The sequence below is a fragment of the Heterodontus francisci genome, chromosome 22 (assembly GCF_036365525.1).
Source record: "Heterodontus francisci isolate sHetFra1 chromosome 22, sHetFra1.hap1, whole genome shotgun sequence".
Taxonomy (NCBI): domain Eukaryota; kingdom Metazoa; phylum Chordata; class Chondrichthyes; order Heterodontiformes; family Heterodontidae; genus Heterodontus; species Heterodontus francisci.
This window is the reverse complement of record NC_090392.1, coordinates 22,378,649-22,450,737: the sequence shown is the minus strand read 5'-3', so window position 1 is coordinate 22,450,737 and position 72,089 is coordinate 22,378,649.

Here is a 72,089-nt window from a genome sequence, read left to right as displayed (position 1 = left end):
ACACATCCCCACACACTTAATCACCTTCCCCACACACTGAAACCCCTTCCCCACACACTGAAACACCTTCCCCACACACTGAAACACCTTCCGCACACACTGAAACCCATCCCCACTCACTGAAACCCCACCCCCACACATTGAAATCGCTTCTCCACACACTGAAACCCCTTCCCCACACACTGAAACACATCCCCACACACTGAAACACCATCCCCACACACTGAAACCCCTTCCGCAAACATTGAAACCCATCCCCACACACTGAAACCAATCCCCACAGACTGAAACACCTTCCCCACACACTGAAACCCTTCCCCACACACAGAACCACATCCCCACACACTGAAACACATCCCCACACACTGAATCACCTTCCCCACACACTGAAACCCATTCCCCACACACTGAAACACCTTCCCCTCACACTGAAACCCCTTCCTCACTCACTGAATCCCCTACCGCACACATTGAAACACCTTCCCCACACAATGAAACACCTTCCCCACACTCTGAAACCCTTCCCCACACACAGAAACTCATCCCCACACACTGAAACACATCCCCACACACTGAATCACCTTCCCCACACACTGAAACCCCTTCCCCACACACTGAAACACCTTCCCCACACACTGAAACACCTTCCACACACACTGAAACCCATCCCCACTCACTGAAACCCCACCCCCACCCATTGAAATCGCTTCCCCACGCACTGAAACCCCTTCCCCACACACTGAAACACATCCCCACACACTGAAACACCTTCCCCACACACTGAAACCCCTTCAGCAAACATTGAAACCCATCCCCACACACTGAAACCCATCCCCACACACTGCAACCCATCCCCACTGACTGAAACACATTTCCCACACTATGAAACCCTTCCCCAAACACAGAAACACGTCCACACACACTGAAACACATCCCCACACACTGAATCACCTTCCCCACACACTGAAACCCCTTCCCCACACACTGAACCACCTTCCCCACACACTGAAACACCTTCCGCACACACTGAAACCCATCCCCACTCACTGAAACCCCACCCCGACACATTGAAATCGCTTCCCCACACAATGAAACCCCTTCCCCACACAATGAATCCCCGACCGCACACACTGAAACCCCTTCCCCACACACTGAAATCCCTTCCCCACACACTGAAACACATCCCCACACACTGAAACACCTTCCCCACACACTGAAACCCCTTCCGCAAACATTGAAACCCATCCCCTCACACTGAAACCAATCCCCACAGACTGAACCACATCCCCACACTCTGAAACCCTTCCCCACACACAGAAACACATCCCCACACACTGAAACACATCCCCACACACTGAATCACCTTCCCCACACACTGAAACCCCTTCCCCACATACTGAAACACCTTCCCCACACACTGAAACACCTTCCGCACACACTGAAACCCATCCCCACTCACTGAATCCCGACCCCCACACATTGAAATCGCTTCCCCACACACTGAAACCCCTTCCCCACACACTGAAACCCCTTCCTCACTCACTGAATCCCGTACCGCACACAATGAAACACCTTCCCCACACAATGAAACACCTTCCCCACACTCTGAAACCCTTCCCCACACACAGAAACACATCCCCACACACTGAACCACATTCCCACACACTGAATCACCTTCCCCACACACTGAAACCCCTTCCCCACACACTGAAACACCTTCCCCACACCCTGAAACACCTTCCGCACACACTGAAACCCATCCCCACTCACTGAAACCCCACCCCCACCCATTGAAATCGCTACCCCACAAACTGAAACCCCTTCCCCACACACTGAAACACATCCCCACACACTGAAACACCTTCCCCACACACTGAAACCCCTTCAGCAAACATTGAAACCCATCCCCACACACTGAAACCCATCCCCACACACTGAAACCCATCCCCACAGACTGAAACACCTTCCCCACACTATCAAACCCTTCCCCACACACAGAAACACATCCCCACACACTGAATCACTTTCCCCACACACTGAAACCCCTACCCCACAAACTGATCCACCTTCCCCACACACTGAAACACCTTCCGCACACACTGAAACCCATCCCCACTCACTGAAACCCCACCCTCACACATTGAAATCGCTTCCCCACACACTGAAACCCCTTCACCACACACTGAAACACATCCCCACACACTGAAGCACCTTCCCCACACACTGAAACCCCTTCCGCAAACATTGAAAGCCATCCCCAAACACTGAAACCCATCCCCACACACTGAAACCCATCCCCACAGACTGAAACACCTTCCCCACACTCTGAAACCCTTCCCCACACACAGAAACACATCCCCACACACTGAAACACATCCCCACACACTGAATCACCTTCCCCACACACTGAAACCCCTTCCCCACACACTGAAAAACCTTCCCCACACACTGAAACACCTTCCGCACACACTGAAACCCATCCCCACTCACTGAAACCCCACCCCCACACATTGAAATCGCTTCCCCACGCACTGAAACCTCTTCCCCACACACTGAAACCCCTTCCTCACACAGGTAATCCCCGACCGCACACAATGAAACAACGTCCCCACACAATGAAACACCGTCACCACATACTGAAACCCCTTCCCCACACACTGAAACCCCTTCCGCACACAATGAAACCCCTTCCCCACACACTGAAACCACTTCCCCACACACTGAAACCCCTTCCCCACACACTGAAATCCCTTCCGCACACACTGAAACAACTTCCCCACACACTGAAACCCATTCCACACAATCTGAAACCCCTTCCGCACACAGTGAAACCCTTCCCCACACACTGAAACCCCTTCCTCACACTCTGAAACACATCCACACTCTCTGAAACCCCACCCGCACACATTGAAATCGCTTCCCCACACACTGAAACCCCTACCCCACACACTGAAACACATCCCCACACACTGAAACACCTTCCCCACACATAGAAACCCCTTCAGCAAACATTGAAACCCATCCCCACACACTGAAACCCATCCCCACACACTGAAACACCTTCCCCTTACTATGAAACCTTTCCCCACACACAGAAACACATCCCCACACACTGAAACACATTCCCACACACTGAATCACCTTCCCCACACACTGAAACCCCTTCCCCACACACTGAAACACCTTCCCCACACACTGAAACACCTTCCGCACACACTGAAACCCATCCCCACTCACTGAAACTGCACCCCCACTCATTGAAATCGCTTCCCCACACACTGAAACCCCTTCCCCACACACTGAAACACATTCCCACACACTGAAACACCTTCCCCACACACTGAAACCCCTTCCGCAAACATTGAAACCCATCCCCACACACTGAAACCAATCCCCACAGACTGAAACACCTTCCCCACACTCTGAAACCCTTCCCCACACACAGAAACACATCCCCACACACTGAAACACATCCCCACACACTGAATCACCTTCCCCACACACTGAAACCCCTTCCCCACACACTGAAACACCTTCCCCACACACTGAAACACCTTCCGCACACACTGAAACCCATCCCCACTCACTGAAACCCCACCCCCACTCATTGAAATCGCTTCCCCACACACTGAAACCCCTTCCCCACACACTGAAACTCCTTCCTCACTCACTGAATCCCCTACCGCACACATTGAAACACCTTCCCCACACAATGAAACACCTTCACCACATACAAAAACCCCTTCCCCACACACTGAAACCCCTTCGGCACACAATGAAACCCCTTCCCCACACACTGAAACCACTTCCCCACACACTGAAACACATTCCGCACACATTGAAACCCCTTCCGCACACACTGAATCACCTTCCCCACACAGTGAAACCCCTTCATCACATACTGAAACCCCTTCCCCACACACTGAAATCCCTTCCGCACACACTGAAACAACTTCCACACGCTGAAACCCATTCCCCACAATCTGAAACCCCTTCCGCACACAGTGAAACCCTTCCCCACACATTGAAACCCCTTCCTCACACTCTGAAACACATCCCCACAACTGAAACCCCTTCCCCACACACTGAAACACATCCTCACACACTGAAACCCCTTCCCCACACACTGAAACACATCCCCACACACTGAAACACATTACCCACACACTGAAACACCTTCCCCACACGGTGAAACCCTTCCCCGCACTCTGAAAGCCCTTCCCCACACACTGAAACACATCCCCACACAATGAAACCCCTTCCCCACACACTGAAACCCTTTCCCCAAACACTAAAACCCCTTCCGCATACACTGAAACAACATCCTTACACACTGAAACCCCTTCCCCACACACTGAAACCAATTCCCCACAAACTGAAGCCCCTTCCAAACACACTGAAACCCGTTCCCCACACACTGAAACACATCCCCACACACTGAAACACCTTCCCCACACACTGAAACCCCGTCCCCTCACACTGAATCCCCCTCCACACACACTGAAACCCTTCCTCACACTCTGAAACCCCTTCCCCACACACTGAAACCCTTCCCCACACTCTGAAACCCCCTCCCCACACACTGAAAGCCCTTCCCCACGCGCTGAAACAACTTCCCCACACACTGAAACCCCTTCTCCACTAACTGAAACCCATCACCACACACTGAAACCCCACCCCCAGACACTGATACCCCTTCCCCATACAATGAAACCCCTTCCCCACACTCTGAAACCCCGTCCCCACACACTGAAACACATCCCCACACACTGAATCACCTTCCCTACACACTGAAACCCCTTCCCCACACACTGAAACAAATTCCCCACACACTGAAACACCTTCCGCACACACTGAAACCCATCCCCACGCACTGAAACCCCAACCTCACACATTGAAATCGATTCCCCACACACTGAAACCCCTTCCCCACACACTGAAACCCCTTCCTCACACACTGAATCCCCGACCGCACACAATGAAACACCTTCCCCACACAATGAAAAACCTTCACCACATACTGAAACCCCTTCCGCACACACTGAAACCCCTTCCGCAAACATTGAAACCCATCCCCACACACTGAAACCCATCCCCACACACTGAAACCCATCCCCACAGACTGAAACACCTTCCACACACTCTGAAACCCTTCCCCACACACAGAAACACATCCCCACACACTGAAACACATCCCCACACACTGAATCACCTTCCCCACACACTGAAACCCCTTCCCCACACACTGAAACACCTTCCCCACACACTGAAACACCTTCCGCACACACTGAAACCCATCCCCACTCACTGAAACCCCACCCCCACTCATTGAAATCGCTTCCCCACACACTGAAACCCCTTCCCCACACACTGAAACACATCCCCACACACTGAAACACCTTCCCTACACACTGAAACCCCTTCAGCAAACGTTGAAACCCATCCCCACACACTGAAACCCATCCCCACACACTGAAACCCATCCCCACAGACTGAAACACCTTCCCCACACTATGAAACCCTTCCCCACACACAGAAACACATCCCCACACACTGAAACACATCCCCACACACTGAATCACCTTCCCCACACACTGAAACCCCTTCCCCACACACTGAAACACCTTCCCCACACACTGAAACACCTTCCGCACACACTGAAACCCATCCCCACTCACTGAAACCCCACCCCCACACATTGAAATCGCTTCCCCACACACTGAAACCCCTTCCCCACACACTGAAACACATCCCCACACACTGAAACACCTTCCCCACACACAGAAACCCCTTCAGCAAACATTGAAACCCATCCCCACACACTGAAACCCATCCCCACAGACTGAAACACATTCCCCACACTATGAAACCCTTCCCCACACACAGAAACACATCCCCACACACTGAAACACATCCCCACACACTGAAGCACCTTCCGCACACACTGAACCCCCTTCCCCACACACTGAAACACCTTCCCCACACACTGAAACACATTCCCCACACTATGAAACCCTTCCCCACACACAGAAACACATCCCCACACACTGAAACACATCCCCACACACTGAATCACCTTCCCCACACACTGAAACCCCTTCCCCACCCACTGAAACACCTTCCCTACACACTGAAACACCTTCCGCACACACTGAAACCCATCCCCACTCACTGAAACCCCACCCTCACACATTGAAATCGCTTCCCCACACAATGAAACCCCTACCCCACACACTGAAACCCCTTCCTCACTCACTGAATCCCCTACCGCACACAATTAAACACCTTCCCCACACAATGAAACACCTTCACCACATTCTGAAACCCCTTCCCCACACACTGAAACCCCTTCCGCAAACATTGAAACCCATCCCCACACACTGAAACCCATCCCCACAGACTGAAACACCTTCCCCACACTCTGAAACCCTTCCTCACACACAGAAACACATCCCCACACACTGAAACACATCCCCACACACTGAATCACCTTCCCCACACACTGAAACCCCTTCCCCACACACTGAAACACCTTCCCCACACACTGAAACACCTTCCGCACACACTGAAACCCATCCCCACTTACTGAAAACTCACCCCCACACATTGAAATCGCTTCCCCACACACTGAAACCCCTTCCCCACACACTGAAACACATCCCCACACACTGAAACACCTTCCCCACGCACTGAAACCCCTTCAGCAAACATTGAAACCCATCCCCACAAACTGAAACCCATCCCCACACACTGAAACCCATCCCCACAGACTGAAACACCTTCCCCACACTATGAAACCCTTCCCCACACACAGAAACACATCCCCACACACTGAAACACATCCCCACACATTGAATCACCTTCCCCACACAATGAAACCCCTTCTCCACACACTGAAACACCTTCCCCACACACTGAAACACCTTCTGCACACACTGAAACCCATCCCCACTCACTGAAATCCCACCCTCACACATTGAAATCGCTTCCCCACACACTGAAACCCCTTCGCTACACACTGAAACACATCCGCACACACTGAAACACCTTCCCCACACACTGAAACCCCTTCCGCAAACATTGAAACCCATCCCCACACACTCAAACACATCCCCACACACTGAAAACCATCCCCACAGACTGAAACACATCCCCACTCACTGAAACCCCACCCCCACACATTGAAATCGCTTCCCCACATACTGAAACCCCTTCCCCACACACTGATACACATCCCCACACACTGAAACACATCCCCACACACAGAAACCCCTTCAGCAAACATTGAAACCCATCCCCACACACTGAAACCCATCCCCACAGACTGAAACACCTTCCCCACACTATGAAACCCTTCCCCACACACAGAAACACATCCCCACACACTGAAACACATCCCCACACACTGAATCACCTTCCCCACACACTGAAACCCCTTCCCCACACACTGAAACACCTTCCCTACACACTGAAACACCTTCCGCACACACTGAAACCCATCCCCACTCACTGAAACCCCACCCCCACTCATTGAAATCGCTTCCCCACACACTGAAACCCCTTCCCCACACACTGAAACACATCCCCACACACTGAAACACCTTCCCCACACACTGAAACCTCTTCCGAAAACATTGAAACCCATCCCCACTCACTGAAACCAATCCCCACAGAATGAAACACCTTCCCCACACTCTGAAACCCTTCCCCACACACAGAAACACATCCCCACACACTGAAACCCATCGCCACACACTGATACCCCACCCCCACACATTGAAATCGCTTCCCCACACACTGAAACCCCTTCCCCACACACTGAAACCCCTTCCTCACACACTGAATCCCCGACCGCACACAATGAAACACCTTCCCCACACAATGAAACACCTTTACCACATACCGAAACCCCTTCCCCACACACTGAAACCCCTTCCGCAAACATTGAAACCCATCCCCACACACTGAAACCCATCCCCACACACTGAAACCCATCCCCACAGACTGAAACACCTTCCCCACACTCTGAAACCCTTCCCCACACACAGAAACACATCCCCACACACTGAAACACATCCCCACACACTGAATCACCTTCCCCACACACTGAAACCCCTTCCCCACACACTGAAACACCTTCCCCACACACTGAAACACCTTCCGCACATACTGAAACCCATCCCCACTCACTGAAACCCCACTCCCACTATTTGAAATCGCTTTCCCACACACTGAAACAGCTTCCCCACACACTGAAACACATCCCCACACACTGAAACACCTTCCCCACGCACTGAAACCCCTTCAGCAAACATTGAAACCCATCCCCACACACTGAAACCCATCCCCACAGAGTGAAACTCATTCCCCAAACTATGAAACCCTTCCCCACACACAGAAACACATCCCCACACACTGAAACACATCCCCACACACTGAATCACCTTCCCCACACACTGAAACCCCTTCCCCACACACTGAAACACCTTCCCCACACACTGAAACACCTTCCGCACACACTGAAACCCATCCCCACTCACTGAAACCCCACCCCTACACATTGAAATCGCTTCCCCACACACTGAAACCCCTTCCCCACACACTGAAACACATCCCCACACACTGAAACACCTTCCCCACACACAGAAACCCCTTCAGCAAACATTGAAACCCATCCCCACACACTGAAACCCATCCCCACAGACTGAAACACATTCCCCACACTATGAAACCCTTCCCCACACACAGAAACACATCCCCACACACTGAAACACATCCCCACACACTGAATCACCTTCCCCACACACTGAAACCCCTTCCCCACACACTGAAACACCTTCCCCACACACTGAAACACCTTCCGCACACACTGAAACCCATCCCCACTCACTGAAACCCCACCCCCACACATTGAAATCGCTTCCCCACACACTGAAACCCCTTCCCCACACACTGAAACACATCCCCACACACTGAAACACCTTCCCCACACACTGAAACCCCTTCCGAAAACATTGAAGCCCATCCCCACACACTGAAACCAATCCCCACAGACTGAAACACCTTCCTCACACTCTGAAACCCTTCCCCACACACAGAAACACATCCCCACACACTGAAACACATCCCCACACAATGAATCACCTTCCCCACACACTGAAACCCCTTCCCCACACACTGAAACACCTTCCCCACACACTGAAACACCTTCCGCACGCACTGAAACCCATCCCCACACTCTGAAACCCCACCCCTACACATTGAAATCGCTTCCCCACACAATGAAACCCCTACCCCACACACTGAAACCCCTTCCTCACTCACTGAATCCCCTACCGCACACAATTAAACACCTTCCCCACACAATGAAACACCTTCACCACATACTGAAACCCCTTCCCCACACACTGAAACCCCTTCCGCAAACATTGAAACCCATCCCCACACACTGAAACCCATCCCCACACACTGAAACCCATCCCCACAGACTGAAACACCTTCCCCACACTCTGAAAACCTTCCTCACACACAGAAACACATCCCCACACACTGAAACACATCCCCACACACTGAATCACCTTCCCCACACACTGAAACCCCTTCCCCACACACTGAAACACCTTCCCCACACACTGAAACACCTTCCGCACACACTGAAACCCATCCCCACTCACTGACAACCCACCCCCACACATTGAAATCGCTTCCCCACACACTGAAACCCCTTCCCCACACACTGAAACACATCCCCACACACTGAAACACCTTCCCCACGAACTGAAAACCCTTCAGCAAACATTGAAACCCATCCCCACACACTGAAACCCATCCCCACACACTGAAACCCATCCCCACAGACTGAAACACCTTCCCCACACTATGAAACCCTTCCCCACACACAGAAACACATCCCCACACACTGAAACACATCCCCACACATTGAATCACCTTCCCCACACACTGAAACCCCTTCCCCACACACTTAAACACCTTCCCCACAAACTTAAACACCTTCCGCACACACTGAAACCCTTCCCCACTCACTGAAATCCCACCCTCACACATTGAAGTCGCTTCCACACACACTGACACCCCTTCGCTACACACTGAAACACATCTGCACACACTGAAACACCTTCCCCACACACTGAAACCCCTTCCGCAAACATTGAAACCCATCCCCACACACTCAAACCCATCCCCACACACTGAAACACATCCCCACAGACTGAAACACATCCCCATTCACTGAAACCCCACCCCCACACATTGAAATCGCTTCCCCACACACTGAAACCCCTTCCCCACACACTGAAACACATCCCCGCACACTGAAACACATCCCCACACACAGAAACCACTTCAGAAAACATTGAAACCCATCCCCACACACTGAAACCCAACCCCCCAGACTGAAACACCTTCCCCACACTATGAAACCCTTCCCCACACACAGAAACACATCCCCACACACTGAAACACATCCCCACACACTGAATCACCTTCCCCACACACTGAAACCCCTTCCCCACACACTGAAACACCTTCCCTACACACTGAAACACCTTCCGCACACACTGAAACCCATCCCCACTCACTGAAACCCCACCCCCACACATTGAAATCGCTTCCCCACACACTGAAACCCCTTCCCCACACACTGAAACACATCCCCACACACTGAAACACCTTCCCCACACACAGAAACCCCTTCAGCAAACATTGAAACCCATCCCCACACACTGAAACCCATCCCCACAGACTGAAACACATTCCCCACACTATGAATCCCTTCCCCACTCACAGAAACACATCCCCACACACTGAAACACATCCCCACACACTGAAGCACCTTCCGCACACACTGAAACCCCTTCCCCACACACTGAAACCCATCCCCACAGACTGAAACACCTTCCCCACACTCTGAAACCCTTCCCCACACACAGAAACACATCCCCACACACTGAAACACATCCCCACACACTGAATCACCTTCCCCACACACTGAAACCCCTTCCCCACACACTGAAAAACCTTCCCCACACACTGAAACACCTTCCACACACACTGAAACCCATCCCCACTCACTGAAACCCCACCCCCACACATTGAAATCGCTTCCCCACGCACTGAAACCTCTTCCCCACACACTGAAACCCCTTCCTCACACAGGTAATCCCCGACCGCACACAATGAAACAACGTCCCCACACAAAGAAACACCGTCACCACATACTGAAACCCCTTCCCCACACACTGAAACCCCTTCCGCACACAATGAAACCCCTTCCCCACACACTGAAACCACTTCCCCACACACTGAAACCCCTTCCCCACACACTGAAATCCCTTCCGCACACACTGAAACAACTTCCCCACACACTGAAACCCATTCCACACAATCTGAAACCCCTTCCGCACACAGTGAAACCCTTCCCCACACACTGAAACCCCTTCCTCACACTCTGAAACACATCCACACTCTCTGAAACCCCACCCGGACACATTGAAATCGCTTCCCCACACACTGAAACCCCTTCCCCACACACTGAAACACATCCCCACACACTGAAACACCTTCCCCACACATAGAAACCCCTTCAGCAAACATTGAAACCCATCCCCACACACTGAAACCCATCCCCACACACTGAAACACCTTCCCCTTACTATGAAACCTTTCCCCACACACAGAAACACATCCCCACACACTGAAACACATTCCCACACACTGAATCACCTTCCCCACACACTGAAACCCCTTCCCCACACACTGAAACACCTTCCCCACACACTGAGACACCTTCCGCACACACTGAAACCCATCCCCACTCACTGAAACTGCACCCCCACTCATTGAAATCGCTTCCCCACACACTGAAACCCCTTCCCCACACACTGAAACACATTCCCACACACTGAAACACCTTCCCCACACACTGAAACCCCTTCCGCAAACATTGAAACCCATCCCCACACACTGAAACCAATCCCCACAGACTGAAACAACTTCCCCACACTCTGAAACCCTTCCCCACACACAGAAACACATCCCCACACACTGAAACACATCCCCACACACTGAATCACCTTCCCCACACACTGAAACCCCTTCCCCACACACTGAAACACCTTCCCCACACACTGAAACACCTTCCGCACACACTGAAACCCATCCCCACTCACTGAAACCCCACCCCCAATCATTGAAATCGCTTCCCCACACACTGAAACCCCTTCCCCACACACTGAAACTCCTTCCTCACTCACTGAATCCCCTACCGCACACATTGAAACACCTTCCCCACACAATGAAACACCTTCACCACATACAGAAACCCCTTCCCCACACACTGAAACCCCTTCGGCACACAATGAAACCCCTTCCCCACACACTGAAACCTCTTCCCCACACACTGAAACACATTCCGCACACATTGAAACCCCTTCCGCACACACTGAATCACCTTCCCCACACAGTGAAACCCCTTCATCACATACTGAAACCCCTTCCCCACACACTGAAATCCCTTCCGCACACACTGAAACAACTTCCACACGCTGAAACCCATTCCCCACAATCTGAAACCCCTTCCGCACACAGTGAAACCCTTCCCCACACATTGAAACCCCTTCCTCACACTCTGAAACACATCCCCACACATTGAAACCCCTTCCCCACACAATGAAACACATCCTCACACACTGAAACCCCTTCCCCACACACTGAAACACATCCCCACACACTGAAACACATTACCCACACACTGAAACACCTTCCCCACACGGTGAAACCCTTCCCCGCACTCTGAAAGCCCTTCCCCACACACTGAAACACATCCCCACACAATGAAACCCCTTCCCCACACACTGAAACCCTTTCCCCAAACACTAAAACCCCTTCCGCATACACTGAAACAACATCCTTACACACTGAAACCCCTTCCCCACACACTGAAACCAATTCCCCACAAACTGAAGCCCCTTCCAAACACACTGAAACCCGTTCCCCACACACTGAATCCCCGTCCCTACACAGTGAAAACTTTCCCCACACACTGCAACCCCTTCCCCACACACTGAAACCCCTTCCCCAATCACTGAAACACATCCCCACACACTGAAACACCTTCCCCACACACTGAAACCCCGTCCCCTCACACTGAATCCCCCTCCACACACACTGAAACCCTTCCTCACACTCTGAAACCCCTTCCCCACACACTGAAACCCTTCCCCACACTCTGAAACCCCCTCCCCACACACTGAAAGCCCTTCCCCACGCGCTGAAACACCTTCCCCACACACTGAAACCCCTTCTCCACTAACTGAAACCCATCACCACACACTGAAACCCCACCCCCAGACACTGATACCCCTTCCCCATACAATGAAACCCCTTCCCCACACTCTGAAACCCCGTCCCCACACACTGAAACACATCCCCACACACTGAATCACCTTCCCTACACACTGAAACCCCTTCCCCACACACTGAAACAAATTCCCCACACACTGAAACACCTTCCGCACACACTGAAACCCATCCCCACGCACTGAAACCCCAATCTCACACATTGAAATCGATTCCCCACACACTGAAACCCCTTCCCCACACACTGAAACCCCTTCCTCACACACTGAATCCCCGACCGCACACAATGAAACACCTTCCCCACACAATGAAAAACCTTCACCACATACTGAAACCCCTTCCCCACACACTGAAACCCCTTCCGCAAACATTGAAACCCATCCCCACACACTGAAACCCCTTCCGCACACACTGAAACCCATCCCCACAGACTGAAACACCTTCCACACACTCTGAAACCCTTCCCCACACACAGAAACACATCCCCACACACTGAAACACATCCCCACACACTGAATCACCTTCCCCACACACTGAAACCCCTTCCCCACACACAGAAACACCTTCCCCACACACTGAAACACCTTCCGCACACACTGAAACCCATCCCCACTCACTGAAACCCCACACCCACTCATTGAAATCGCTTCCCCACACACTGAAACCCCTTCCCCACACACTGAAACACATCCCCACACACTGAAACACCTTCCCTACACTCTGAAACCCCTTCAGCAAACGTTGAAACCCATCCCCACACACTGAAACCCATCCCCACACACTGAAACCCATCCCCACAGACTGAAACACCTTCCCCACACTATGAAACCCTTCCCCAAACATAGAAACACATCCCCACACACTGAAACACATCCCCACACACTGAATCACCTTCCCCACACACTGAAACCCCTTCCCCACACACTGAAACACCTTCCCCACACACTGAAACACCTTCCGCACACACTGAAACCCATCCCCACTCACTGAAACCCCACCCCCACACATTGAAATCGCTTCCCCACACACTGAAACCCCTTCCCCACACACTGAAACACATCCCCACACACTGAAACACCTTCCCCACACACAGAAACCCCTTCAGCAAACATTGAAACCCATCCCCACACACTGAAACCCATCCCCACAGACTGAAACACATTCCCCACACTATGAAACCCTTCCCCACACACAGAAACACATCCCCACACACTGAAACACATCCCCACACACTGAAGCACCTTCCGCACACACTGAAACCCCTTCCCCACACACTGAAACACCTTCCCCACACACTGAAACACCTTCCCCACACTATGAAACCCTTCCACACACACAGAAACACATCCCCACACACTGAAACACATCCCCACACACTGAATCACCTTCCCCACACACTGAAACCCCTTCCCCACCCACTGAAACACCTTCCCTACACACTGAAACACCTTCCGCACACACTGAAACCCATCCCCACTCACTGAAACCCCACCCTCACACATTGAAATCGCTTCCCCACACAATGAAACCCCTACCCCACACACTGAAACCCCTTCCTCACTCACTGAATCCCCTACCGCACACAATTAAACACCTTCCCCACACAATGAAACACCTTTACCACATTCTGAAACCCCTTCCCCACACACTGAAACCCCTTCCGCAAACATTGAAACCCATCCCCACACACTGAAACCCATCCCCACAGACTGAAACACCTTCCCCACACTCTGAAACCCTTCCTCACACACAGAAACACATCCCCACACACTGAAACACATCCCCACACACTGAATCACCTTCCCCACACACTGAAACCCCTTCCCCACACACTGAAACACCTTCCCCACACACTGAAACACCTTCCGCACACACTGAAACCCATCCCCACTTACTGAAAACTCACCCCCACACATTTAAATCGCTTCCCCACACACTGAAACCCCTTCCCCACACACTGAAACACATCCCCACACACTGAAACACCTTCCCCACGCACTGAAACCCCTTCAGCAAACATTGAAACCCATCCCCACAAACTGAAACCCATCCCCACACACTGAAACCCATCCCCACAGACTGAAACACCTTCCCCACACTATGAAACCCTTCCCCACACACAGAAACACATCCCCACACACTGAAACACATCCCCACACATTGAATCACCTTCCCCACACAATGAAACCCCTTCTCCACACACTGAAACACCTTCCCCACACACTGAAACACCTTCCGCACACACTGAAACCCATCCCCAATCACTGAAATCCCACCCTCACACATTGAAATCGCATCCCCACACACTGAAACCCCTTCGCTACACACTGAAACACATCCGCACACACTGAAACACCTTCCCCACACACTGAAACCCCTTCCGCAAACATTGAAACCCATCCCCACACACTCAAACCCATCCCCACACACTGAAAACCATCCCCACAGACTGAAACACATCCCCACTCACTGAAACCCCACCCCCACACATTGAAATCGCTTCCCCACATACTGAAACCCCTTCCCCACACACTGATACACATCCCCACACACTGAAACACATCCCCACACACAGAAACCCCTTCAGCAAACATTGAAACCCATCCCCACACACTGAAACCCATCCCCACAGACTGAAACACCTTCCCCACATTATGAAACCCTTCCCCACACACAGAAACACATCCCCACACACTGAAACACATCCCCACACACTGAATCACCTTCCCCACACACTGAAACCCCTTCCCCACACACTGAAACACCTTCCCTACACACTGAAACACCTTCCGCACACACTGAAACCCATCCCCACTCACTGAAACCCCACCCCCACTCATTGAAATCGCTTCCCCACACACTGAAACCCCTTCCCCACACACTGAAACACATCCCCACACACTGAAACACCTTCCCCACACACTGAAACCTCTTCCGAAAACATTGAAACCCATCCCCACACACTGAAACCAATCCCCACAGAATGAAACACCTTCCCCACACTCTGAAACCCTTCCCCACACACAGAAACACATCCCCACACACTGAAACCCATCCCCACACACTGATACCCCACCCCCACACATTGAAATCGCTTCCCCACACACTGAAACCCCTTCCCCACACACTGAAACCCCTTCCTCACACACTGAATCCCCGACCGCACACAATGAAACACCTTCCCCACACAATGAAACACCTTTACCACATACTGAAACCCCTTCCCCACACACTGAAACCCCTTCCGCAAACATTGAAACCCATCCCCACACACTGAAACCCATCCCCACACACTGAAACCCATCCCCACAGACTGAAACACCTTCCCCACACTCTGAAACCCTTCCCCACACACAGAAACACATCCCCACACACTGAAACACATCCACACACACTGAATCACCTTCCCCACACACTGAAACCCCTTCCCCACACACTGAAACACCTTCCCCACACACTGAAACACCTTCCGCACATACTGAAACCCATCCCCACTCACTGAAACCCCACCCCCACTATTTGAAATCGCTTTCCCACACACTGAAACAGCTTCCCCACACACTGAAACCCCTTCAGCAAACATTGAAACCCATCCCCACACACTGAAACCCATCCCCACAGAGTGAAACTCATTCCCCAAACTATGAAACCCTTCACCACACACAGAAACACATCCCCACACACTGAAACACATCCCCACACACTGAATCACCTTCCCCACACACTGAAACCCCTTCCCCACACACTGAAACACCTTCCCCACACACTGAAACACCTTCCGCACACACTGAAACCCATCCCCACTCACTGAAACCCCACCCCTACACATTGAAATCGCTTCCCCACACACTGAAACCCCTTCCCCACACACTGAAACACATCCCCACACACTGAAACACCTTCCCCACACACAGAAACCCCTTCAGCAAACATTGAAACCCATCCCCACACACTGAAACCCATCCCCACAGACTGAAACACATTCCCCACACTATGAAACCCTTCCCCACACACAGAAACACATCCCCACACACTGAAACACATCCCCACACACTGAATCACCTTCCCCACACACTGAAACCCCTTCCCCACACACTGACACACCTTCCCCACACACTGAAACACCTTCCGCACACACTGAAACCCATCCCCACTCACTGAAACCCCACCCCCACACATTGAAATCGCTTCCCCACACACTGAAACCCCTTCCCCACACACTGAAACACATCCCCACACACTGAAACACCTTCCCCACACACTGAAACCCCTTCCGAAAACATTGAAGCCCATCCCCACACACTGAAACCAATCCCCACAGACTGAAACACCTTCCTCACACTCTGAAACCCTTCCCCACACACAGAAACACATCCCCACACACTGAAACACATCCCCACACAATGAATCACCTTCCCCACACACTGAAACCCCTTCCCCACACACTGAAACACCTTCCCCACACACTGAAACCCCTTCCCCACACACTGAAACCCATCCCCACACACTGAAACCCCACCCCTACACATTGAAATCGCTTCCCCACACAATGAAACCCCTACCCCACACACTGAAACCCGTTCCTCACTCACTGAATCCCCTACCGCACACAATTAAACACCTTCCCCACACAATGAAACACCTTCACCACATACTGAAACCCCTTCCCCACACACTGAAACCCCTTCCGCAAACATTGAAACCCATCCCCACACACTGAAACCCATCCCCACACACTGAAACCCATCCCCACAGACTGAAACACCTTCCCCACACTCTGAAACCCTTCCTCACACACAGAAACACATCCCCACACACTGAAACACATCCCCGCACACTGAATCACCTTCCCCACACACTGAAACCCCTTCCCCACACACTGAAACACCTTCCCCACACACTGAAACACCTTCCGCACACACTGAAACCCATCCCCACTCACTGACAACCCACCCCCACACATTGAAATCGCTTCCCCACACACTGAAACCCCTTCCCCACACACTGAAACACATCCCCACACACTGAAACACCTTCCCCACGAACTGAAAACCCTTCAGCAAACATTGAAACCCATCCCCACACACTGAAACCCATCCCCACACACTGAAACCCATCCCCACAGACTGAAACACCTTCCCCACACTATGAAACCCTTCCCCACACACAGAAACACATCCCCACACACTGAAACACATCCCCACACATTGAATCACCTTCCCCACACACTGAAACCCCTTCCCCACACACTTAAACACCTTCCCCACAAACTTAAACACCTTCCGCACACACTGAAACACCTTCCCCACACACTGAAACCCCTTCCGCAAACATTGAAACCCATCCCCACACACTCAAACCCATCCCCACACACTGAAACACATCCCCACAGACTGAAACACATCCCCATTCACTGAAACCCCACCCCCACACATTGAAATCGCTTCCCCACACACTGAAACCCCTTCCCCACACACTGAAACACATCCCCGCACACTGAAACACATCCCCACACACAGAAACCACTTCAGAAAACATTGAAACCCATCCCCACACACTGAAACCCAACCCCCCAGACTGAAACACCTTCCCCACACTATGAAACCCTTCCCCACACACAGAAACACATCCCCACACACTGAAACACATCCCCACACACTGAATCACCTTCCCCACACACTGAAACCCCTTCCCCACACACTGAAACACCTTCCCTACACACTGAAACACCTTCCGCACACACTGAAACCCATCCCCACTCACTGAAACCCCACCCCCACTCATTGAAATCGCTTCCCCACACACTGAAACCCCTTCCCCACACACTGAAACACATCCCCACACACTGAATCACCTTCCCCACACACTGAAACCCCTTCCGAAAACATTGAAACCCATCCCCACAAACTGAAACCAATCCCCACAGAATGAAACACCTTCCCCACACTCTGAAACCCTTCCCCACACACAGAAACACATCACCACACACTGAAACCCATCCCCACTCACTGAAACCCCACCCCCACACATTGAAATCGCTTCCCCACACACCTTCAAACCACTTCCCCACACACTGGAACCCCTTCCTCACACACTGAATCCCCGACCGCACCAAATGAAACACCTTCCCCACACAATGAAACACCTTTACCACATACTGAAACCCCTTCCCCACACACTGAAACCCCTTCCGCAAACATTGAAACTCATCCCCACACACTGAAACCCATCCCCACACACTGAAACACCTTCCGCACACACTGAAACCCATCCCCACTCACTGAAACCCCACCCCCACACATTGAAATCGCTTCCCCACACACTGAAACCCCTTCCCCACACACTGAAACACATCCCCACACACTGAAACACCTTCCCCACACACAGAAACCCCTTCAGCAAACATTGAAACCCATCCCCACACACTGAAACCCATCCCCACAGACTGAAACACATTCCCCACACTATGAATCCCTTCCCCACACACAGAAACACATCCCCACACACTGAAACACATCCCCACACACTGAAGCACCTTCCGCACACACTGAAACCCCTTCCCGACACACTGAAACACCTTCCCCACACACTGAAACACCTTCCCCACACTATGAAACCCTTCCGCACACTCAGAAACACATCCCCACACACTGAAACACATCCCCACACACTGAATAACCTTCCCCACACACTGAAACCCCTTCCCCACACACTGAAACACCTTCCCTACACACTGGAACACCTTCCGCACACACTGAAACCCATCCCCACTCACTGAAACCCCACCCTCACACATTGAAATCGCTTCCCCACACAATGAAACCCCTACCCCACACACTGAAACCCCTTCCTCACTCACTGAATCCCCTACCGCACACAATTAAACACCTTCCCCACACAATGAAACACCTTCACCACATTCTGAAACCCCTTCCCCACACACTGAAACCCCTTCCGCAAACATTGAAACCCATCCCCACACACTGAAACCCATCCCCACAGACTGAAACACCTTCCCCACACTCTGAAACCCTTCCTCACACACAGAAACACATCCCCACACACTGAAACACATCCCCAAACACTGAATCACCTTCCCCACACACTGAAACCCCTTCCCCACACACTGAAACACATCCCCACACACTGAAACACCTTCCCCACGCACTGAAACCCCTTCAGCAAACATTGAAACCCATCCCCACAAACTGAAACCCATCCCCACACACTGAAACCCATCCCCACAGACTGAAACACCTTCCCCACACTATGAAACCCTTCCCCACACACAGAAACACATCCCCACACACTGAAACACATCCCCACACATTGAATCACCTTCCCCACACAATGAAACCCCTTCTCCACACACTGAAACCCCTTCCCCACACACTGAAACCCCTTCCGCAAACATTGAAACCCATCCCCACACACTGAAACCCATCCCCACACACTGAAACCCATCCCCACAGACTGAAACACCTTCCCCACACTCTGAAACCCTTCCTCACACACAGAAACACATCCCCACACACTGAAACACATCCCCACACACTGAATCACCTACCCCACACACTGAAACCCCTTCCCCACACACTGAAACACCTTCCCCACACACTGAAACACCTTCCGCACACACTGAAACCCATCCCCACTCACTGACAACCCACCCCCACACATTGAAATCGCTTCCCCACACACTGAAACCCCTTCCCCACACACTGAAACACATCCCCACACACTGAAACACCTTCCCCACGAACTTAAAACCCTTCAGCAAACATTGAAACCCATCCCCACACACTGAAACCCATCCCCACAGACTGAAACACCTTCCCCACACTATGAAACCCTTCCCCACACACAGAAACACATCCCCACACACTGAAACACATCCCCACACATTGAATCACCTTTCCCACACACTGAAACCCCTTCCCCACACACTTAAACACCTTCCCCACACACTTAAACACCTTCCGCACACACTGAAACCCATCCCCACTCACTGAAATCCCACCCTCACACATTGAAGTCGCTTCCCCACACACTGACACCCCTTCGCTACACACTGAAACACATCTGCACACACTGAAACACCTTCCCCACACACTGAAACCCCTTCCGCAAACATTGAAACCCATCCCCACACACTCAAACCCATCCCCACACACTGAAACACATCCCCACAGACTGAAACACATCCTCATTCACTGAAACCCCACCCCCACACATTGAAATCGCTTCCCCACACACTGAAACCCCTTCCCCACACACTGAAACACATCCCCGCACACTGAAACACATCCCCACACACAGAAACCCCTTCAGAAAACATTGAAACCCATCCCCACACACTGAAACCCAACCCCCCAGACTGAAACACCTTCCCCACACTATGAAACCCTTCCCCACACACAGAAACACATCCCCACACACTGAAACACATCCCCACACACTGAATCACCTTCCCCACACACTGAAACCCCTTCCCCACACACTGAAACACCTTCCCTACACACTGAAACACCTTCCGCACACACTGAAACCCATCCCCACTCACTGAAACCCCACCCCCACTCATTGAAATCTCTTCCCCACACACTGAAAACCCTTCCCCACACACTGAAACACATCCCCACACACTGAATCACCTTCCCCACACACTGAAACCCCTTCCGAAAACATTGAAACCCATCCCCACACACTGAAACCAATCCCCACAGAATGAAACACCTTCCCCACACTCTGAAACCCTTCCCCACACACAGAAACACATCCCCACACACTGAAACCCATCCCCACTCACTGAAACCCCACCCCCACACATTGAAATCGCTTCCCCACACACCTTCAAACCACTTCCCCACACACTGGAACCCCTTCCTCACACACTGAATTCCCGACCGCACCAAATGAAACACCTTCCCCACACAATGAAACACCTTTACCACATACTGAAACCCCTTCCCCACACACTGAAACCCCTTCCGCAAACATTGAAACCCATCCCCACACACTGAAACCCATCCCCACACACTGAAACCCATCCCCACAGACTGAAACACATTCCCCACACTCTGAAACCCTTCCCCACACACAGAAACACATCCCCACACACTGAAACACATCCCCACAAACTGAATCACCTTCCCCACACACAGAAACCCCTTCAGCAAACATTGAAACCCATCCCCATACACTGAAAACCATCCCCACAGACTGAAACACCTTCCCCACTCTATGAAACCCTTCCCCACACACAGATACACATCCCCACACACTGAATCACCTTCCCCACACACTGAAACCCCTTCCCCACACACTGAAACACCTTCCCCACACACTGAAACACCTTCCGCACATACTGAAACCCATCCCCACTCACTGAAACACCACCCCCACACATTAAAATAGCTTTCCCACACACTGAAACCCCTTCCCCACACACTGAAACACATCCCCACACACTGAAACACCTTCCCCACACACTGAAACCCCTTCAGCAAACATTGAAACCCATCCCCACACACTGAAACCCATCCCCACACACTGAAACCCATCCCCACAGACTGAAACACCTTCCCCACACTATGAAACCCTTCCCCACACACAGAAACACATCCCCACACACTGAAACACATCCCGACACACTGAATCACCTTCCCCACACACTGAAACCCCTTCCCCACACACAGAAACACCTTCCCCACACACTGAAACACCTTCCGCACACACTGAAACCCATCCCCACTCACTGAAACCCCACCCCCACTCATTGAAATCGCTTCCCCACACACTGACACCCCTTCCCCACCCACTGAAACACATCCCCACACACTGAAACACCTTCCCCACACACTGAAACCCCTTCCGCAAACATTGAAACCCATCCCCACACACTGAATCCTATCCCCACACACTGAAACCCATCCCCACAGACTGAAACACATCCCCACTCACTGAAACCCCACCCCGACACATTGAAATCGCTTCCCCACACACTGAAACCCCTTCCCCACACACTGAAACATATCCCCACACACTGAAACACCTTCCCCACACACAGAAACCCCTTCAGCAAACATTGAAACCCATCCCCATACACTGAAAACCATCCCCACAGACTGAAACACCTTCCCCACACTATGAAACCCTTCCCCACACACAGATACACATCCCCACACACGGAAACACATCCCCACTCACTGAATCACCTTCCCCACACACTGAAACCCCACCCCCAGACACTGATACCCCTTCCCCACACAATGAAACCCCTTCCCCACACTCTGCAAAACCCTTCCCCACACACTGAAACACATCCCCACACACTGAATCACCTTCCCCACACACTGAAACCCCTTCCCCACACACTGAAACACCTTCCGCACACACTGAAACCCATCCCCACTCACTGAAACCCCACCCCAAACATTGAAATCGCTTCCCCACACACTGAAACCCCTTCCCCACACACTGAAACCGCTTCCTCACACACTGAATCCCCGACCGCACACAATGAAACACCTTCCTCACACACTGAAACCCATCCCCACTCACTGAAACCCCACCCCCACACATTGAAATCGCTTCCCCACACACTGAAACCCCTTCCTCACACACTGAAACCCCTTCCCCACACACTGAAACACATCCCCACACACTGAAACCCCTTCCCCACACACTGAAACCCCTTCCCCACACACTGAATCACCTTCCACCCACACTGAAACCCTTCTCCACAATCTGAAACACCTTCACAACACACTGAAACCCTTCCCCACACTCTGAAACCCCTTTACCACCCACTGAAACACCTTCCCCACACACTGAAACCCATCCCCACACACTGAAACCACACCCCCAGACACTGAAACAACTTCCCCACACAATGAAACACCTTCCCCACACACTGAAACACATCCCCACACACTGAAACCCCACCCTCAGACTTTGAAACCCCTTCCCCACACACTGAAACCCCTTCCGCACACAATGAATTACCTTCCCCACACACTGAAACCACTTCCCCACACACTGAAACACATTCCGCACACACTGAAACCCCTTCCGCACACACTGAAACACCTTCCCCACACACTGAAACCCCTTCACCACACACTAAAACCCCTTCCCCACACATTGAAACCCCTTCCCCACACACTGAATCCCCTTCCACCCACACTGAAACCCTTCCCCACACTCTGAAACACCTTCACACACACTGAAACCCTTCCCCACACTCTGAAACCCCTTCATCACACACTGAAACACCTTCCCCACACTATGAAACCCTTCCCCACACACAGATACACATCCCCACACACTGAAACACATCCCCACTCACTGAATCACCCTCCCCACACACTGAAACCCCACCCCCATACACTGATACCCCTTCCCCACACACTGAAACCCCTTCCCCACACTCTGAAACCCCTTCCCCACACACTGAAACACATCCCCACACACTGAATCACCTTCCCCACACACTGAAACCCCTTCCCCACACACTGAAACAAGTTCCGCACACACTGAAACCCATCCCCACTCACAGAAACCCCACCCCCACACATTGAAATCGCTTCCCCACACACTGAAAACCCTTACCCTCACACTGAAACCCCTTCCTCACACACCGAATCCCCGACCGCACACAATGAAACACCTTCACCACATACTGAAACCCCTTCCCCACACACTTAAACCCCTTCCGCAAACACTGAAACCCATCCCCACACACTGAATCACATCCCCACACACTGAAACCCATCCCCACAGACTGAAACACCTTCCCCACACACTGAAACCCATCCCCACACACTGAAACCACACCCCCAGACACTGAAACACCTTCCCCACACAATGAAACACCTTCCCCACACACTGAAACACATCCCCACACACTGAAACACCTTGCCCACACACTGAAACCCCTTCCGCACACAATGAAACCCCTTCCCCACACACTGAAACCCCTTCCCCCCACACTGAAACCCTTCCCCACACTCTGAGACCGCTTCCTCATACACTGAAACGCCTTCCCCCACACACTGAAACACATCCCCACACACGGAAAACACGCCCCCAGACACTGAAACCCCTTCCCCACACAATGAAGCACCTTCCCCACACACTGAAACACATCCCCATACACTGAATCACCTTGCCCACACACTGAAACCCCTTCCGCACACACTGAAACCCCTTCCCCACAGACTGAAACCCCTTCCCCCCACACTGAAACCCTTCCCCACACTCTGAGACCCCTTCCTCACACACTGAAACGCCTTCCCCATACACTGAAACACATTCCCACACACTGAAACCCCTTCCCCACACACTGAAACCCCTTCCCCACACACTGAAACCCCTTCCCCACACACTGAAACACCTTCCCCACACACTGAAACCCCTTTTCCACTCACTGAAACACCTTCCCCACAAACTGAAACCCCTTCCGCACACAATGAAACACCTTCCCCACACACTGAAACCACTTCCCCACACACTGAAACACATTCCGCACACACTGAAACCCCTTCCGCACACACTGAAACCCCTTCCCCACACACTGAAAGCCCTTCCCCTCACACTGAAACACCTTCCCCACACACTGAAACCCCTTCCCCACCCACTGAAACACCTTCCCCACACACTGAAACTCCTTCCGCACACACTGATACCCATCCCCACACACTGAAACACAACCCCCACACACTGGAACCCCTTCCCCACTCACTGAAACCCCTTCCCCACACACTGAATCACATCCCCACACACTGAAACACCTTCCACACACACTGAAACCCCTTCCGCAAACATTGAAACCCATCCCGACACACTGAAACCCTTCCCCACACACAGAAACCCATCCCCACAGACTGAAACACCTTCCCCACACTCTGAAACCCTTCCCCACACACAGTAACACATCCCCACACACTGAAACACATCCCCACACACTGAATCACCTTCCCCACACACTGAAACCCCTTCCCCACACACTGAAACACCTTCCCCACACACTGAAACCCCTTCTGCACACACTGAAACCCATCCCCACACACTGAAACCCCACCCTCAGACTTTGAAACCCCTTTCCCACACACTGAAACCCCTTCCCCACACACTGAAACCCTTTCCCACACACTGAATCCCCTACCGCACACAATGAATCACCTTCCCCACTCAATGAAACACCTTCACCACATACTGAAACTCCTTCCCCACACACTGAAACCCCTTCCGCACACAATGAATTACCTTCCCCACACACTGAAACCACTTCCCCACACACTGAAACACATTCCGCACACACTGAAACCCCTTCCGCACACACTGAAACACCTTCCCCACAGACTGAAACCCCTTCACCACACACTGAAACCCCTTCCCCACACACTGAAACCCCTTCCCCACACACTGAATCCCCTTCCACCCACACTGAAACCCTTCGCCACACACTGAAACACCTTCACACACACTGAAACCCTTCCCCACACACTGAAACCCCTTCACCACACACTGAAACACCTTCCCCACACACTGAAACACATCCCCACACACTGAAAACACGCCCCCAGACACTGAAACCCCTTCCCCATACACTGAATCACCTTGCCCACACACTGAAACCCCTTCCGCACAAACTGAAACCCCTTCCCCACAGACTGAAACCCCTTCACCCCACACTGAAACCCTTCCCCACACTCTGAGACCCCTTCCTCACACACTGAAACGCCTTTCCCATACACTGAAACACATTCCCACACGCTGAAACCCCTTCCCCACACACTGAAACCCCTTCCCCACACACTGAAACCCCTTCCCCACACACTGAAACACCTTCCCCACACACTGAAACCCCTTTTCCACTCACTGAAACACCTTCCCCACACACTGAAACCCCTTCCGCACACAATGAAACCACTTCCGCACACACAGAAACACCTTCCCCACACACTGAAAACCCTTTACCACACACTGAATCCCGTTCACCACACACTGAAACCCATTCCCCACAAACTGAAACCCCTTCCGCACACAGTGAAACCCTTCCCCACACACTGAAACTCCTTCCCCACACTCTGAAACCCATCCCCACACACTGAAGCCCCTTCCCCACACAATGAAACACAACCCCACATACTGAAACCCCTTCCCCACACACTGAAACACATCCCCACACACTGAAACACCTTCCCCACACACTGAAACCCCTTCCCCACACAGTGAAACCACTTCCCCACACAGTGAAACCCTGCCCCACACACTGAAACCCCTTCCCCACACACTGAAACACATGCCCACACACTGAAACCCCTTCCCCACACACTGAAACGCCTTTCCCACACACTAAAACCCCTTCCCCACACAATGAAGCACCTTCCCCACACACTGAAACACATCCCCATACACTGAATCACCTTGCCCACACACTGAAACCCCTTCCGCACACACTGAAACCCCTTCCCCACAGACTGAAACCCCTTCCCCCCACACTGAAACCCTTCCCCACACTCTGAGACCCCTTCCTCACACACTGAAACGCCTTCCCCATACACTGAAACACATTCCCACACGCTGAAACCCCTTCCCCACACACTGAAACCCCTTCCCCACACACTGAAACCCCTTCCCCAGACACTGAAACAACTTCCCCACACACTGAAACCCCTTTTCCACTCACTGAAACACCTTCCCCACACACTGAAACCCCTTCCGCACACAATGAAACACCTTCCCCACACACTGAAACCACTTCCCCACACACTGAAACACATTCCGCACACACTGAAACCCCTTCCGCACACACAGAAACACCTTCCCCACACACTGAAAACCCTTTACCACACACTGAATCCCGTTCACCACACACTGAAACCCATTCCCCACAAACTGAAACCCCTTCCGCACACAGTGAAACCCTTCCCCACACACTGAATCTCCTTCCCCACACTCTGAAACCCATCCCCACACACTGAAGCCCCTTCCCCACACAATGAAACACATCCCCACACACTGAAACCCCTTCCCGACACACTGAAACACATCCCCACACACTGAAACACCTTCCCCACACACTGAAACCCCTTCCCCACACAGTGAAACCACATCCCCACACAGTGAAACCCTGCCCCACACACTAAAACCCCTTCCCCACACACTGAAACACATGCCCACACACTGAAACCCCTTCCCCACACACTGAAACGCCTTTCCCACACACTGAAACCCCTTCCCCACAAACTGAAGCCCCTTCCACACACACTGAAACCCCTTCAACACACACACTGAAACCCCGTCCCTAAACACTGAAACCCCTTCCCCACACACTGAAACCCCTTCCCCACACACTGAATCCCCTTCCACTCACACTGAAACCCTTCCCCGAACTCTGAAACCCTTTCCCCACACACTGAAACCCTTCCCCACACTCGGAAACCCCTTCCTCACACCCTGAAACACCTTCCCCACACACTGAAACCCCTTCCCCACACACTGAAATCCCTTCCCCACACACTTAAACACCTTCCCCACTCACTGAAACCCCTTCTCCACACACTGAAACACCTTCCCTACACACTGAAACACCTTGCGCATTCACTGAAACCCATCCCCACACACTGAAACCCCACCCCCAGACACTGAAATCACTTCCCCACACAATGAAACACCTTCCCCACACACTGAAACACATCCCCACACATTGAAACACCCTGCCCACACACTGAGACCCCTTCCGCACTCACTGAAACCCCTTCGCCACCCACTTAAACCCCTTCCCCCACACTGAAAACCTTCCCCACACTCTGAAACCCCTTCCTCATCCACTGAAACACCTTCCCCACACTCTGAAACCCCTTCCTCACACAATGAAACACCATCCCCACACACTGAAACCCCTTCCCCACACACTGAAAGCCCTTCCCCTCACACTGAAACACCTTCCCCACACACTGAAACCCCTTCCCCACACACTGAAACACCTTCCCCACACACTGAAACTCCTTCCACACACACTGATACCCATCCCCACACACTGAAACACAACCCCCACACACAGAAACCCCTTCCCCACACACTGAAACCCCTTCCCCACACACTGAATCACATCCCCACACACTGAAACACCTTCCACACACACTGAAACCCCTTCCGCAAACATTGAAACCCATCCCGACACACTGAAACCCCTCCCCACACACTGAAACCCATCCCCACAGACTGAAACACCTTCCCCACACTCTGAAACTCTTCCCCACACACAGAAACACATCCCCACACACTGAAACACATCCCCACACACTGAATCACCTTCCCCACACACTGAAACCCCTTCCCCACACACTGAAACACCTTCCCCACACACAGAAACCCCTTCCGCACACACTGAAACCCATCCCCACACACTGAAACCCCACCCTCAGACTTTGAAACCCCTTCCCCACACACTGAAACCCCTTCCCCACACACTGAAACACCTTCCCCACACACAGAAACCCCTTCCGCACACACTGAAACCCATCCCCACACACTGAAACCCCACCCTCAGACTTTGAAACCCCTTCCCCACACACTGAAACCCCTTCCCCACACACTGAAACCCTTTCCCACACACTGAATCCCCTACCGCACACAATGAATCACCTTCCCCACTCAATGAAACACCTTCACCACATACTGAAACCCCTTCCCCACACACTGAAACCCCTTCCGCACACAATGAATTACCTTCCCCACACACTGAAACCACTTCCCCACACACTGAAACACATTCCGCACACACTGAAACCCCTTCCGCACACACTGAAACACCTTCCCCACACACTGAAACCCCTTCACCACACACTGAAACCCCTTCCCCACACATTGAAACCCCTTCCCCACACACTGAATCCCCTTCCACCCACACTGAAACCCTTCCCCACACTCTGAAACACCTTCACACACACTGAAACCCTTCCCCACACTCTGAAACCCCTTCATCACACACTGAAACACCTTCCCCACACACTGAAACACATCCCCACACACTGAAAACACGCCCCCAGACACTGAAACCCCTTCCCCACTCAATGAAGCACCTTCCCCACACACTGAAACACATCCCCATACACTGAAGCACCTTGCCCACACACTGAAACCCCTTCCGCACACACTGAAACCCCTTCCCCACAGACTGAAATCCCTTCCCCCCACACTGAAACCCTTCCCCACACACTGAGACCCCTTCCTCACACAATGAAACACCATCCCCACACACTGAAACCCCTTCCCCACACACTGAAAGCCCTCCCCCTCACACTGAAACACCTTCCCCACACACTGAAACCCCTTCCCCACACACTGAAACACCTTCCGCACACACTGATACCCATCCCCACACACTGAAACACAACCCCCACACACTGAAACCCCTTCCCCACACACTGAAACCCCTTCCCCACACACTGAATCACAACCCCACACACTGAAACACCTTCCACACACACTGAAACCCCTTCTGCAAACATTGAAACCCATCCCGACACACTGAAACCCATCCCCACAGACTGAAACACCTTCCCCACACTCTGAAACCCTTCCCCACACACAGAAACACATCCCCACACACTGAAACACATCCCCACACACTGAATCACCTTCCCCACACACTGAACCCCGTTCCTCACACACTGAAACGCCTTCCCCACACACTGAAACCCCTTCCCCACACACTGAAACACCTTCCCCACACACTGAAACCCCTTTTCCACTCACTGAAACACCTTCCCCACACACTGAAACCCCTTCCGCACACAATGCAACAACTTCCCCACACACTGAAACCACTTCCCCACACACTGAAACACATTCCGCACACACTGAAACCCCTTCCGCACACACTGAAACACCTTCCCCACACACTGAAAACCCTTTGCCAGACACTGAATCCCGTTCACCACACACTGAAACCCATTCCCCACAAACTGAAACACCTTCCGCACACAGTGAAACCCTTCCCCACACACTGAAACTCGTTCCCCACAATCTGAAACCCATCCCCACACACTGAAGCCCCTTCCCCACACACTGAAACACATCCCCACACACTGAAACCCCTTCCCCACACACTGAAACACATCCCCACACACTGAAACCCCTTCCCCACACACTGAAACCCCTTCCCCACACAGTGAAACCTCTTCCCCACACAGTGAAACCCTGCCCCACACACTGAAACCCCATCCCCACACACTGAAACACATGCCCACACACTGAAACCCCTTCCCCACACACTGAAATGCCTTTCCCACACACTGAAACCCCTTCCCCATAAACTGAAGCCCCTTCCACACACACTGAAACCCCTTCCCTACACACTGAAACCCCGTCCCTAAACACTGAAACCCCTTCCCCACACACTGAAACCCTTTCCCCACACACTGAATCCACTTCCACCCACACTGAAACCCTTCCCCGAACTCTGAATCCCTTTCCCCACACACTGAAACCCTTCCCCACACTCGGAAACCCCTTCCTCACACACTGAAACACCTTCCCCACACACTGAAACCCCTTCCCCACACACTGAAATCCCTTCCCCACACACTTAAACACCTTCCCCACTCACTGAAACCCATCCCGACACACTGAAACCCCTCCCCACACACTGAAACCCATCCCCACAGACTGAAACACCTTCCCCACACTCTGAAACTCTTCCCCACACACAGAAACACATCCCCACACACTGAAACACATCCCCACACACTGAATCACCTTCCCCACACACTGAAACCCCTTCCCCACACACTGAAACACCTTCCCCACACACAGAAACCCCTTCCGCACACACTGAAACCCATCCCCACACACTGAAACCCCACCCTCAGACTTTGAAACCCCTTCCCCACACACTGAAACCCCTTCCCCACACACTGAAACACCTTCCCCACACACAGAAACCCCTTCCGCACACACTGAAACCCATCCCCACACACTGAAACCCCACCCTCAGACTTTGAAACCCCTTCCCCACACACTGAAACCCCTTCCCCACACACTGAAACCCTTTCCCACACACTGAATCCCCTACCGCACACAATGAATCACCTTCCCCACTCAATGAAACACCTTCACCACATACTGAAACCCCTTCCCCACACACTGAAACCCCTTCCGCACACAATGAATTACCTTCCCCACACACTGAAACCACTTCCCCACACACTGAAACACATTCCGCACACACTGAAACCCCTTCCGCACACACTGAAACACCTTCCCCACACACTGAAACCCCTTCACCACACACTGAAACCCCTTCCCCACACATTGAAACCCCTTCCCCACACACTGAATCCCCTTCCACCCACACTGAAACCCTTCCCCACACTCTGAAACACCTTCACACACACTGAAACCCTTCCCCACACTCTGAAACCCCTTCATCACACACTGAAACACCTTCCCCACACACTGAAACACATCCCCACACACTGAAAACACGCCCCCAGACACTGAAACCCCTTCCCCACTCAATGAAGCACCTTCCCCACACACTGAAACACATCCCCATACACTGAAGCACCTTGCCCACACACTGAAACCCCTTCCGCACACACTGAAACCCCTTCCCCACAGACTGAAATCCCTTCCCCCCACACTGAAACCCTTCCCCACACACTGAGACCCCTTCCTCACACAATGAAACACCATCCCCACACACTGAAACCCCTTCCCCACACACTGAAAGCCCTCCCCCTCACACTGAAACACCTTCCCCACACACTGAAACCCCTTCCCCACACACTGAAACACCTTCCGCACACACTGATACCCATCCCCACACACTGAAACACAACCCCCACACACTGAAACCCCTTCCCCACACACTGAAACCCCTTCCCCACACACTGAATCACAACCCCACACACTGAAACACCTTCCACACACACTGAAACCCCTTCTGCAAACATTGAAACCCATCCCGACACACTGAAACCCATCCCCACAGACTGAAACACCTTCCCCACACTCTGAAACCCTTCCCCACACACAGAAACACATCCCCACACACTGAAACACATCCCCACACACTGAATCACCTTCCCCACACACTGAACCCCGTTCCTCACACACTGAAACGCCTTCCCCACACACTGAAACCCCTTCCCCACACACTGAAACACCTTCCCCATACACTGAAACCCCTTTTCCACTCACTGAAACACCTTCCCCACACACTGAAACCCCTTCCGCACACAATGCAACAATTTCCCCACACACTGAAACCACTTCCCCACACACTGAAACACATTCCGCACACACTGAAACCCCTTCCGCACACACTGAAACACCTTCCCCACACACTGAAAACCCTTTACCAGACACTGAATCCCGTTCACCACACACTGAAACCCATTCCCCACAAACTGAAACCCCTTCCGCACACAGTGAAACCCTTCCCCACACACTGAAACTCGTTCCCCACAATCTGAAACCCATCCCCACACACTGAAGCCCCTTCCCCACACACTGAAACACATCCCCACACACTGAAACCCCTTCCCCACACACTGAAACACATCCCCACACACTGAAACCCCTTCCCCACACACTGAAACCCCTTCCCCACACAGTGAAACCTCTTCCCCACACAGTGAAACCCTGCCCCACACACTGAAACCCCTTCCCCACACACTGAAACACATGCCCACACACTGAAACCCCTTCCCCACACACTGAAATGCCTTTCCCACACACTGAAACCCCTTCCCCATAAACTGAAGCCCCTTCCACACACACTGAAACCCCTTCCCTACACACTGAAACCCCGTCCCTAAACACTGAAACCCCTTCCCCACACACTGAAACCCTTTCCCCACACACTGAATCCACTTCCACCCACACTGAAACCCTTCCCCGAACTCTGAATCCCTTTCCCCACACACTGAAACCCTTCCCCACACTCGGAAACCCCTTCCTCACACACTGAAACACCTTCCCCACACACTGAAACCCCTTCCCCACACACTGAAATCCCTTCCCCACACACTTAAACACCTTCCCCACTCACTGAAACCCCTTCCCCACACACTGAAACACCTTCCCCACACACTGAAACCCCTTGCGCATTCACTGAAACCCATCCCCACACACTGAAACCCCACCCCCAGACACTGAAATCACTTCCCCACACAATGAAACACCTTCCGCACACACTGAAACACATCCCCACACACTGAAACACCCTGCCCACACACTGAGACCCCTTCCGCACACACTGAAACCCCTTCCCCACCCACTTAAACCCCTTCGTCCACACTGAAACCCTTCCCCACACTCTGAAACCCCTTCCTCACCCACTGAAACCCCTTCCCCACACTCTGAAACCCCTTCCTCACACAATGAAACACCATCCCCACACACTGAAACCCCTTCCCCACACACTGAAAGCCCTCCCCCTCACACTGAAACACCTTCCCCACACACTGAAACCCCTTCCCCACACACTGAAACACCTTCCGCACACACTGATACCCATCCCCACACACTGAAACACAACCCCCACACACTGAAACCCCTTCCCCACACACTGAAACCCCTTCCCCACACACTGAATCACAACCCCACACACTGAAACACCTTCCACACACACTGAAACCCCTTCTGCAAACATTGAAACCCATCCCGACACACTGAAACCCATCCCCACAGACTGAAACACCTTCCCCACACTCTGAAACCATTCCCCACACACTGAAACACATCCCCACCCACTGAATCACCTTCCCCACACACTGAACCCCGTTCCCCACACACTGAAACACCTTCCCCACACACTGAAACCCCTTCCGCACACACTGAAACCCATCCCACACACTGAAACCCCACCCTCAGACTTTGAAACCCCTTCCCCACACACTGAAACCCCTTCCCCACACACTGAAACCCTTTCCCACACACTGAATCCCCTACCGCACACAATGAATCACCTTCCCCACTCAATGAAACACCTTCACCACATACTGAAACCCCTTCCCCACACACTGAAACCCCTTCCGCACACAATGAATTACCTTCCCCACACACTGAAACCACTTCCCCACACACTGAAACACATTCCGCACACACTGAAACCCCTTCCGCACACACTGAAACACCTTCCCCACACACTGAAACCCCTTCCCCACACACTGAAATCCCTTAAGCACACAATGAAATAACTTCCCCTCACACTGAAACCCATTCCCCACAATCTGAAACCCCTTCCGCACACAGTGAAACCCTTCCCCAAACACTGAAACCCCTTCCCCACTATCTGACACACATCCCCACACACTGAAACGCCTTCCCCACACACTGAAACACATCCCCACACACTGAAACACCTTCCCCACACACTGAAACACATCCCCACACACTGAAACACCTTCCCCACACACTGAAACCCCTTCCCCACACAGTGAAACCCCTTCCCCACACAGTGAAACCCTTCCCCACACACTGAAAGCCCTTCCCCACACACTGAAACACATCCCCACACACTGAAACCCCTTCCCCGCACACTGAAAGCCCTTCCCCACGCACTGAAACACCTTGCCCACACACTGAAACCCCTTCCCCACACACTGAAACACCTTCCCCACACACTGAAACCCCTTCCACACTCACTGAAACCCATCCTCACACACTGAAACCCCACCCCCAGACATTGAAACCCCTTCCCCACACAATGAAACACCTTCAACACACACTGAAACACCTTCCGCACACACTGAAACCACTTCCCCACACGCTGAAACCCCTTCCCACCACACTGAAACCCTTCCGCTCACTCTGAAACTCCTTCCCCACAAACTGAAACACATCCGCACACACTGAAACCCCTTCCCCACACACTGAAACACATCCCCACACACTGAAACACCTTCCCCACACAGTGAAACCCCTTCCCCACACAGTGAAACCACCTCCCCACAGAGTGAAACCCTGCCCCACACACAGAAGCCCCTTCCCCACACACTGAAACCCCGTCCCGACACAGTGAAAACCTTCCCCACACACTGCAACCCCTTCCCCACACACTGAAACCCCTTCCCCAATCACTGAAACACATCCCCACACACTGAAACCCCTTCCCCACACACTGAAACCCCTTCCCCACACACTGAATCCCCTTCCAACCACACTGAAACCCTTCCCCACATTCTGAAACACCTTCACACACACTGAAACCCTTCCCCACACTCTGAAACCCCTTCACCACACACTGAAACACCTTCCCCACACACTGAAACACATCCCCACACACTGAAACCACACCCCCAGACACTGAAACGCCTTCCCCACACAATGAAACACCTTCCCCACACACTGAAACACATCCCCATACACTGAATCACCTTGCCCACACACTGAAACCCCTTCCGCACACACTGAAAAACCTTCCCCACAGACTGAAACGCCTTCCCCCCGCACTGAAACCCTTCCCCACACTCTGAGATCCCTTCCTCACACACTGAAACGCCTTCCCCACACACTGAAACACATTCCCACACACTGAAACCCCTTCCGCACACAATGAAACACCTTCCCCACACACTGAAACCACTTCCCCACACACTGAAACACATTCCGCACACACTGAAACCCCTTCCGCACACACTGAAACACCTTCCCCACACACTGAAACCCCTTCACCACACACTGAATCCCGTTCACCACACACTGAAACCTATTCCCCACAAACTGAAACCCCTTCCGCACACAGTGGAACCCTTCCCCACATACTGAAACTCCTTCCCCACTCTCTGAATCCCATCCCCACACACTGAAACCCCTTCCCCACACACTGAAACAAATCCCCACACGCTGAAACCCCTTCCCCACACACTGAAACACATCCCCACACACTGAAACACCTTCCCCACACACTGAAAACCCCTTCCCCACACAGTGAAACCACTTCCCCACACAGTGAAACCCTGCCCCACACATTGAAACCCCTTCCCCACACACTGAAACACATCCCCACACACTGAAACCCCTTCCCCACACACTGAAACGCCTTTCCCACACACTGAAACCCCTTCACCACAAACTGAAGCCCCTTCCACACACACTGAAACCCCTTCCCCACACACTGAAACCCCGTCCCTAAACACTGAAACCCCTTCCCCACACACTGAAACCCCTTCCCCACACACTGAATCCCCTTCCACCCACACTGAAAGCCTTCCACGAACTCTGAAACCCTTTCCCCACACACTGAAACCCTTCCCCACACTCGGAATCCCCTTCCTCACACACTGAAACACCTTCCCCACACACTGAAACCCCTTCCTCACACACTGAAATCCCTTCCCCACACACTTAAACACCTTCCCCACTCACTGAAACCCCTTCCCCACACACTGAAACACCTTCCCCACACACTGAAACCCCTTGCGCATTCACTGAAACCCATCCCCACACACTGAAACCCCACCCCCTGACACTGAAACCACTTCCCCACACAATGAAACACCTTCCCCACACACTGAAACACATCCTCACACACTGAAACACCCTGCCCACACACTGAGAACCCTTCCGCACACACTGAAACCCCTTCCCCACACACTGAAACCCCTTCCCCCACACTGAAGCCCTTCCCCACACTCTGAAACTACTTTCTCACCCACTGAAACCCATTCCCCACACTCTGAAACCCCTTCCTCACACAATGAAACACCATCCCACACACTGAAACCCCTTCCCCACACACTGAAAGCCCTTCCCCACACACTGAAACACCTTCCCCACACACTGAAACCCCTTCCCCACACACTGAAACCCCTTCCCCAAACACTGAAACCCCTTCCGCACACACTGAAACCCATCCCCACACACTGAAACACAACCCCCACACACTGAAACCCCTTCCCCACACACTGAAACCCCTTCCCCACCCACTGAAACACATCCCCACACACTGAAACACCTTCCACACACACTGAAACCCCTTCCGCAAACATTGAAACCCATCCCTACACACTGAAACCCATCCCCACATACTGAAACCCATCCCCACAGACTGAAACACCTTCCCCACACTCTGAAACCCTTCCCCACACACAGAAGCACATCCCCACACACTGAAACACATCCCCACACACTGAATCACCTTCCCCACACACTGAAACACCTTCCCCACACACTGAAACACCTTCCCCACACTCGGAAACCCCTTCCTCACACACTGAAACACCTTCCCCACACACTGAAACCCCTTCCCCACACACTGAAAGCCCTTCCCCACACACTTAAACACCTTCCCCACACACTGAAACCCCTTCCCCACACACATAATCCCCTCCCGCACACAATGAATCACCTTCCCCACACAATGAAACACCTTCACCACATACTGAAAACCCTTCCCCACACACTGAAACCCCTTCCGCACACAATGAATTACCTTCCCCACACACTGAAACCACTTCCCCACACACTGAAACACATTCCGCACACACTGAAACCCCTTCCGCACACACTGAAACACCTTCCCCACACACTGAAACCCCTTCACCACGCACTGAAACCCCTTCCCCACACACTGAAATCCCTTCCGCACACACTGAAACAACTTCCCCTCACACTGAAATCCATTCCCCACAATCTGAAACCCCTTCCGCACACAGTGAAACCCTTCCCCACACACTGAAACCAATTCCCCACACTCTGACACACATCCCCACACACTGAAACGCCTTCCCCACACACTGAAACACATCCCCACACACTGAAACACCTTCCCCACACACTGAAACACATCCCCACACACTGAAACACCTTACCCACACACTGAAACCCCTTCCCCACACAGTGAAACCCTTCCCCACACACTGAAAGCCCTTCCCCACACACTGAAACACATCCCCACACACTGAAACCCCTTACCCACACACTGAAACCCCTTCCCCACACACTGAAACGCCTTCCGCACACACTGAAACATCATCCCCACACTCTGAAACCCCTTCCCCACACACTGAAACCCCTTCCCCACAAACTGAAGCCCCTTCCACACACACTGAAACCCCTTCCCCACACACTGAAACCCTGTCCCTACACAGTGTTAACCTTCCCCACAAACTTCGACCCCTTCCCCACACACTGAAACCCCTTCCCCAATCACTGACACACACCCCCACACACTGATACCCCTTCCCCAAACACTGAAACCCTTTCCGACACACTGGAACCACATCCCCACACACTGAAACAAATTCCCCACACACTGAAACCCTTCCCCACACACTGAAACACTTCCCCACACACTGAAACCCCTTCCCCACACACTTAAACACATCCCCACACACTGAAACCCCTTCCCCACACACTGGAACCCCGTCCCTACACACTGAAACCCCTTCCCCACACACTGAAACCCCTTCCCCACACACTGAATCCCCTTCCACCCACACTGAAACCCTTCCCCACACTCGGATACCCCTTCCTCACACACTGAAACACCTTCCCCACACACTGAAACCCCTTCCCCACACACTGAAAGCCCTTCCCCACACACTTAAACACCTTCCCCACATACTGAAACACCTTCCACACACACACTGAAACACCTTCCCCACACAATGAAACCCCTTGCGCATTCACTGAAACCCATCCCCACACACTGAAACCCCACCCCCAGACACTGAAACCACTTCCCCACACAATGAAACACCTTCCCCACACACTTAAACACATCCCCACATACTGAAACACCCTGCCCACACACTGAAAGCCCTTCCCCACACACTGAAACACCTTCCCCACACAATGAAGCCCCTTCCCCACACACTGAAACACCTTCCACACACACTGAAACCCCTTCCGCACACACTGAAACACATCCCCACACACTGAAACGCAACCCCCACACACTGAATCCCCTTCCCCACACACTGAAACCCATCCCCACACACTGAAACACAACCCCCACACACTGAAACCCCTTCCCCACACACTGAAACACCTTCCCCACACACTGAAACACATCCCCACACACTGAAACACCTTCCCCACACACTGAAACCCCTTCCCCACACAGTGAAACCCCTTTCCCACATAGTGAAACCCTTCCCCACACACTGAAAGCCCTTCCCCACACACTGAAACACATCCCCACACACTGAAACCCCTTCCCCACACACTGAAACCCCTTCCCCACACACTGAAACCCCTTCCCCACACACTGAAACACATCCCCACACACTGAAACCCCTTCCCCACACACTGAAACACATCCCCACACACTGAAACACCTTCCCCACACACTGAAACCCCTTCCCCACACAGTGAAACCACCTCCCCACACAGTGAAACCCTGCCCCACACACAGAAGCCCGTTCCCCACACACTGAAACCCCGTCCCGACACAGTGAAAACCTTCCCCACACACTGCAACCCCTTCCCCACACACTGAAACCCCTTCCCCAATCACTGAAACACATCCCCACACACTGAAACCCCTTCCCCACACACTGAAACCCCTTCCCCACACACTGAATCCCCTTCCACCCACACTGAAACCCTTCCCCACACTCTGAAACACCTTCACACACACTGAAACCCATCCCCACACTCTGAAACCCCTTTACCACACACTGAAACACCTTCCCCACACACTGAAACACATCCTCACACACTGAAACCACACCCCCAGACACTGAAACCCCTTCCCCACACAATGAAACACCTTCCCCACACACTGAAACACATCCCCATACACTGAATCACCTTGCCCACACACTGAAACCCCTTCCGCACAAACTGAAACACCTTCCCCACAGACTGAAACCCCTTCCCCCCACACTGAAACCCTTCCCCACACTCTGAGACCCCTTCCTCACACACTGAAACGCCTTCCCCACACACTGAAACACATTCCCACACACTGAAACCCCTTCCCCACACACTGAAACCCCTTCCCCACACACTGAAACACCTTCCCCACACACTGAAACCCCTTCCCCACACACTGAAACACCTTCCCCACACACTGAAACCCCTTCCGCACACAATGAAACATCTTCCCCACACACTGAAACCACTTCCCCACACACTGACACACATTCCGCACACACTGAAACCCCTTCCGCACACACTGAAACACCTTCCCCACACACTGAAACCCCTTCACGACACACTGAATTCCGTTCACCACACACTGAAACCCATTCCCCACAAACTGAAACCCCTTCCGCACACAGTGAAACCCTTCCCCACATACTGAAACTCCTTCCCCACACTCTGAAACCCATCCCCACACACTGAAACCCCTTCCCCACTCACTGAAACACATCCCCACACACTGAAACACCTTCCCCATACACTGAAACACATCCCCACACACTGAAACACCTTCCCCACACACTGAAACCCCTTCCCCACACAGTGAAACCACTTCCCCACACAGTGAAACCCTGCCCCACACATTGAAACCCCTTCCCCACACACTGAAACACATCCCCACACACTGAAACCCCTTCCCCACACACTGAAACGCCTTTCCCACACACTGAAACCCCTTCCCCACAAACTGAAGCCCATTCCACACACACGGAAACCCCTTCCCCACACACTGAAACCCCGTCCCTAAACACTGAAACCAGTTCCCCACACACTGAAACCCCTTCCCCACACACTGAATCCCCTTCCACCCACACTGAAACCCTTCCCCGAACTCTGAAACCCTTTCCCCACACACTGAAACCCTTCCCCACACTCGGAAACCACTTCCTCACACACTGAAACATCTTCCCCACACACTGAAACCCCTTCCCCACACACTGAAAGCCCTTCCCCACACACTTAAACACCTTCCCCACTCACTGAAACCCCTTCCCCACACACTGAAACACCTTCCCCACACACTGAAACCCCTTGCGCATTCACTGAAACCCATCCCCACACACTGAAACCCCACCCCCAGACACTGAAACACATCCCCACACTCTGAAACACCCTGCCCACACATTGAGAACCCTTCCGCACACACTGAAACCCCTTCCCCACCCACTGAAACCCCTTCCCCCACACTGAAGCCCTTCCCCACACTCTGAAACCCCTTCCGCACCCACTGAAGCCCCTTCCCCACACTCTGAAACCCCTTCCTCACAAAATGAAACACCATCCCCACACACTGAAACCCCTTCCCCACACACTGAAAGCCCTTCCCCACACACTTAAACACCTTCCCCACACACTGAAACACAACCCCCACACACTGAAACCCCTTCCCCAGACACTGAAACCCCTTCCCCACGCACTGAAACACATCCCCACACACTGAAACACCTTCCACACACACTGAAACCCCATTCCACAAACATTGAAACCCATCCCTACACACTGAAACACATCCCCACACACTGAAACCCATCCCCACAGACTGAAACACCTTCCCCACACTCTGAAACCCTTCCCCACACACAGAAACACATCCCCACACACTGAATCACCTTCCCCACACACTGAAACCCCTTCCCCACACACTGAAACACCTTCCCCACACTCGGAAACCCCTTCCTCACACACTGAAAGCCCTTCCCCACACACTTAAACACCTTCCCCACACACTGAAACCCCTTCCCCACACACATAATCCCCTACCGCACACAATGAATCACCTTCCCCACTCAATGAAACACCTTCACCACATACTGAAAACCCTTCCCCACACACTGAAACCCCTTCCGCACACAATGAATTACCTTCCCCACACACTGAAACCACTTCCCCACACACTGAAACACATTCCGCACAAACTGAAACCCCTTCCGCACACACTGAAACACCTTCCCCACACACTGAAAACCCTTCACCACGCACTGAAACCCCTTCCCCACACACTGAAATCCCTTCCGCACACACTGAAACAACTTCCCCTCACACTGAAATCCATTCCCCACAATCTGAAACCCCTTCCGCACACAGTGAAACCCTTCCCCACACACTGAAACCACTTCCCCACACTCTGACACACATCCCCACACACTGCAACGCCTTCCCCACACACTGAAACACATCCCCACACACTGAAACACCTTCCCCACACACTGAAACACATCCCCACACACTGAAACACCTTACCCACACACTGAAACCCCTTCCCCACACAGTGAAACCCTTCCCCACACACTGAAAGCCCTTCCCCACACACTGAAACACATCCCCACACACTGAAACCCCTTCCCCACACACTGAAACCCCTTCCCCACACACTGAAACCACTTCCGCACACACTGAAACATCATCCCCACACACTGAAACCCCTTCCCCACACACTGAAACCCCTTCCCCACAAACTGAAGCCCCTTCCACACACACTGAAACCCCTTCCCCACACACTGAAACCCTGTCCCTACACAGTGTTAACCTTCCCCACAAACTTCGACCCATTCCCCACACACTGAAACCCCTTCCCCAATCACTGACACACATCCCCACACACTGATACCCCTTCCCCAAACACTGAAACCCTTTCCCACACACTGGAACCCCATCCCCACACACTGAAACAACTTCCCCACACACTGAAACCCTTCCCCACACACTGAAACACTTCCCCACACACTGAAACCCCTTCCCCACAAACTGAAACACATCCCCACACACTGAAACCCCTTCCCCACACACTGAAACCCCGTCCCTACACACTGAAACCCCTTCCCCACACACTGAAACCCCTTGCCCACACACTGAATCCCCTTCCACCCACACTGAAACCCTTCCCCGAACTCTGAAACCCTTTCCCCACACACTGAAACCCTTCCCCACACTCGGAAATCCCTTCCTCACACACTGAAACACCTTCCCCACACACTGAAACCCCTTTCCCACACACTGAAAGCCCTTCCCCACACACTTAAACACCTTCCCCACATACTGAAACACCTTCCCCACACACTGAAACACCTTCCCCACACACTGAAACCCCTTGCGCATCCACTGAAACCCATCCCCACACACTGAAACCCCACCCCCAGACACTGAAACCACTTCCCCACACAATGAAACACATTCCCCACACACTGAAACACATCCCCACACACTGAAACATCCTGCCCACACACTGAGACCCCTTTCGCACACACTGAAACCCCTTCCCCACACACTGAAACCCCTTCCCCCACACTGAAACCCTTCCCCACACTCTGAAACCCCTTCCTCACCCACTGAAACTCCTTCCCCGAACTCTGAAACCCCTTCCTCACACAATGAAACACCATCCCCACACACTGAAACCCCTTCCCCACACACTGAAAGCCCTTCCCCACACACTGAAACACCTTCCCCACACACTGAAACCCCTTCCAAAAACACTTAAACACAATCCCCACACACTGAAACCCCTTCCGCACATACTGAAACCCCTTCCCCACACACTGAAACACCTTCCCCACACACTGAAACCCCTTCCGCACACAATGAAACATCTTCCCCACACACTGAAACCACTTCCCCACACACTGACACACATTCCGCACACACTGAAACCCCTTCCGCACACACTGAAACACCTTCCCCACACACTGAAACCCCTTCAGCACACACTGAATTCCGTTCACCACACACTGAAACCCATTCCCCACAAACTGAAACCCCTTCCGCACACAGTGAAACCCTTCCCCACATACTGAAACTCCTTCCCCACACTCTGAAACCCATCCCCACACACTGAAACCCCTTCCCCACTCACTGAAACACATCCCCACACACTGAAACACCTTCCCCATACACTGAAACACATCCCCACACACTGAAACACCTTCCCCACACACTGAAACCCCTTCCCCACACAGTGAAACCACTTCCCCACACAGTGAAACCCTGCCCCACACATTGAAACCCCTTCCCCACACACTGAAACACATCCCCACACACTGAAACCCCTTCCCCACACACTGAAACGCCTTTCCCACACACTGAAACCCCTTCCCCACAAACTGAAGCCCATTCCACACACACGGAAACCCCTTCCCCACACACTGAAACCCCGTCCCTAAACACTGAAACCAGTTCCCCACACACTGAAACCCCTTCCCCACACACTGAATCCCCTTCCACCCACACTGAAACCCTTCCCCGAACTCTGAAACCCTTTCCCCACACAGTGAAACCCTTCCCCACACTCGGAAACCACTTCCTCACACACTGAAACACCTTCCCCACACACTGAAACCCCTTCCCCACACACTGAAAGCCCTTCCCCACACACTTAAACACCTTCCCCACTCACTGAAACCCCTTCCCCACACACTGAAACACCTTCCCCACACACTGAAACCCCTTGCGCATTCACTGAAACCCATCCCCACACACTGAAACCCCACCCCCAGACACTGAAACACATCCCCACACTCTGAAACACCCTGCCCACACACTGAGAACCCTTCCGCACACACTGAAACCCCTTCCCCACCCACTGAAACCCCTTCCCCCACACTGAAGCCCTTCCCCACACTCTGAAACCCCTTCCTCACCCACTGAAGCCCCTTCCCCACACTCTGAAACCCCTTCCTCACAAAATGAAACACCATCCCCACACACTGAAACCCCTTCCCCACACACTGAAAGCCCTTCCCCACACACTTAAACACCTTCCCCACACACTGAAACACAACCCCCACACACTGAAACCCCTTCCCCAGACACTGAAACCCCTTCCCCACGCACTGAAACACATCCCCACACACTGAAACACCTTCCACACACACTGAAACCCCTTCCACAAACATTGAAACCCATCCCTACACACTGAAACACATCCCCACACACTGAAACCCATCCCCACAGACTGAAACACCTTCCCCACACTCTGAAACCCTTCCCCACACACAGAAACACATCCCCACACACTGAATCACCTTCCCCACACACTGAAACCCCTTCCCCACACACTGAAACACCTTCCCCACACTCGGAAACCCCTTCCTCACACACTGAAAGCCCTTCCCCACACACTTAAACACCTTCCCCACACACTGAAACCCCTTCCCCACACACATAATCCCCTACCGCACACAATGAATCACCTTCCCCACTCAATGAAACACCTTCACCACATACTGAAAACCCTTCCCCACACACTGAAACCCCTTCCGCACACAATGAATTACCTTCCCCACACACTGAAACCACTTCCCCACACACTGAAACACATTCCGCACAAACTGAAACCCCTTCCGCACACACTGAAACACCTTCCCCACACACTGAAAACCCTTCACCACGCACTGAAACCCCTTCCCCACACACTGAAATCCCTTCCGCACACACTGAAACAACTTCCCCTCACACTGAAATCCATTCCCCACAATCTGAAACCCCTTCCGCACACAGTGAAACCCTTCCCCACACACTGAAACCACTTCCCCACACTCTGACACACATCCCCACACACTGCAACGCCTTCCCCACACACTGAAACACATCCCCACACACTGAAACACCTTCCCCACACACTGAAACACATCCCCACACACTGAAACACCTTACCCACACACTGAAACCCCTTCCCCACACAGTGAAACCCTTCCCCACACACTGAAAGCCCTTCCCCACACACTGAAACACATCCCCACACACTGAAACCCCTTCCCCACACACTGAAACCCCTTCCCCACACACTGAAACCACTTCCGCACACACTGAAACATCATCCCCACACACTGAAACCCCTTCCCCACACACTGAAACCCCTTCCCCACAAACTGAAGCCCCTTCCACACACACTGAAACCCCTTCCCCACACACTGAAACCCTGTCCCTACACAGTGTTAACCTTCCCCACAAACTTCGACCCATTCCCCAGACACAGAAACCCCTTCCCCAATCACTGACACACATCCACACACACTGATACCCCTTCCCCAAACACTGAAACCCTTTCCCACACACTGGAACCCCATCCCCACACACTGAAACAACTTCCCCACACACTGAAACCCTTCCCCACACACTGAAACACTTCCCCACACACTGAAACCCCTTCCCCACACACTGAAACACATCCCCACACACTGAAACCCCTTCCCCACACACTGAAACCCCGTCCCTACACACTGAAACCCCTTCCCCACACACTGAAACCCCTTGCCCACACACTGAATCCCCTTCCACCCACACTGAAACCCTTCCCCGAACTCTGAAACCCTTTCCCCACACACTGAAACCCTTCCCCACACTCGGAAATCCCTTCCTCACACACTGAAACACCTTCCCCACACACTGAAACCCCTTTCCCACACACTGAAAGCCCTTCCCCACACACTTAAACACCTTCCCCACATACTGAAACACCTTCCCCACACACTGAAACACCTTCCCCACACACTGAAACCCCTTGCGCATCCACTGAAACCCATCCCCACACACTGAAACCCCACCCCCAGACACTGAAACCACTTCCCCACACAATGACACACATTCCCCACACACTGAAACACATCCCCACACACTGAAACATCCTGCCCACACACTGAGACCCCTTTCGCACACACTGAAACCCCTTCCCCACACACTGAAAGCCCTTCCCCACACACTTAAACACCTTCCCCACACACTGAAACACAACCCCCACACACTAAAACCCCTTCCCCAGACACTGAAACCCCTTCCCCACGCACTGAAACACATCCCCACACACTGAAACACCTTCCACACACACTGAAACCCCTTCCACAAACATTGAAACCCATCCCTACACACTGAAACACATCCCCACACACTGAAACCCATCCCCACAGACTGAAACACCTTCCCCACACTCTGAAACCCTTCCCCACACACAGAAACACATCCCCACACACTGAATCACCTTCCCCACACACTGAAACCCCTTCCCCACACACTGAAACACCTTCCCCACACTCGGAAACCCCTTCCTCACACACTGAAAGCCCTTCCCCACACACTTAAACACCTTCCCCACACACTGAAACCCCTTCCCCACACACATAATCCCCTACCGCACACAATGAATCACCTTCCCCACTCAATGAAACACCTTCACCACATACTGAAAACCCTTCCCCACACACTGAAACCCCTTCCGCACACAATGAATTACCTTCCCCACACACTGAAACCCCTTCCCCACACAGTGAAACCACCTCCCCACACAGTGAAACCCTGCCCCACACACAGAAGCCCGTTCCCCACACACTGAAACCCCGTCCCGACACAGTGAAAACCTTCCCCACACACTGCAACCCCTTCCCCACACACTGAAACCCCTTCCCCAATCACTGAAACACATCCCCACACACTGAAACCCCTTCCCCACACACTGAAACCCCTTCCCCACACACTGAATCCCCTTCCACCCACACTGAAACCCTTCCCCACACTCTGAAACACCTTCACACACACTGAAACCCATCCCCACACTCTGAAACCCCTTCACCACACACTGAAACACCTTCCCCACACACTGAAACACATCCCCACACACTGAAACCACACCCCCAGACACTGAAACCCCTTCCCCACACAATGAAACACCTTCCCCACACACTGAAACACATCCCCATACACTGAATCACCTTGCCCACACACTGAAACCCCTTCCGCACACACTGAAACACCTTCCCCACAGACTGAAACCCCTTCCCCCCACACTGAAACCCTTCCCCACACTCTGAGACCCCTTCCTCACACACTGAAACGCCTTCCCCACACACTGAAACACATTCCCACACACTGAAACCCCTTCCCCACACACTGAAACCCCTTCCCCACACACTGAAACACCTTCCCCACACACTGAAACCCCTTCCCCACACACTGAAACACCTTCCCCACACACTGAAACCCCTTCCGCACACAATGAAACATCTTCCCCACACACTGAAACCACTTCCCCACACACTGACACACATTCCGCACACACTGAAACCCCTTCCGCACACACTGAAACACCTTCCCCACACACTGAAACCCCTTCACGACACACTGAATTCCGTTCACCACACACTGAAACCCATTCCCCACAAACTGAAACCCCTTCCGCACACAGTGAAACCCTTCCCCACATACTGAAACTCCTTCCCCACACTCTGAAACCCATCCCCACACACTGAAACCCCTTCCCCACTCACTGAAACACATCCCCACACACTGAAACACCTTCCCCATACACTGAAACACATCCCCACACACTGAAACACCTTCCCCACACACTGAAACCCCTTCCCCACACAGTGAAACCACTTCCCCACACAGTGAAACCCTGCCCCACACATTGAAACCCCTTCCCCACACACTGAAACACATCCCCACACACTGAAACCCCTTCCCCACACACTGAAACGCCTTTCCCACACACTGAAACCCCTTCCCCACAAACTGAAGCCCATTCCACACACACGGAAACCCCTTCCCCACACACTGAAACCCCGTCCCTAAACACTGAAACCAGTTCCCCACACACTGAAACCCCTTCCCCACACACTGAATCCCCTTCCACCCACACTGAAACCCTTCCCCGAACTCTGAAACCCTTTCCCCACACACTGAAACCCTTCCCCACACTCGGAAACCACTTCCTCACACACTGAAACACCTTCCCCACACACTGAAACCCCTTCCCCACACACTGAAAGCCCTTCCCCACACACTTAAACACCTTCCCCACTCACTGAAACCCCTTCCCCACACACTGAAACACCTTCCCCACACACTGAAACCCCTTGCGCATTCACTGAAACCCATCCCCACACACTGAAACCCCACCCCCAGACACTGAAACACATCCCCACACTCTGAAACACCCTGCCCACACATTGAGAACCCTTCCGCACACACTGAAACCCCTTCCCCACCCACTGAAACCCCTTCCCCCACACTGAAGCCCTTCCCCACACTCTGAAACCCCTTCCGCACCCACTGAAGCCCCTTCCCCACACTCTGAAACCCTTTCCTCACAAAATGAAACACCATCCCCACACACTGAAACCCCTTCCCCACACACTGAAAGCCCTTCCCCACACACTTAAACACCTTCCCCACACACTGAAACACAACCCCCACACACTGAAACCCCTTCCCCAGACACTGAAACCCCTTCCCCACGCACTGAAACACATCCCCACACACTGAAACACCTTCCACACACACTGAAACCCCTTCCACAAACATTGAAACCCATCCCTACACACTGAAACACATCCCCACACACTGAAACCCATCCCCACAGACTGAAACACCTTCCCCACACTCTGAAACCCTTCCCCACACACAGAAACACATCCCCACACACTGAATCACCTTCCCCACACACTGAAACCCCTTCCCCACACACTGAAACACCTTCCCCACACTCGGAAACCCCTTCCTCACACACTGAAAGCCCTTCCCCACACACTTAAACACCTTCCCCACACACTGAAACCCCTTCCCCACACACATAATCCCCTACCGCACACAATGAATCACCTTCCCCACTCAATGAAACACCTTCACCACATACTGAAAACCCTTCCCCACACACTGAAACCCCTTCCGCACACAATGAATTACCTTCCCCACACACTGAAACCACTTCCCCACACACTGAAACACATTCCGCACAAACTGAAACCCCTTCCGCACACACTGAAACACCTTCCCCACACACTGAAAACCCTTCACCACGCACTGAAACCCCTTCCCCACACACTGAAATCCCTTCCGCACACACTGAAACAACTTCCCCTCACACTGAAATCCATTCCCCACAATCTGAAACCCCTTCCGCACACAGTGAAACCCTTCCCCACACACTGAAACCACTTCCCCACACTCTGACACACATCCCCACACACTGCAACGCCTTCCCCACACACTGAAACACATCCCCACACACTGAAACACCTTCCCCACACACTGAAACACATCCCCACACACTGAAACACCTTACCCACACACTGAAACCCCTTCCCCACACAGTGAAACCCTTCCCCACACACTGAAAGCCCTTCCCCACACACTGAAACACATCCCCACACACTGAAACCCCTTCCCCACACACTGAAACCCCTTCCCCACACACTGAAACCACTTCCGCACACACTGAAACATCATCCCCACACACTGAAACCCCTTCCCCACACACTGAAACCCCTTCCCCACAAACTGAAGCCCCTTCCACACACACTGAAACCCCTTCCCCACACACTGAAACCCTGTCCCTACACAGTGTTAACCTTCCCCACAAACTTCGACCCATTCCCCACACACTGAAACCCCTTCCCCAATCACTGACACACATCCCCACACACTGATACCCCTTCCCCAAACACTGAAACCCTTTCCCACACACTGGAACCCCATCCCCACACACTGAAACAACTTCCCCACACACTGAAACCCTTCCCCACACACTGAAACACTTCCCCACACACTGAAACCCCTTCCCCACACACTGAAACACATCCCCACACACTGAAACCCCTTCCCCACACACTGAAACCCCGTCCCTACACACTGAAACCCCTTCCCCACACACTGAAACCCCTTGCCCACACACTGAATCCCCTTCCACCCACACTGAAACCCTTCCCCGAACTCTGAAACCCTTTCCCCACACACTGAAACCCTTCCCCACACTCGGAAATCCCTTCCTCACACACTGAAACACCTTCCCCACACACTGAAACCCCTTTCCCACACACTGAAAGCCCTTCCCCACACACTTAAACACCTTCCCCACATACTGAAACCCCTTCCCCACACACTGAAACACCTTCCCCACACACTGAAACCCCTTGCGCATCCACTGAAACCCATCCCCACACACTGAAACCCCACCCCCAGACACTGAAACCACTTCCCCACACAATGAAACACATTCCCCACACACTGAAACACATCCCCACACACTGAAACATCCTGCCCACACACTGAGACCCCTTTCGCACACACTGAAACCCCTTCCCCACACACTGAAACCCCTTCCCCCACACTGAAACCCTTCCCCACACTCTGAAACCCCTTCCTCACCCACTGAAACTCCTTCCCCGAACTCTGAAACCCCTTCCTCACACAATGAAACACCATCCCCACACACTGAAACCCCTTCCCCACACACTGAAAGCCCTTCCCCACACACTGAAACACCTTCCCCACACACTGAAACCCCTTCCAAAAACACTTAAACACAATCCCCACACACTGAAACCCCTTCCGCACATACTGAAACCCCTTCCCCACACACTGAAACACCTTCCCCACACACTGAAACCCCTTCCGCACACAATGAAACATCTTCCCCACACACTGAAACCACTTCCCCACACACTGACACACATTCCGCACACACTGAAACCCCTTCCGCACACACTGAAACACCTTCCCCACACACTGAAACCCCTTCACCACACACTGAATTCCGTTCACCACACACTGAAACCCATTCCCCACAAACTGAAACCCCTTCCGCACACAGTGAAACCCTTCCCCACATACTGAAACTCCTTCCCCACACTCTGAAACCCATCCCCACACACTGAAACCCCTTCCCCACTCACTGAAACACATCCCCACACACTGAAACACCTTCCCCATACACTGAAACACATCCCCACACACTGAAACACCTTCCCCACACACTGAAACCCCTTCCCCACACAGTGAAACCACTTCCCCACACAGTGAAACCCTGCCCCACACATTGAAACCCCTTCCCCACACACTGAAACACATCCCCACACACTGAAACCCCTTCCCCACACACTGAAACGCCTTTCCCACACACTGAAACCCCTTCCCCACAAACTGAAGCCCATTCCACACACACGGAAACCCCTTCCCCACACACTGAAACCCCGTCCCTAAACACTGAAACCAGTTCCCCACACACTGAAACCCCTTCCCCACACACTGAATCCCCTTCCACCCACACTGAAACCCTTCCCCGAACTCTGAAACCCTTTCCCCACACAGTGAAACCCTTCCCCACACTCGGAAACCACTTCCTCACACACTGAAACACCTTCCCCACACACTGAAACCCCTTCCCCACACACTGAAAGCCCTTCCCCACACACTTAAACACCTTCCCCACTCACTGAAACCCCTTCCCCACACACTGAAACACCTTCCCCACACACTGAAACCCCTTGCGCATTCACTGAAACCCATCCCCACACACTGAAACCCCACCCCCAGACACTGAAACACATCCCCACACTCTGAAACACCCTGCCCACACACTGAGAACCCTTCCGCACACACTGAAACCCCTTCCCCACCCACTGAAACCCCTTCCCCCACACTGAAGCCCTTCCCCACACTCTGAAACCCCTTCCTCACCCACTGAAGCCCCTTCCCCACACTCTGAAACCCCTTCCTCACAAAATGAAACACCATCCCCACACACTGAAACCCCTTCCCCACACACTGAAAGCCCTTCCCCACACACTTAAACACCTTCCCCACACACTGAAACACAACCCCCACACACTGAAACCCCTTCCCCAGACACTGAAACCCCTTCCCCACGCACTGAAACACATCCCCACACACTGAAACACCTTCCACACACACTGAAACCCCTTCCACAAACATTGAAACCCATCCCTACACACTGAAACACATCCCCACACACTGAAACCCATCCCCACAGACTGAAACACCTTCCCCACACTCTGAAACCCTTCCCCACACACAGAAACACATCCCCACACACTGAATCACCTTCCCCACACACTGAAACCCCTTCCCCACACACTGAAACACCTTCCCCACACTCGGAAACCCCTTCCTCACACACTGAAAGCCCTTCCCCACACACTTAAACACCTTCCCCACACACTGAAACCCCTTCCCCACACACATAATCCCCTACCGCACACAATGAATCACCTTCCCCACTCAATGAAACACCTTCACCACATACTGAAAACCCTTCCCCACACACTGAAACCCCTTCCGCACACAATGAATTACCTTCCCCACACACTGAAACCACTTCCCCACACACTGAAACACATTCCGCACAAACTGAAACCCCTTCCGCACACACTGAAACACCTTCCCCACACACTGAAAACCCTTCACCACGCACTGAAACCCCTTCCCCACACACTGAAATCCCTTCCGCACACACTGAAACAACTTCCCCTCACACTGAAATCCATTCCCCACAATCTGAAACCCCTTCCGCACACAGTGAAACCCTTCCCCACACACTGAAACCACTTCCCCACACTCTGACACACATCCCCACACACTGCAACGCCTTCCCCACACACTGAAACACATCCCCACACACTGAAACACCTTCCCCACACACTGAAACACATCCCCACACACTGAAACACCTTACCCACACACTGAAACCCCTTCCCCACACAGTGAAACCCTTCCCCACACACTGAAAGCCCTTCCCCACACACTGAAACACATCCCCACACACTGAAACCCCTTCCCCACACACTGAAACCCCTTCCCCACACAGTGAAACCCTTCCCCACACACTGAAACCACTTCCCCACACTCTGACACACATCCCCACACACTGCAACGCCTTCCCCACACACTGAAACCCTTCCCCACACACTGAAACACCTTCCCCACACACTGAAACACATCCCCACACACTGAAACACCTTACCCACACACTGAAACCCCTTCCCCACACAGTGAAACCCTTCCCCACACACTGAAAGCCCTTCCCCACACACTGAAACACATCCCCACACACTGAAACCCCTTCCCCACACACTGAAACCCCTTCCCCACACACTGAAACCACTTCCGCACACACTGAAACATCATCCCCACACACTGAAACCCCTTCCCCACACACTGAAACCCCTTCCCCACAAACTGAAGCCCCTTCCACACACACTGAAACCCCTTCCCCACACACTGAAACCCTGTCCCTACACAGTGTTAACCTTCCCCACAAACTTCGACCCATTCCCCAGACACAGAAACCCCTTCCCCAATCACTGACACACATCCACACACACTGATACCCCTTCCCCAAACACTGAAACCCTTTCCCACACACTGGAACCCCATCCCCACACACTGAAACAACTTCCCCACACACTGAAACCCTTCCCCACACACTGAAACACTTCCCCACACACTGAAACCCCTTCCCCACACACTGAAACACATCCCCACACACTGAAACCCCTTCCCCACACACTGAAACCCCGTCCCTACACACTGAAACCCCTTCCCCACACACTGAAACCCCTTGCCCACACACTGAATCCCCTTCCACCCACACTGAAACCCTTCCCCGAACTCTGAAACCCTTTCCCCACACACTGAAACCCTTCCCCACACTCGGAAATCCCTTCCTCACACACTGAAACACCTTCCCCACACACTGAAACCCCTTTCCCACACACTGAAAGCCCTTCCCCACACACTTAAACACCTTCCCCACATACTGAAACACCTTCCCCACACACTGAAACACCTTCCCCACACACTGAAACCCCTTGCGCATCCACTGAAACCCATCCCCACACACTGAAACCCCACCCCCAGACACTGAAACCACTTCCCCACACAATGACACACATTCCCCACACACTGAAACACATCCCCACACACTGAAACATCCTGCCCACACACTGAGACCCCTTTCGCACACACTGAAACCCCTTCCCCACACACTGAAAGCCCTTCCCCACACACTTAAACACCTTCCCCACACACTGAAACACAACCCCCACACACTAAAACCCCTTCCCCAGACACTGAAACCCCTTCCCCACGCACTGAAACACATCCCCACACACTGAAACACCTTCCACACACACTGAAACCCCTTCCACAAACATTGAAACCCATCCCTACACACTGAAACACATCCCCACACACTGAAACCCATCCCCACAGACTGAAACACCTTCCCCACACTCTGAAACCCTTCCCCACACACAGAAACACATCCCCACACACTGAATCACCTTCCCCACACACTGAAACCCCTTCCCCACACACTGAAACACCTTCCCCACACTCGGAAACCCCTTCCTCACACACTGAAAGCCCTTCCCCACACACTTAAACACCTTCCCCACACACTGAAACCCCTTCCCCACACACATAATCCCCTACCGCACACAATGAATCACCTTCCCCACTCAATGAAACACCTTCACCACATACTGAAAACCCTTCCCCACACACTGAAACCCCTTCCGCACACAATGAATTACCTTCCCCACACACTGAAACCCCTTCCCCACACAGTGAAACCACCTCCCCACACAGTGAAACCCTGCCCCACACACAGAAGCCCGTTCCCCACACACTGAAACCCCGTCCCGACACAGTGAAAACCTTCCCCACACACTGCAACCCCTTCCCCACACACTGAAACCCCTTCCCCAATCACTGAAACACATCCCCACACACTGAAACCCCTTCCCCACACACTGAAACCCCTTCCCCACACACTGAATCCCCTTCCACCCACACTGAAACCCTTCCCCACACTCTGAAACACCTTCACACACACTGAAACCCATCCCCACACTCTGAAACCCCTTCACCACACACTGAAACACCTTCCCCACACACTGAAACACATCCCCACACACTGAAACCACACCCCCAGACACTGAAACCCCTTCCCCACACAATGAAACACCTTCCCCACACACTGAAACACATCCCCATACACTGAATCACCTTGCCCACACACTGAAACCCCTTCCGCACACACTGAAACACCTTCCCCACAGACTGAAACCCCTTCCCCCCACACTGAAACCCTTCCCCACACTCTGAGACCCCTTCCTCACACACTGAAACGCCTTCCCCACACACTGAAACACATTCCCACACACTGAAACCCCTTCCCCACACACTGAAACCCCTTCCCCACACACTGAAACACCTTCCCCACACACTGAAACCCCTTCCCCACACACTGAAACACCTTCCCCACACACTGAAACCCCTTCCGCACACAATGAAACATCTTCCCCACACACTGAAACCACTTCCCCACACACTGACACACATTCCGCACACACTGAAACCCCTTCCGCACACACTGAAACACCTTCCCCACACACTGAAACCCCTTCACGACACACTGAATTCCGTTCACCACACACTGAAACCCATTCCCCACAAACTGAAACCCCTTCCGCACACAGTGAAACCCTTCCCCACATACTGAAACTCCTTCCCCACACTCTGAAACCCATCCCCACACACTGAAACCCCTTCCCCACTCACTGAAACACATCCCCACACACTGAAACACCTTCCCCATACACTGAAACACATCCCCACACACTGAAACACCTTCCCCACACACTGAAACCCCTTCCCCACACAGTGAAACCACTTCCCCACACAGTGAAACCCTGCCCCACACATTGAAACCCCTTCCCCACACACTGAAACACATCCCCACACACTGAAACCCCTTCCCCACACACTGAAACGCCTTTCCCACACACTGAAACCCCTTCCCCACAAACTGAAGCCCATTCCACACACACGGAAACCCCTTCCCCACACACTGAAACCCCGTCCCTAAACACTGAAACCAGTTCCCCACACACTGAAACCCCTTCCCCACACACTGAATCCCCTTCCACCCACACTGAAACCCTTCCCCGAACTCTGAAACCCTTTCCCCACACACTGAAACCCTTCCCCACACTCGGAAACCACTTCCTCACACACTGAAACACCTTCCCCACACACTGAAACCCCTTCCCCACACACTGAAAGCCCTTCCCCACACACTTAAACACCTTCCCCACTCACTGAAACCCCTTCCCCACACACTGAAACACCTTCCCCACACACTGAAACCCCTTGCGCATTCACTGAAACCCATCCCCACACACTGAAACCCCACCCCCAGACACTGAAACACATCCCCACACTCTGAAACACCCTGCCCACACATTGAGAACCCTTCCGCACACACTGAAACCCCTTCCCCACCCACTGAAACCCCTTCCCCCACACTGAAGCCCTTCCCCACACTCTGAAACCCCTTCCGCACCCACTGAAGCCCCTTCCCCACACTCTGAAACCCTTTCCTCACAAAATGAAACACCATCCCCACACACTGAAACCCCTTCCCCACACACTGAAAGCCCTTCCCCACACACTTAAACACCTTCCCCACACACTGAAACACAACCCCCACACACTGAAACCCCTTCCCCAGACACTGAAACCCCTTCCCCACGCACTGAAACACATCCCCACACACTGAAACACCTTCCACACACACTGAAACCCCTTCCACAAACATTGAAACCCATCCCTACACACTGAAACACATCCCCACACACTGAAACCCATCCCCACAGACTGAAACACCTTCCCCACACTCTGAAACCCTTCCCCACACACAGAAACACATCCCCACACACTGAATCACCTTCCCCACACACTGAAACCCCTTCCCCACACACTGAAACACCTTCCCCACACTCGGAAACCCCTTCCTCACACACTGAAAGCCCTTCCCCACACACTTAAACACCTTCCCCACACACTGAAACCCCTTCCCCACACACATAATCCCCTACCGCACACAATGAATCACCTTCCCCACTCAATGAAACACCTTCACCACATACTGAAAACCCTTCCCCACACACTGAAACCCCTTCCGCACACAATGAATTACCTTCCCCACACACTGAAACCACTTCCCCACACACTGAAACACATTCCGCACAAACTGAAACCCCTTCCGCACACACTGAAACACCTTCCCCACACACTGAAAACCCTTCACCACGCACTGAAACCCCTTCCCCACACACTGAAATCCCTTCCGCACACACTGAAACAACTTCCCCTCACACTGAAATCCATTCCCCACAATCTGAAACCCCTTCCGCACACAGTGAAACCCTTCCCCACACACTGAAACCACTTCCCCACACTCTGACACACATCCCCACACACTGCAACGCCTTCCCCACACACTGAAACACATCCCCACACACTGAAACACCTTCCCCACACACTGAAACACATCCCCACACACTGAAACACCTTACCCACACACTGAAACCCCTTCCCCACACAGTGAAACCCTTCCCCACACACTGAAAGCCCTTCCCCACACACTGAAACACATCCCCACACACTGAAACCCCTTCCCCACACACTGAAACCCCTTCCCCACACACTGAAACCACTTCCGCACACACTGAAACATCATCCCCACACACTGAAACCCCTTCCCCACACACTGAAACCCCTTCCCCACAAACTGAAGCCCCTTCCACACACACTGAAACCCCTTCCCCACACACTGAAACCCTGTCCCTACACAGTGTTAACCTTCCCCACAAACTTCGACCCATTCCCCACACACTGAAACCCCTTCCTCAATCACTGACACACATCCCCACACACTGATACCCCTTCCCCAAACACTGAAACCCTTTCCCACACACTGGAACCCCATCCCCACACACTGAAACAACTTCCCCACACACTGAAACCCTTCCCCACACACTGAAACACTTCCCCACACACTGAAACCCCTTCCCCACACACTGAAACACATCCCCACACACTGAAACCCCTTCCCCACACACTGAAACCCCGTCCCTACACACTGAAACCCCTTCCCCACACACTGAAACCCCTTGCCCACACACTGAATCCCCTTCCACCCACACTGAAACCCTTCCCCGAACTCTGAAACCCTTTCCCCACACACTGAAACCCTTCCCCACACTCGGAAATCCCTTCCTCACACACTGAAACACCTTCCCCACACACTGAAACCCCTTTCCCACACACTGAAAGCCCTTCCCCACACACTTAAACACCTTCCCCACATACTGAAACCCCTTCCCCACACACTGAAACACCTTCCCCACACACTGAAACCCCTTGCGCATCCACTGAAACCCATCCCCACACACTGAAACCCCACCCCCAGACACTGAAACCACTTCCCCACACAATGAAACACATTCCCCACACACTGAAACACATCCCCACACACTGAAACATCCTGCCCACACACTGAGACCCCTTTCGCACACACTGAAACCCCTTCCCCACACACTGAAACCCCTTCCCCCACACTGAAACCCTTCCCCACACTCTGAAACCCCTTCCTCACCCACTGAAACTCCTTCCCCGAACTCTGAAACCCCTTCCTCACACAATGAAACACCATCCCCACACACTGAAACCCCTTCCCCACACACTGAAAGCCCTTCCCCACACACTGAAACACCTTCCCCACACACTGAAACCCCTTCCAAAAACACTTAAACACAATCCCCACACACTGAAACCCCTTCCGCACATACTGAAACCCCTTCCCCACACACTGAAACACCTTCCCCACACACTGAAACCCCTTCCGCACACAATGAAACATCTTCCCCACACACTGAAACCACTTCCCCACACACTGACACACATTCCGCACACACTGAAACCCCTTCCGCACACACTGAAACACCTTCCCCACACACTGAAACCCCTTCACCACACACTGAATTCCGTTCACCACACACTGAAACCCATTCCCCACAAACTGAAACCCCTTCCGCACACAGTGAAACCCTTCCCCACATACTGAAACTCCTTCCCCACACTCTGAAACCCATCCCCACACACTGAAACCCCTTCCCCACTCACTGAAACACATCCCCACACACTGAAACACCTTCCCCATACACTGAAACACATCCCCACACACTGAAACACCTTCCCCACACACTGAAACCCCTTCCCCACACAGTGAAACCACTTCCCCACACAGTGAAACCCTGCCCCACACATTGAAACCCCTTCCCCACACACTGAAACACATCCCCACACACTGAAACCCCTTCCCCACACACTGAAACGCCTTTCCCACACACTGAAACCCCTTCCCCACAAACTGAAGCCCATTCCACACACACGGAAACCCCTTCCCCACACACTGAAACCCCGTCCCTAAACACTGAAACCAGTTCCCCACACACTGAAACCCCTTCCCCACACACTGAATCCCCTTCCACCCACACTGAAACCCTTCCCCGAACTCTGAAACCCTTTCCCCACACAGTGAAACCCTTCCCCACACTCGGAAACCACTTCCTCACACACTGAAACACCTTCCCCACACACTGAAACCCCTTCCCCACACACTGAAAGCCCTTCCCCACACACTTAAACACCTTCCCCACTCACTGAAACCCCTTCCCCACACACTGAAACACCTTCCCCACACACTGAAACCCCTTGCGCATTCACTGAAACCCATCCCCACACACTGAAACCCCACCCCCAGACACTGAAACACATCCCCACACTCTGAAACACCCTGCCCACACACTGAGAACCCTTCCGCACACACTGAAACCCCTTCCCCACCCACTGAAACCCCTTCCCCCACACTGAAGCCCTTCCCCACACTCTGAAACCCCTTCCTCACCCACTGAAGCCCCTTCCCCACACTCTGAAACCCCTTCCTCACAAAATGAAACACCATCCCCACACACTGAAACCCCTTCCCCACACACTGAAAGCCCTTCCCCACACACTTAAACACCTTCCCCACACACTGAAACACAACCCCCACACACTGAAACCCCTTCCCCAGACACTGAAACCCCTTCCCCACGCACTGAAACACATCCCCACACACTGAAACACCTTCCACACACACTGAAACCCCTTCCACAAACATTGAAACCCATCCCTACACACTGAAACACATCCCCACACACTGAAACCCATCCCCACAGACTGAAACACCTTCCCCACACTCTGAAACCCTTCCCCACACACAGAAACACATCCCCACACACTGAATCACCTTCCCCACACACTGAAACCCCTTCCCCACACACTGAAACACCTTCCCCACACTCGGAAACCCCTTCCTCACACACTGAAAGCCCTTCCCCACACACTTAAACACCTTCCCCACACACTGAAACCCCTTCCCCACACACATAATCCCCTACCGCACACAATGAATCACCTTCCCCACTCAATGAAACACCTTCACCACATACTGAAAACCCTTCCCCACACACTGAAACCCCTTCCGCACACAATGAATTACCTTCCCCACACACTGAAACCACTTCCCCACACACTGAAACACATTCCGCACAAACTGAAACCCCTTCCGCACACACTGAAACACCTTCCCCACACACTGAAAACCCTTCACCACGCACTGAAACCCCTTCCCCACACACTGAAATCCCTTCCGCACACACTGAAACAACTTCCCCTCACACTGAAATCCATTCCCCACAATCTGAAACCCCTTCCGCACACAGTGAAACCCTTCCCCACACACTGAAACCACTTCCCCACACTCTGACACACATCCCCACACACTGCAACGCCTTCCCCACACACTGAAACACATCCCCACACACTGAAACACCTTCCCCACACACTGAAACACATCCCCACACACTGAAACACCTTACCCACACACTGAAACCCCTTCCCCACACAGTGAAACCCTTCCCCACACACTGAAAGCCCTTCCCCACACACTGAAACACATCCCCACACACTGAAACCCCTTCCCCACACACTGAAACCCCTTCCCCACACACTGAAACCACTTCCGCACACACTGAAACATCATCCCCACACACTGAAACCCCTTCCCCACACACTGAAACCCCTTCCCCACAAACTGAAGCCCCTTCCACACACACTGAAACCCCTTCCCCACACACTGAAACCCTGTCCCTACACAGTGTTAACCTTCCCCACAAACTTCGACCCATTCCCCAGACACTGAAACCCCTTCCCCAATCACTGACACACATCCCCACACACTGATACCCCTTCCCCAAACACTGAAACCCTTTCCCACACACTGGAACCCCATCCTCACACACTGAAACAACTTCCCCACACACTGAAACCCTTCCCCACACACTGAAACACTTCCCCACACACTGAAACCCCTTCCCCACACACTGAAACACATCCCCACACACTGAAACCCCTTCCCCACACACTGAAACCCCGTCCCTACACACTGAAACCCCTTCCCCACACACTGAAACCCCTTGCCCACACACTGAATCCCCTTCCACCCACACTGAAACCCTTCCCCGAACTCTGAAACCCTTTCCCCACACACTGAAACCCTTCCCCACACTCGGAAATCCCTTCCTCACACACTGAAACACCTTCCCCACACACTGAAACCCCTTTCCCACACACTGAAAGCCCTTCCCCACACACTTAAACACCTTCCCCACATACTGAAACACCTTCCCCACACACTGAAACACCTTCCCCACACACTGAAACCCCTTGCGCATCCACTGAAACCCATCCCCACACACTGAAACCCCACCCCCAGACACTGAAACCACTTCCCCACACAATGAAACACATTCCCCACACACTGAAACACATCCCCACACACTGAAACATCCTGCCCACACACTGAGACCCCTTTCGCACACACTGAAACCCCTTCCCCACACACTGAAAGCCCTTCCCCACACACTTAAACACCTTCCCCACACACTGAAACACAACCCCCACACACTGAAACCCCTTCCCCAGACACTGAAACCCCTTCCCCACGCACTGAAACACATCCCCACACACTGAAACACCTTCCACACACACTGAAACCCCTTCCACAAACATTGAAACCCATCCCTACACACTGAAACACATCCCCACACACTGAAACCCATCCCCACAGACTGAAACACCTTCCCCACACTCTGAAACCCTTCCCCACACACAGAAACACATCCCCACACACTGAATCACCTTCCCCACACACTGAAACCCCTTCCCCACACACTGAAACACCTTCCCCACACTCGGAAACCCCTTCCTCACACACTGAAAGCCCTTCCCCACACACTTAAACACCTTCCCCACACACTGAAACCCCTTCCCCACACACATAATCCCCTACCGCACACAATGAATCACCTTCCCCACTCAATGAAACACCTTCACCACATACTGAAAACCCTTCCCCACACACTGAAACCCCTTCCTCACACAATGAATTACCTTCCCCACACACTGAAACCACTTCCCCACACACTGAAACACATTCCGCACAAACTGAAACCCCTTCCGCACACACTGAAACACCTTCCCCACACACTGAAAACCCTTCACCACGCACTGAAACCCCTTCCCCACACACTGAAATCCCTTCCGCACACACTGAAACAACTTCCCCTCACACTGAAATCCATTCCCCACAATCTGAAACCCCTTCCGCACACAGTGAAACCCTTCCCCACACACTGAAACCACTTCCCCACACTCTGACACACATCCCCACACACTGCAACGCCTTCCCCACACACTGAAACACATCCCCACACACTGAAACACCTTCCCCACACACTGAAACACATCCCCACACACTGAAACACCTTACCCACACACTGAAACCCCTTCCCCACACAGTGAAACCCTTCCCCACACACTGAAAGCCCTTCCCCAAACACTGAAACACATCCCCACACACTGAAACCCCTTCCCCACACACTGAAACCCCTTCCCCACACACTGAAACCACTTCCGCACACACTGAAACATCATCCCCACACACTGAAACCCCTTCCCCACACACTGAAACCCCTTCCCCACAAACTGAAGCCCCTTCCACACACACTGAAACCCCTTCCCCACACACTGAAACCCTGTCCCTACACAGTGTTAACCTTCCCCACAAACTTCGACCCATTCCCCACACACTGAAACCCCTTCCCCAATCACTGACACACATCCCCACACACTGATACCCCTTCCCCAAACACTGAAACCCTTTCCCACACACTGGAACCCCATCCCCACACACTGAAACAACTTCCCCACACACTGAAACCCTTCCCCACACACTGAAACACTTCCCCACACACTGAAACCTCTTCCCCACACACTGAAACACATCCCCACACACTGAAACCCCTTCCCCACACACTGAAACCCCGTCCCTACACACTGAAACCCCTTCCCCACACACTGAAACCCCTTGCCCACACACTGAATCCCCTTCCACCCACACTGAAACCCTTCCCCGAACTCTGAAACCCTTTCCCCACACACTGAAACCCTTCCCCACACTCGGAAATCCCTTCCTCACACACTGAAACACCTTCCCCACACACTGAAACCCCTTTCCCACACACTGAAAGCCCTTCCCCACACACTTAAACACCTTCCCCACATACTGAAACACCTTCCCCACACACTGAAACACCTTCCCCACACACTGAAACCCCTTGCGCATCCACTGAAACCCATCCCCACACACTGAAACCCCACCCCCAGACACTGAAACCACTTCCCCACACAATGAAACACATTCCCCACACACTGAAACACATCCCCACACACTGAAACATCCTGCCCACACACTGAGACCCCTTTCACACACACTGAAACCCCTTCCCCACACACTGAAACCCCTTCCCCCACACTGAAGCCCTTCCCCACACTCTGAAACCCCTTCCTCACCCACTGAAACTCCTTCCCCGCACTCTGAAACCCCTTCCTCACACAATGAAACACCATCCCCACACACTGAAACCCCTTCCCCACACACTGAAAGCCCTTCCCCACACACTGAAACACCTTCCCCACACACTGAAACCCCTTCCAAAAACACTTAAACACAATCCCCACACACTGAAACCCCTTCCGCACATACTGAAACACCTTCCCCACACAGTGAAACCCTTCCCCACGCACTGAAACCCCTTCCCCCCACACTGAAACCGTTCCCCACACTCTGAAACCCCTTCCCCACTCACTGAAACCCCTTCCCCACAAGATGAAACCCTTCCCCACACACTGAAACCCCTTCCGCACACACTGAAACCCCTTCCATACACACTGAAACACCGTCCCCACACACTGAAACCCTTCCCCACACACTGAAACCCCTTCCCCACACACTGAAACATATCCCCACACACTCAAACCCCTTCCCCACACACTGAAACACATCTGCACACACTGTAACCCTTCCCCACACACTGAAATACCTTCCCCACACACTGAAACCCCTTCCCCACACTCTGTAACAACTTCCCCACACACTGAAACACCTTCCCCACACACTGAAACCCCCTCCCCACACACTGAATACCCTTCCGCACACAATGAAACACCTTCCCCACACAATGAAACACCTTCCCCACGCACTGAATCCTCTTCCCCAGAAACTGAAACCCCTTCTGCACACAATGAAACACCTTCCCCACACACTGAAACCCCTTCCCCACACACTGAAACACTTTCCGCACACACTGAAACCCCTTCCGCAAACACTGAAACACCTTCCCCCCACACTTAAACCCCTTCCCCACACAATGAAACCCCTTCCCCAAACACTGAAACACATCCCCACACACTGAAACCCCTTCCCCGCACACTGAAACACATCCCCACACACTGAAACCCCTTCCCCACACACTGAAACACATCCCCACACACTGAAACACCTTCCCCACACACTGAAGCCCCTTCGCCATGCACAGAAACACCTTCAGCACACACTGTAATACATTCCCACACAATGAAACCCCGTCCCCACACACTGAAACCCCTTCCCCACACAATGAAACACATCCCCACACACTGAAACACCTTCCCCACAAACTGAAACCCCTTCCCCACACACTGAAACCCTTTACGCACTCTTTGAAACACCTTCCGAAACACACTGAAACACCTTCCCCACACACTGAAACCCTTCCCCACACACTGAACCAATTCCCCACACACTGAAACCCCTTCCCCACACATTGAAACCCCTCCCCACACACTGTAACCCTTCCCCACACACTGAACCAATTCCCCACACACTGAAACCCCTTCCCCACACATTGAAAACCTTCCCGACACACTGAAACCCCTTCCCCACACACTGAAACCCCTTCCCCACACACTGAAACCACTTCCGCACACAGTTAAACCCTTCCCCACACACTGAAACCCCCTCCCCACACACTGAAACCCCTTCCCCACACACTGAATACCCTTCCGCACACAATGAAACACCTTCCCCACACAATGAAACACATTCCACACACACTGAATCCCCTTCCCCACTCACTGAAACCCCTTCCGCACACAATGAAACCCCTTCCCCAGACACTGAAACATATCCCCACACACTGAAACCCCTTCCCACACACTGAAACACATCCGCACACACTGAAACCCCTTCCCCACACACTGAAACACATCAACACACACTGAAACAACCTTCCCCACACACTGAAACCCCTTCCCCACACACTGAAACCACTTCCGCTCTCAGTGAAACCCTTCCCCACACACTGAAACCCCATCCCCACACACTGAAACAACTTCCCCACACACTGAAACACCTTCCCCACACACTGAAACCCCTCCGCATACACTGAAACCCATCCCCACAAACTGAAACCCCTTCCCCACACACCGAAACCCCTTCCCCACAAAGTGTAATCCTTCCCCACACACTGAAACACTTCCCCACACACTGAAACCCCTTCCCCACACACTGTAACCCCTTCCCCACACACTGAAACCCTTACCCACACAGTGGAACCACTTCCCCACACACTGAAACCCCTTCCCCACATACTGAAACCCCTTTCCCACACACTGAAACACCTTCCCCACACACTGAAACCCCATCCGCACACAGCTAAACTCTTCCCCACACACTGAAACCCCCTCCCATCAAACTGAATACCTTTCCGCACACAATGAAACACCTTCACCACACAATGAAACACCTTCCCCACACACTGAATCCCCTTCCCCACAAACTGAAACCCCTTCCGCACACAATGAAACACCTTCCCCACACACTGAAACCCCTTCCCCTCACACTGAAACACCTTCCGCACACACTGAAACCCCTTCCGCAAACACTGAAACACCTTCCCCCCACACTGAAACCCCTTCCCCACACACTGAAAGCCCTTCCCCACACACAGAAACCACGTCCACACACACTGAAACATCTTCCCCACACACTGAAACCCGTTCCCCAAACTCTGAAACACATCCCCACACACTGAAACCCCTGCCCCTCACACTGAAACACATCCCCACACACTGAAACCACTTTCCCACACTCTGAAACACATCCCCACACACTGAAACACCTTCCCCACACACTGAAACCCCTTCCCCATACACAGAAACACCTTCAGCACACACTGTAACACATCCCCACACACTGAAACCCCGTCCCCACACACTGAAACCCCTTCCCCACACAATGAAACACATCCCCACACTTTGAAACCCCTTCCCCACACACTGAAACCCCTTCCGCACACACTGAAACACCTTCCCCACAAACAGAAACCCCTTCCCCACACACTGAAACCCTTTACGCACTCTTTTAGAAACGTTCCAAAACACTCTGAAACCCCTTCCCCACACACTGAAACCCCTTCCATACACACTGAAACACCGTCCCCACACACTGAAACCCTTCCCCACACACTGAAACCCCTTCCCCACACACTGAAACATATCCCCACACACTCAAACCCCTTCCCCACACACTGAAACACATCTGCACACACTGTAACCCTTCCCCACACACTGAAATACCTTCCCCACACACTGAAACCCCTTCCCCACACACTGTATCAACTTCCCCACACACTGAAACACCTTCCCCACACACTGAAACCCCCTCCCCACACACTGAATACCCTTCCGCACACAATGAAACACCTTCCCCACACAATGAAACACCTTCCCCACGCACTGAATCCTCTTCCCCAGAAACTGAAACCCCTTCTGCACACAATGAAACACCTTCCCCACACACTGAAACCCCTTCCCCACACACTGAAACACTTTCCGCACACACTGAAACCCCTTCCGCAAACACTGAAACACCTTCCCCCCACACTTAAACCCCTTCCCCACACAATGAAACCCCTTCCCCACACACTGAAACCACTTCCACACACACTGAAACATCATCCCCACACACTGAAACCCGTTCCCCAAACACTGAAACACATCCCCACACACTGAAACCCCTTCCCCGCACACTGAAACAAATCCCCACACACTGAAACCCCTTCCCCACACACTGAAACACATCCCCACACACTGAAACACCTTCCCCACACACTGAAGCCCCTTCGCCATGCACAGAAACACCTTCAGCACACACTGTAATACATTCCCACACAATGAAACCCCGTCCCCACACACTGAAACCCCTTCCCCACACAATGAAACACATCCCCACACACTGAAACACCTTCCCCACAAACTGAAACCCCTTCCCCACACACTGAAACCCTTTACGCACTCTTTGAAACACCTTCCGAAACACACTGAAACACCTTCCCCACACACTGAAACCCTTCCCCACACACTGAACCAATTCCCCACACACTGAAACCCCTTCCCCACACATTGAAACCCCTCCCCACACACTGTAACCCTTCCCCACACACTGAACCAATTCCCCACACACTGAAACCCCTTCCCCACACATTGAAAACCTTCCCGACACACTGAAACCCCTTCCCCACACACTGAAACCCCTTCCCCACACACTGAAACCACTTCCGCACACAGTTAAACCCTTCCCCACACACTGAAACCCCCTCCCCACACACTGAAACCCCTTCCCCACACACTGAATACCCTTCCGCACACAATGAAACACCTTACCCACACAATGAAACACATTCCACACACACTGAATCCCCTTCCCCACTCACTGAAACCCCTTCCGCACACAATGAAACCCCTTCCCCAGACACTGAAACATATCCCCACACACTGAAACCCCTTCCCACACACTGAAACACATCCGCACACACTGAAACCCCTTCCCCACACACTGAAACACATCAACACACACTGAAAAAACCTTCCCCACACACTGAAACCCCTTCCCCACACACTGAAACCACTTCCGCTCTCAGTGAAACCCTTCCCCACACACTGAAACCCCATCCCCACACACTGAAACAACTTCCCCACACACTGAAACACCTTCCCCACACACTGAAACCGCTCCGCATACACTGAAACCCATCCCCACAAACTGAAACCCCTTCCCCACACACCGAAACCCCTTCCCCACAAAGTGTAATCCTTCCCCACACACTGAAACACTTCCCCACACACTGAAACCCCTTCCCCACACACTGTAACCCCTTCCCCACACACTGAAACCCTTACCCACACAGTGGAACCACTTCCCCACACACTGAAACTCCTTCCCCACATACTGAAACCCCTTCCCCACACACTGAAACACCTTCCCCACACACTGAAACCCCATCCGCACACAGCTAAACTCTTCCCCACACACTGAAACCCCCTCCCATCACACTGAATACCTTTCCGCACACAATGAAACACCTTCACCACACAATGAAACACCTTCCCCACACACTGAATCCCCTTCCCCACAAACTGAAACCCCTTCCGCACACAATGAAACACCTTCCCCACACACTGAAACCCCTTCCCCACACACTGAAACACCTTCCGCACACACTGAAACCCCTTCCGCAAACACTGAAACACCTTCCCCCCACACTGAAACCCCTTCCCCACACACTGAAAGCCCTTCCCCACACACAGAAACCACGTCCACACACACTGAAACATCTTCCCCACACACTGAAACCCGTTCCCCAAACTCTGAAACACATCCCCACACACTGAAACCCCTGCCCCGCACACTGAAACACATCCCCACACACTGAAACCACTTTCCCACACACTGAAACACATCCCCACACACTGAAACACCTTCCCCACACACTGAAACCCCTTCCCCATACACAGAAACACCTTCAGCACACACTGTAACACATCCCCACACACTGAAACCCCGTCCCCACACACTGAAACCCCTTCCCCACACAATGAAACACATCCCCACACTTTGAAACCCCTTCCCCACACACTGAAACCCCTTCCGCACACACTGAAACACCTTCCCCACATACTGAAACCCCTTCCCCACACACTGAAACCCTTTACGCACTCTTTTAGAAACGTTCCAAAACACTCTGAAACCCCTTCCCCACACACTGAAACCCCTTCCGCAGACACTAAAACACCTTCCCCACACACTGAAACCCCTTCCCCACACACTGTAACCCTTCCGCACACACTGAACCAATTCTCCACAAACTCAATCCCCTTCCCCACACGCTGAAACACCTTCCCCACACACTGAAACCCTTCGCCACACACTGAAACCCCTTCCGCACACACTGAACCCCTTCCCCACACACTGAAACCCCTTCCCCACATATCGAAACCCCTCCCCACACACTGTAACCCTTCCCCACACACTGAATCAATTCCCCACACACTGAAACCCCTTCCCCACACACTGAAACCCCTTCCCCACACACTGAAAACCTTCCCGACACACTGAAACCCCTTCCCCACACACTGAAACCCCTTCCCCTCACACTGAAACCCCTTCCGCACACAGTCAAACCCTTCCCCACACTGAAAACCCTCCCCACACACTGAAACCCCTTCCCCACACATTGAATACCTTCCGCACACAATGAAACACCTTACCCACACAATGAAACACATTCCACACACACTGAATCCCCTTCCCCACACACTGAAACACCCTCCCCACACACTGAAACCCCTTCCCCACACACTGAATACCCTTCCGCACACAATTAAACACCTTACCCACACAATGAAACACATTCCACACA